This window comes from Petaurus breviceps, unplaced genomic scaffold, assembly GCF_028583685.1.
Source record: "Petaurus breviceps papuanus isolate PSGF00001 unplaced genomic scaffold, PetGlider_PUasm1.0 140, whole genome shotgun sequence".
NCBI lineage: Eukaryota > Metazoa > Chordata > Mammalia > Diprotodontia > Petauridae > Petaurus > Petaurus breviceps.
In genome coordinates, this window is record NW_027185698.1 from 27,847,479 (window position 1) to 27,919,567 (window position 72,089).

General features: G+C 39.0%; 2 long non-coding RNA genes across 2 annotated transcripts in view; both read left to right on the forward strand.

Moving 5' to 3' along the window:
• The window catches only part of LOC138147262 (uncharacterized), a 95,637-nt gene extending 81,361 nt beyond the window's left edge, over positions 1–14,276 (forward strand). The window contains exon 4 of the long non-coding RNA XR_011164754.1: positions 13,835–14,276. This is a non-coding gene — a long non-coding RNA (uncharacterized lncRNA). The remainder of the gene's footprint in view (positions 1–13,834) is intronic.
• A 5,812-nt stretch (positions 14,277–20,088) lies between these two features.
• On the forward strand, positions 20,089–45,493 carry LOC138147273 (uncharacterized). Its single transcript, XR_011164763.1, has 3 exons — positions 20,089–20,202; positions 44,085–44,243; positions 45,150–45,493. It is a non-coding gene; the product is annotated as an uncharacterized lncRNA (long non-coding RNA).
• The last annotated feature ends 26,596 nt before the right edge of the window (positions 45,494–72,089 follow it).

Here is a 72,089-nt window from a genome sequence, read left to right on the forward strand (position 1 = left end):
CACATGGGTGGAGCCCAATACTTTCTACTATAGTATAGGACCTTGGGCAATCAAGCAGGTGATGATGGCTCAGAGACAAGGACCCTGGTTTGTTTGTGGCTTTTTGTAAAGGTCATCTTATGATAAGCAGTGAGATTGGTTGATTTCTAGCCATTAGCCTTTAGGTTGCAGAGAAAAATAGTTATTCTGTAGGGAGTGGCTTGGGGTCAGAGCTGTCAGTGGGATGTGGCCAATAACCCCATGTCTGAGTCATACATTAAGGCCTTGTGCTGCCCATAGCTGGGCAGTGACTCAGGGAAGCAGCTGAGAGGGGGTGACCCTGGTGCTAAAAAGGAACCAAGTCTCAGAGTCATATAAGCAAGCCATAATGATATTTCCCTTCTATCTCATCAGCAAGGCCTTCTGTGGGCCTGGCAGACTGCCTGTCCCACCCTGCTTCCCCCAGCTGCCAGGTCATCCCCCAGGAATTATGTTGTATTTGTCCTGTACGTACCGTAAAGGTCTCTGTTGTCTTCTCTGACTGAATTCTTAGTTCCTCGATGGCAAAGATTATTTCATTTTTGTTATGTATCTCTGCAGAATGGGCAACACCATAGTAGGCCCTTTACAGATTCTTGTTAATTGAATGATTGAGGTTTTGTGTCTTTTTCCCCACCCTATCAGTCTGTCTTACAACATAAATAGCAACATACCACAGAGAGTGGAATTTTCTGGCATTAAAAATATATGCATTCATAAAATTTGATATTACAAAGAATTCATTCTTGCATATTATGCCCTAGGCAGCTGCATACCTTGCTTATCCTTCCTTCCTTTTGTCCTGGATGCTTATTTTAACTAGATTTCATCTGAATAAAAATGTCTATATATGTGGGAAGATACATAGGAGAGTCTCCCTCATCTAGGTCCTAGTTCACTAAGGATGGTCCCATGCCATGAAGCTGCCTGGGGGTGACCCTGGGTAGAGGCAGTGGAGAGAATATAGATGCATTAGGGGGTACCTCAGAGAAGACATTAAAGTCAGGTGCAGAGAGCTACAGGCCTGGGGGGCTAGGAATGGAGAAAAGCAGAGAACACGGCAAATTCCTCATTGTCAGGAATGAGGACAGTTACAGTGGGAAAGGTTTGATCCTGGGGGACGGGAGACTGAGGTTTGAATCTTGATGCTGTTCTTTCTAAGCTGTATACCCATCAGCATTCTGTGACTCAGTTTCCCCCCTTGTAAAATGAGAGGTTAACAATAGATGATTTCTAAATTCATAGGAATTAGATTTAGAAGTGACCTTTAATATCTAGTCCTATCCCTTCATTTTAGAGAGGAGGAAATTAAAGCCTAGAGAGCTTAAGTGATCGATCCAATATTACATAAATGGTATCAGAACCAGAATTCAGACCCAATTTTTGTGATCCTGAGGTCAGGACTCTTTTCATGACACAGAGAAACATCCACCCACTCCCCATTCCCCCCACAATTCTGAATGTGTGTGTGTGTGTGTGTGTGTGTGTGTGTGTTTCCCTGTCCCTTTAAACCTATGCTAAGGACACAGCAGGCAACATTTGTAACCTGGCCAGCAATAGGTGCCAACTGGTGTTGGTTGAATGCAGATAATTTGCAGCCCGGCCAGCCTTCACTGTCTGCTTCCACGGTAGGGGAGCTATTGTCCCCTTCCTATTATGTGGTGAGCAGTTCTCTTGATGGTTCCATGAAAGGGGTTGGACACTTATTTAGGAGCCCATGTAGTTAGTACCTATTTACTTCCATGATGAATAAAAAGCCAAGCATATTGGCACAGGAAAAATGTCAGGAAAGAAAAAAATAAAGTCCTACCATTTTAATATTTTCTTCCAGGCAAGTAATGGAAATCTAGCAGTAATGATGGCCTTGGGTTGTCCTGACTGAGAGAAGGGATGTGTATTTAGAATTCTGGCAAATATGATGGTTAAAGACCCCATAGCCCCTTTGAGGGGAAAGGCCATGATTGGTTAGTATACTTCACTGTTTCTATTTTTTCTTTCTCTTGCATTCTTTATTATAAGGTAAGGATCATTGGCCAAAGGTGGCTAGAAGGATAGACTCAGAAAAGAGGTTGACCTCTATAAAAAACCTTTAAAAAAAAGTCACAAATCTTGGTGTCCTGGCCAAACTATAAACTGGAGATTACAGTTGGGGAATGCAGTGAACTCACTCCTGTGCATTCAGCAATGTGATGTGGGCCACCTTATATCAGTAGTGAGCATATGTGACTGGATTGAAACTCTGGTCTTCATGATTCCAGGTCCTCTTCTGTGCTCTGCCTTTAGGTAGGGGTAGGCAGGCTATTGTTAGTGGGAGCTTAAGCTAGAGATCTGATATCAAGGAAAGGCATAGCTGGAAAAGACAGTAGGTCAGTAATATTGTGAGAATCTGAGATAACAGATGGACAGACAGCCTGAGTATGTGTGTATATGTATATGTATTCAGAAACTCCTGAAAGTGTGAGAGCAATAACAAAAGGTTTCTATAACCTTTCCAGCATTATTAAGGATTTCCCTTTTATCTCCTTATAAGTAGAATAATGTAAGCAGTATTATTCCTATCTTTCTTTTTCTTATTTTGGAGGGAGAAGGCAACGCAATTGGGGTTGACTTGCCCAAGATCACACAACTAGTAAGTATGTCAAGTGATCACATTTGAACTCAGGTCCTCCTGACTCCAGGGCCTGTGCTCTATTCACTGTGCCACCTAGCTGCCCTAATTCCTATCTTCCTAATGAGGAAACTGAGATTAAGGAATGTTAAATGAGGAACTCCAGGTTCTTCAGCTAGGATGTGTATGGCAGAGTCAGGATTCAAACTCAGCCCTCCTGACTCCATGTTCAGTGACCTTCTACAGAATCTTGTCTTTGGCCCACTTCAGCCCCTTGCCACACCTGCCTCCCAAGTGTTTTGATAGATCCTTTGTCTGGGATTTATTTAAGAATACTATGGGAAGGTATGGCTAGGCTGCCTTGGTGGGAGAATGGGCCCACACCCATAAGATCACAGATTCATCAAAGTATCAAATACTCCACCCCAGAAGCAACTACATTTTAGTCACTGGGCACTCCTGTCTCCCTGTTAAAGACTGAGGATGATCAAAAAAGCAGAAGACAGTAGATAATAGAACTGAAATGGAATTTAATTATCTATTAGAACCTTCTCATTTTATAGAGGAAGAAACCAATGATCAGAGAGGTAAGTGATTTGCAAAAGGTTATATGCTTAGTCAAATACCAAATATGGCATTTGAACTCAGGTCTCATGGCTTGTGTTTCTGTTGTGTAATGCATGCTGTCAAGGTAGGGAATCATACTTAATGGCTACGGAACAGCTGAGAAATGGAGCTCTTTCCCCCTAAACATCACAAGAAAATCGAAATCCCAAATAAGAAGCCTCTACAATAGGGGTATTAACTTGGAATGGGTGAATTAAAAAAAAATATATATATATGTATATATACACACACACACACACACACAAACATATATTTTATTTTACATATTTAAAAAAACATCCCTAGGACAGGGGAAAAGGTAAGGAAATAAAAGAAATTTGCATGATAACTTTGTACCAATAGATTTGCAGTTTCACGTGCAATCATCTTTTGCATTGTACTATGTTATGGAAATGCTTGGTTTATTCCATAAATTAAAAATAAAATAAACAAATGAGAAAGAAACCAAATTATTCTGACAAAGGGTTTATAGGCCTCATCAGGCAGCCAAAGCGGTCCACTATTCAAGAAAAGGTTAAGGACTCCTGGTCTAATGTATACTAGGAGTGTGCGGTCTGTATAACTGGGGATACAGACAAAAATGAAATTTCCACGAGTTAGACACCTAGTCAAGATGGGCAGATTCTTTGTGAGTTAAACAAGTCATCGCTCAAGGAAGCATCATAAAAGCATGACTGAGTCTGATCTGTAGAGATCACAGGCTTTCCAAGTGGTGTGAATCTTGTAGACACCAGCCTAGGGGTCAGGAGCCCTGACTCACTGTGGAACAGGAGACAAGTCACTTGATCCCTCTGTCCGATCTCAGTTTCACTGCTTATAAAACAGGGTTCATGATGCCCTCTGTTACTTAATCTCCCAGAACTGTGAGTCATAAATGTGCCTATCATAGACCTCAAATATCCTTCGCTCTCTGGTCTTTATAAAGCACTCTCCCTTGCATTAGTTTTTTACAACAACTCCATAGATAAGGCAGGGAAGATGTTACTATCTCGCTTTTGTAGATAGCAGCTAAGGAAATATCAGAAGTGGAATTCGAACATAGCTGACTCCAAGGCCAGGGGTCATTCCACTTCAGAATGCTGTTTCTTAAGACTGGGCTTTCTGTTAGTCCTAGCACTATAGATTTTCTGAGCTGGGAGAACCTTTAGAGTTTGTCCTCCTAGATTTTTAGGCAATAAGTCAGTGCACCTTACTGTGTGCCAGGCCCTGTGCTAAGTGTTGGGAAAACATACAAACTGAAATAAAGTCACTCCCTGTCCTCAATAAGCTTACTTTCTAATGTAGAAAGGTAACCCATAAATGGGAGCTGAAAAGGGGGAGAGTGAGAGATGAAGGTAGCAGGTGTATGATGGAAAAAGTATGAAGATTTGGGATTATTGCCTGGGAAGGAATGAAGTCATGCTTGTCGGGGCATTTTCTGCAAAATGGAGGTTCTAGCAGGGGTGGGGAACCTGTGACTGCAAAGTCACACATGGTCCTCCAGGTCCTCAAGTATGGTCCTTTGAATCCAAAAGGCTGCACTTGAGATCCTAGAGAGCCACATGTAGCTTTGAGGCCACAGGTTTTCCATCCTTGTGGACAGAGGGAGAAACCACCCACAGAGGGCCACAGCATTACCAAGAGGGAGTAAGGGAAGGGGAGAGTCATTGACTGTCTATTTGTGCCCTTCCAGCCACTGGGAGCTTACCAGCCCACAAATGACCTGCTCCATTCTTGGACAACCCTTAAGTATTTGGAAGCTCTTCCTGATAAGGAGCCCCAAACTATCTTTTGGTCCTTAATTTCTCCTGTGGAGCCATATAGAATAAATCTAATCTGTCTCCCACATTCGATGTCATTCAAAAGCAACATTTAAAAAATAATTTTTGCTCTTTTCAATCACCTTCATTTCCAGACATGCCCTACCCCCATCCCTTGCCAGAGAGCTGTCCCTAGTAACAATGAATAAAAAAGAGAGAAGGGGGTGGGAAGCAGTTCTGCAAAATTAACCAACATATTGAATAAACCTTACAGTGGTATATGCATTGTTCCCTCTGCAAAGAAGGAAAGGAGGTGCACTTTCTCTTCTCTTTGGGGGGCCAAGCTTGATCAATATAATTACCCAGCACTCAGGTTCATTTTTGAAAGCTTACATTTTTTGAAGCATTTTATTGTGCACTAGGCCCAGTGTTACCCACTGGGAATACACAGATGAAAAATGACATGTTTCCTTCTCTCAAGTATCTTACTATTTAACAGGGCAAGGGAAAGGAGATAGCATGTACATAAACATGTATGATACACTTTAGAATGTAGTCACGGGAAAAGAGGGATGCTAACAGAATCCTTTTAGGAAAATTTGAGGAAGAGCTCCCCATTCACTGCCAAGAATAAGGAAGGTTTCATGTAGCCAGAGGCCCCTGACCTGGACTTTGAAAACCACAGTGTTCAATGGACCCCAGATGTGGAAGGAGTGTGTTCCAGGCATGGTGAATGGTCTGGGAGAATGCACAGAGGTGAGGATACAGGATAAGAATGAGGAAGGACTGATGAGGGCATTGATAGGAAGTATAATGAAACAAGGCTGGAAAGATAAATTGGAGCCAGATTGTGGAGTGCCTTTGAATGGATGGGAGAACATTTATTAAGCCCTTACTATGTGCCAACCACTAGAGTCCCAAATTGAAAAGTGAGACAGATTCTGCTCACAAGAGGCTTACCCTCAAATAGAGTAGAGAACACACAGAGATTTCAGCAGCAAATTAGATGGTAATGCATCGTTAGTGCAATTTTCATTGATAAAACCACAGCTTTTTGTGAAATTGAACCTCTCAGCTGTGCCAAGCACTATTTTCCCGGCCTTCAGTGGCTTTAGAGGAATACTTTCCGAGCTAAGTGAAAGGCATGGCTCCACAGGGCTTGCCCCACAGGCAATGCTTGGCCTGGGGGCTTAGAATAGGAGAATCAGCCTGGAAGCAGCACCATCAGTCTGGGAGGCACTGCTGTTCCCCAACGCTCACTCAGAGGGTCCTGGGTTGCCCACAATGGGGTCAGAAGGAAAGTGGTTTTTGAGGTGGCTTCAGCTAGATGGCGGCACAGTAGATAGAGGGCCTGGAATCAGGAATACTCATCTTCCTGAGTTCAAATTTGACCTCAGACATTTACCAGCTGTGTGACCTTGGGCAAGTTACTTAACCCTGTTTGCCTCAGTGTCCTCATCTGTAAAATGAGTTGGAGAAGGAAATGGCAAACTGATCCAGTATCTTTGCCAAGAAAACCCCAAATGGGGTGATGAAGACTAGGATGTAATTAAAATGACTAAAGAAACACAGTAGTGGTATATAGTCTGGACTGCCTGTTACATACCCTTCCTTAGGGCATTTTGCTATTTCTACTATACCCCTGTCCCACCCTTTTCAATATACTGAGACTCTACTTCTCTAGGATAAACATCTTCATTTTCCTCATGCATTATGGGTTCTAGACCCTTTGTCATACTGGTTACCCTCTTCTGAAAGACCTCCTCAGCTTGTCAATGTCCCTTGCTTTTAGAAATGAGCACCCTCCTATTAGACATGGGCTAATAAGGACAGAGGAGGGAGAGGAGGAAAGATGGACAGAGACAGAAACAGAGCATCAAAGTAGGGAAAATGGATGCTGATCAGCTGGGTAATGACTGAACACACTGTGGCATGCAATTATAATGCAATATTATTGTGCTATAAGAAATTAAAAAATTTGGAATTTAAAGAAACTTGGGAAGGTTTTTATGAACTGATGTAGAAAGAAGCAGAACCCAGAACAACATAAACAATGACTATAGCGATGTAAGCAAAAAAGAACAATAAAAGAAAGCTAAATACCATATAAGTATAATAATTGATTATGACCCTGAAGAGGAATTGAGAAAATGTACTGACTCCATTAGAGAGGTAGGGGACTATGTGTGTGGAATGTTGCACACACTGTTATATGCATTGGTATGTTCCTTGATTTTTGCTGAATTGCTTTTCTTTGTTTCAAAGGAAAGTTCAAGTTCAAGGTAGGGTGGTGATAGTGACACTGCTAGAAATGATTGTAATATAAAAATAAAAGGAATCAATAACATTTTTAAAAATCTTAATAGTTTTTGTCCATTGTTCTAACTTCTTTTTTTTAAAGGATCCCACTTTTTTTTTACCTTTTGGAGGGCAACTGGGTTTAAGTGACTTGCCCAAGGTCACACAGCTAGTATTTGTGTTAAGTGTCTGAGGCCGCATTTGAACTCAGGTCCTCCTGACTCCAGGGCCAATGCTCTATTCACTGTACCACCTAGCTGCCCCTGTTTTAACTTCTTGAAGCATTTTTTGGTGCCCTGATTCTATCATATTAAAGGTTACCTATTTGTTGCTTCCTGCTATAGGTAATTCTAGGGTTTATTTGTTTAGACTAATTCATTTTAAAAATCAATTTATTGAACTCAAAATTTATCCAAAGTATTGTGGTTGGCCCTGGAGATACCAAGGTGAAAAATGACCGTTCTTGCCATCAGGGAGTTTACACTCTAATAGCATGATAAGTAGATCATCTATGTCTTTATCTAAGAGTAGGAGATTAATAAATGCTTTTTGAACTGAAATGAATTAAAAGAAAAAAGTTGAACTTAACAGGATCCAAAGCAGAATCCTAGAGAATTCCATTAGTGACCTCCCCATAAGTTTCTTGATTGAGTGATTCAACCAATTTCAAATCCACCTACCTAGTCTATCATTCATGCCTCATTGAAATTCAAGCATTCTATGTCTATAGCGTTCTTCTGAGTTACTGACTTAATAATCCCAATTTGAAAGGAAATCAGGTTAGTCTGTCCTGACTTGTACTTGATGAAACCATGCTGACTGGTGGTGATCACTGCTTCCTTTTTTCACATTATTTTATCTCAGTTGATTTACTCTTTTTGAAAGGAGCAGGCCACATTTCTTCCTTGACAGGTGTTGTATTTTGGTTTATTCTCAGAGAAACAAAGTCAGTCTAATGTAATGTTTCCTTAAAGAACCTGTGCTGGTTCATGATGATCACCATTTCCCTTCAAAATGCTCACAATACACGCCTTTATGCATGCATTATAGCATTAGTTGGGCTTTCTTCATTAACTCATTACCCTTTAGTCCTAGGTAGTGGCTCTATCCTTGCCTTCATCTTGTCCTTGCTTGGGGCATATATAAAAACACCTTATGATCCTCTTTGGTATTATTATTTTATTATTACCACCACCTTAACACATCTTACCTTCCATTCAAAAAATATTAAGTGATTGCTACTACTAGGGCAACTCTGTTCCAAATGTTCATATGGACTATTAGTGTCCAACCTGTGGTGGAGTGTTCTGAGCTCACATTGATTTGATCAGTCACAGTCAGATACACCGTACTTTGACCCCAACATAGTGATATCATTTTGGTCCTCTTCAGGAATGAAGGACAATAACCATGACCATTACTAGGGCAGCTAGGAGGCACAGTGGATAGAGTCCCAGGCCTGAAGTCAGAAAGACTCATCTCCCTGAGTTCAAATCCAGCCTCAAACACTTACTGGCTATGTGACCCTGGGCAAATCATGTAACCTTGCCTGCCTCAGTTTCCCCATCTCTAAATGAGCTGAAGAAGAAAATGGCAAACTACTCCAGTATCTTTGCCAAGGAAACCCCCAAAAGGAGTCACAAAGAGTCAGACAGGACTGAAATGACCAGACAACAACACTAGGGTTTCTTACTGCTAGAGATAGTAGAGATCTAGTGGCAAAGTCATGAATACCTGAGCTCTAATCCCACCTGTGGTACACATTGGCTATGGAACATTGAGCAAGCCCTCTTAGTGCCCTAGGCTTGCAGCACCACCCAAAGACTATGAGTTATAAAGAAAGTGCCAATCTGCACTGGTGGAGAGAGCTACCTGGGCCAGTGAAATCATAGATCCAGTCCTCATCCTTGTCCTGCTAGATACAAGGCTCTGTTCTTGGTGCTGAGGGAGCCCACTTGGTGCTCTCATGGCATTTAGAATTTACTGGAGGAGATTAGACATGGGAGCGTAACGTCTTATAGATCACAGAAAATTTAAGTGACTCTGCCCACTAACCCCCTTTCCCCTCAATTCATAAAGCCAGCTCTTGGCGGAGCAAGAACTAGATAAGAATCCAGGTATCTTCATTTTTAATTCAGAGGAGTTCTTTCCACTCAATCCATTTTTTCCCCCCAAGGGAAGTTTCTCCTGTTTCTAAATATTCATTTTTCTTCCTTGTACAATTTCCCCTGTCATATGCACCTGTGCTATATTGAAGGAAAAAAAAATAGCCCTCTCTTTCCGATTTACACCTTTCAAATATTTGTGGACTGTTATGCTTCTCATTTTTTTTTTGTCACTTAGCCAAGTTACACATTTTAGCTGTTTTAATCTTTCCTCTTAAGTAAATCTCTTCATTCTCTTAATCACTTTGGACTTGGTTCAATTTGCCTCTAGTGAAACTTGCTTCTACTTTTTCCCCTCTCTTACTTGGATTTAACTTTTCCCCCCCACCCCACCAAAAGAATCCAACAACATCATTTTGATCAGTCCCAGTAAAATGGCAGAGAAGAATATCAGTATACATCCTTACTGTGTTTTTCTTAATGCTGTAGTAAAAAATATTGACACCCTTACTTGCCTATTTTGTAACTTTAAATGACTCTCCATTGCCTAACAAAATTCAAATTCTTTAGCCTGGCATTCAATTTCAAGCTGTCTTTTCCATCTTTTCTCACAAGTTTGTTTTTTTCCCCCATTTATTCTGCAATTTACCTCATAAAGGACTATTGGCTGAACAAATAAAATCAATTCATAGAAGCACAGATTTTGAGAATTTTAAAGGACCTCAGTGACCATCTATTCTAATCCAGAGTTGCCACTGAATAAAATAATCCATGTGTGGTCTGACCAGGGCTAAATACATGAGATGATCACCTCCTTACTCAATTCAATTCAATAATCTTATAGTAAATGCTTAAGGACAAGGACCTATCCTAGGTACCAAGGATATAAGAGTGAAAAACAATACAATTTCTGGTCTCAGGGATCTTTGTGCTTAGCAGGGATGTACAAAATAGCCTGAAATAAGACACACTGTTCAGTTTTGGGGCAGCTCAAACAAGATGTCCCAAAGGCATCTCAAACTCAACATGTTCAAAACAGTAAATAGCTCATTACCTTTCTCCCCCGCCCTCCCCTCTTCCCAACTTTGCTATTACTGTCAAGGGTACTGTCTTCCTCCCAGTTAAGCAGGCTCACCAACTCGATGTTATTGCAAATGGCAATATCCAATGCCTGACCAGTTCTTACTCTTTCTGCTTTTACGACCTCCCTCTTCTAAGTTCCTTTCTCTCTACTCTATGCTTGATGACCTAGAGGACCACAAGTAGTGTCAAGGCCACAGATTCCCCACCTGGGTAATCTAGAATAATAACTCGCATATATGGTTTTTGTTTTTCCCACACAGTTTCCCTTATTATAAAATACTATGGCATCTTGGTTTAACCAGGAGGGACATGAATTTGAATCTGGTTTCTGACACTTATCAAAATCAGCTGTGGGATCCCTGGCAAAGTCACTTGATTTTCAAATTGGGATGATAATACTAGTAGGACCTACCTCACAGCATCATGGTTGGACCAGACCAGCGTCACATAAATGAGTTTTTATGAAGGGGCTTAGATTCTCAATAGATCCTTATTGTAATGGGGGATTTTCTGGACAAGAAGTAGGACTGCAACCCAAACAACATGTTACTAACTCTTTGAAGTCCAAGAGGAGGAGGAAGTGAAATGTAAGCAGGTCAGTGGGTGACCTATTTTGGGGCTGGTGGGGTTTTGAAGCATCTCTTAAATCATATTACCATTAATGCCTACATGCTTTTAGCACTTGCCCTTCCTTTGTGGACAGTCCCTCCTACCACCAGCATCTCCTTCTGGTACTACTGCATGACCTGTTTGCACAGCTTTTTCCAGACCTTTACCTTCCCCAAGATCATGAGATCATGGCATTTGTCCCCACCCTTTATATAAACAAAACCATCACTTGGTAAGAGTGGGCTTCATGAGTAGGCAGAAGCCTACACAGCTGGGTCACAGGCTGTTGGGCAAGGCCTCCTCCAAAGAATAATGTAACAACTCATAATTACATAGCATTTTACAGTTTATAAAATGATTTCCTCACAGTAAACCTGTGTTGTCAGTAATATAAGTATTCTCATGACCATTTTACAAATGAGGAAAGCAGGCTCAGGAAACTTAGGTGATTTTCCCAAAGTTACACAATTAGTAAATGCTGGAGATAACATTTGAAATACAATTATCTTGATTTCATATCTACCACTATTTCCAGGAGCCATTCAGACTCATTTCCCATCAGTCCGCCATTTTGATTTTATGTCTTTTGGGTTGGCGTTCGGTATAGTCAGTCTCCCTCTGTACAATCTCAGAAGAATGACTTCAAAAAAGTCAGACACCGCTGGAATGGGTCCTCAAGTGTGAATGCCTTCATTATCAATGGAACACCTTGGAAGAGATTAGTTGGCAGCAGCTCGAGAGCATGACTTTATGGGGAAGGAATCGGTGGGGCCTGGAGGAAGAAAGGCCACTGATAAGGGAGGTGTAACTTTAGCTCGCACAATCTATATGTGTGTGTGGGTATATATGTGTATGTATATGTATGCACGTATATAGGCATTTTGTGTGTATATGTGCTTATATTACTGTGTGTATATATGCTTATATTATATTGTGTGTATATTTCTATATGTGCTTATATTTGTGTGCATGTATGGATATGTGATTTCCTTGGCATAAAGAACTCCCAATGAAGAATATCACTATACCAACACAAAATCATTCTATTCTCTATAATTACAAGTCTTAGAAGACTGAGAGGTAAAGGACTTTTGACCACTATACAGCCAATTTGTGTAAGAGATAGGGCTTGTCTTTGGCTCTCCCTGACTAGGGTGCCAGATTTCATTTCATTAAGCTAAATCTCCACTTGTGTCAGTCCCATAGCATAGTACCTGACTCATGGTAGATGCTTGATAAATATTTATTGACCCTTTCTTATCTCGTAGAGCTGGGACTACCTAAGAGAATCTTGGGACTGCCCTAGGGAAACTGAGGCCGTGTTTACCTTCTCTTAGGCAGCTAGGTGACACAGTAGATAAGAATGCTGGACTTGGAAGCAGGAAGACCTGAGTTCAAATTGCACCTCAGACACTTACAAACTGTGTGTCCCCAGGCAAGTCATTTAACTTCTCCCTGCCTCAGTTTCCCCAACTGTAAAATGGTGACAATAATAGCATCTACTTCCCATTATTGTTATGAGGATCGGGTAAGATAATATTTCAAAAGTGCTTAGCACAATGCCCCACATATGGTAGATGCTTAATAAATGTTATTTCCTTCCTTTTTTCTTTCCTCCATATGTCTCTCATCTTCACTGATGGTAATAATCTCAAGGAATACTTTGTCAAGCATTTATGGTCTTCAGTGTCTTGAGTAATAGAGTAGTTGAGGCCACAAATTTTCTTAATAAATTGAAAGTCATTTAGGGGTGGCTAGGTGGCACAGAGAATAGAACACTGGCTCTGGAGTCAGGAGGACCTGAGTTCAAATCCTGCCTTAGACACTTAACACAAAACTAGCTGTGTGACCTTGGGCAAGTCACTCACCCCCAATTGCCCTACCTTCCCCCCTCCAAAAATCTAAAAGAAAAATTCAAAAAAAACCCAATTAAGTAATTAATTAAAACTCATTTAATAACAAAACTTATAAGTTATGTCACTTAGCAATTCTGATCAATACAATAATCCATGACAATTGTGAAGGACTCATTATGAAAAACACATCTTTTTCCAGAGAAAGAGAATTGGTAGACTCTGAGTGAAGATTGAAGCTTATTTTTTTTCTCCTACTTTATTTTTCTTTTTTTCCCCCAAACATGGCTAATGTGGAAACATGTTTTGCATAACTTCATTCCTATAACGGGTATCATATTTCTTACTTTCTCAATGGGTAGAGGAGGAGTGAAGGGAGAGAATTTGAAAGTGAAACAAAATAAAATGTTTAAAAGTAAAGGCACTGGGGCCACCGATATAATTTTTTTTTCTGAAATTGTTCTATATTTCTGATTTATTTTTATTTTTTACTCAATTGTATTCTTTTTTTTCCTTTTTTGGGGGGAGGGGAAGGGAGGATGGATTGGAAGGTATTTCTTTGTTTTTACCCTTTAGAACATTTGATGCCTTTTTCCACCCCACCCCTTCCATGTCTGGTTTGTATAAAACCTTAGAGTGGCCTACAATTGTGTTCTTAGTTTTACTCATTTTTATCTTCCCTGTTTTCCCCCACCCAGGTCTTCCCCTGGGAGGACAGGAATAAGAATTACCCACAACAAGACTACAAGGAAAGGTTGTGTACCATTTGACTGGTACTACTCCTACTAATAACCATTCTATTTATTTTCATATCAAAGTTTGAAAAGTTCAACAATCTTGAAACAACCCTTTGAGTTTATTAGTAATGGTATTATTTTCACACCCATTTTGCAGAAGAATGGAAGCTGGGGAGAATGACCCGTCCTTGATTCCACAACTAGGAAGTGTCTGAGGCTGGATTCTAATCCCACTCTCCTGATTTCCAGTCCAGGGATCTACACACACCATTCATTGCCATGCTGCTTCTTACACGGCCCAGTCGCAGATCCATTGAGGTCTCCAAGAGGAACCTACGACCAAGCTGATGTTTCCAAAACTAAACAATGTCTTATCATTTTAGACAGACCATTTTAATAACTCTTTTGGTAGGAGAGTGGGAGAAGGGATGAAGAAGAGGAACTTCCCCGACTCCTTAAAACAGGAAGTATAGCAGTCTGGAAAGGTTCTCACAAGATGCTGTTGGAAAGCTTTTAAGAAGATACCTCAAAAAAAAAAAAAAAAAGAAGATACCTCAGAGGAGGGAAAAAGGGAAGGGGTGGGAACTCACACCAAAACACTCAGGATTTTAAGGGAAGCTGCCAAGAATGCACAAATAGCAGTTACAGGAGATGTCAAGTCTAAAGCATTATTTAGGGAGAGACAAACAATTGTGAATTAGGAGTTAATTGCTTTTTGGAAATGCTAAAACCCTTTGATGAGGAGAGAGCTTGCTGATCATACAAATTAGCACCTTCTTTCACCTGCTTTGTGCATTTGGAATCCTGATAATAGAGGTAAGGAGGAATTGGCTGTTTTGTGACCACTGGTGAGAGCTCCACCTTCAGCTAGGCTCAGAATAAGGAAGGCCAATGGTCGAAGGAGGACACGTGAGAGCCCTCTGAGAAACAGAGAACATGGGGAGCAGAGTGTTTTCCTGGTTGTTTTCTCCTTGTAAATTCCTGTATCTTTGCCCCTACCTCTGGATTTCATGTCGTTAAGTGAAAGCCACAGAAGCAGGGTCAAGGCCAAAATCACCCCTAGGGAATATAGGTGGGGCCATTTGTATGGATGGTGTCTCCCTTCCATTTACCCCATTTTTTTAAACAGGCAAATTCAGATTCAATGGAAGTGAGCAAGATTGGAAGGGAAAACATTTTCATAAAAGGGCAGAGTGAAGAGTGTATATAGAAGAGGGAAGACTGGCTAGAAGGGAAGTAGGGGAGGGGCTAGAGCTTTGCCTTGTCTAGGGAAGTTGTGATTATTTTGAGGTTTTTGTGAGGAAATTCTGTTTCCATGAGGCATGGGGTTTTCTGAGTCAGTAGCTGCCCAGTCATCTCCTTCTGAATTGTCTATAGGGTATGTTGGAGCCAACACCACTACTACTGCTAGCTACTATGGTACCTACTATGTGCCAATATAATCTCATTTGATTCTCACAACAACCCTGGCAGGACAGTGCTATTATTATCCACATTTTACAGTTGAGAAACTGAGGCAGACAGAGTGACTTGCCCAGGGTCACCCAGCTGATAAATAGCTGAGGTTGGATTTGAATTCAGGTCCTTCTGACTCCAAGCTCAGTGTCATTCAGCTGTGAGACTTACTAGCCTTAAGCGGGTCTTTCCATCTCTCTACTCAACCTTTACCTACTGTTCTATGAAACAAGAAGACTGAACTACATGATATTTGGGGGTTTCCTTCAGCTCTAGCCTTCTATGATCGAAGCCTAACATTCTATGATTCTCAGTGTTCAATTGTGTGTTCTCCTTAACTTCTTCCTACACTGACTTTTGGCTGATCCATTCACTTGAGGTTGTCTTATTCTTATAGGCATTATTTACCTGTCTGACAGTTCCCGGTCATGTTCAAACAGACAACTCATGCATAGGGAGACTTTTGACTTCTACTGTTTTAAGATGCTTTTCCCACTGTACATAAAAGTGAGACCTGCCTGTGCTGCAGGAGTTCAAAGCAAAGGCAGATCAATGAGGACTGAAGTATTTTTCCAGGATCCCATCACTCCTCATTCCAAAACTTTCACTAGCTTACCACTGCCCTATGGAATAAAGCTTAACATCCTGACTCAGGCTTTCAAAACCTTCCACAATCTGACTCTATCTATGTGACCAGTCTTTTTTTATTTTCAAACTTCTCCTCTTCAAATATTTTCCATTCTTTTTTTTTTTTGGAGGGAGGAAGGGAAGGCAATTGGGATCAAGGTTACACAGCTAATAAGTGTGTCAAGTGTCTGAGGTCAAATTTGAACTCAGGTCCTCCTGACTCCAGAGCCAGTGCTCTATTCATTGCACTGCCTACCTGTCCCTATATTTTTCATTCTAACCAGTGTCTTGATTCCCAGTTCTCATCCTGCCCAGTCCTATTTTTATGGCTTTGTTCATACCAGCCCCCATTTTGGAACTAGAGACCCTACTCCCTCTTTCCCATCTTTCACTATTGCAATCCCCTTTTTTCTTCAAGGCAGGCCCTACTCAGGTGACACCTGCTATATGAAAGCTTCCTTAACTTCCTCATGATTTCCCTCCTCCTCATCCCAGTCACACATGTAAATACCAACTCTCCTTCAAATTTCTCATCACTTTGGTTTTTGTAGATCTTGCCATGCTTTACTTTCCTGGTCTATGCTTAAGGCCATCCCTGCCCACCTCCCCACTCGCACTTTGCTGCATTGCATCCCCCTCCCAGGACAAGGACAGTGCCATTTATCACTTCTGCACCTCCACTGCCTGAAGCAATACCTTTTAATGGACTTTGATGGATCTGTGGTTTAACTTTTGTGGTTACTCCCTGCAAAGGTGCAGGTTACAATCCACCCATGCATTCTCATCCTGGGAGACCCTTGTCCACGTCTTCCTGCATGTCTACAAACTGGGGCCACTCACTGTGCTAACTCCTTTGCCATTTCATGGACACCAATGGAGCATGTAGACCAGTTGTCAGTTATTTCTTGCTCTTGCTATGGGACTGATTCACCTCCTTTCCTCATTACATGAGCACAATAATGTGTGGGACCACATCTCTTGGGAAATTTTTCTTTGGGAAAATGCTGTAGCCTATTCCTGCACCCCTATATTGTCCTTACTTTAACATACAACTTTAAATCTTCAGAGACAATGACATTCCATGAGTTGCAGTAAAATAGTTATAGACGGAAGAATTATTTATGTTTACAAATTGGGTCTTTGCTAAAGGTAGATACATGGGGCCACTGAGAACCCTGTGTTATTTTCAGAATGTCATCCATTTCACTCTCCTTCTCCTCTCTAATTCTGGGTCCAGTTCATTGTCCATTTACAGCATCTGTCTATGATGTGGGTACTTGTCAACTAACTCAATGGGATGTCCTCTTACTTGAATATCATAATCTGGAGAATAGGCCTTTTTAGTTTACTTTCTCTTCTATAAATATTGAGGTTGAAATCTTTCAGGTGCTTAGAGGTTTCATTTAGGAGGCTCTACAATATCCCAGCTAGATGGCCCAGGGGAGAGAATTTTAGCTAGCTGATTGGGAAGACCTGAATTAGAATTCTGCCTCAGTTACTTACTAATGGTGTGACCCTGGGCAAGTCACTAATTTCTTTAGGCTTCAGTTTCCAAGTGAGGATTAAACTCAATAGTCTCTCAGGTCCCTGTGAATTCTAAGTCTATGATTTTATGACCAATCTGCATAGTGTCACCTTCACCTTTTTTGTTTTATTCTTAATATATTTTATTTCCCTCCCCCCAATTACCTGTTAAAACAATTTTTAACATTTTGAAAAAGTTTTGATTTCCAAATTCTATCCTTTTCCCCACCCCACCCCTATGGAAAACAATCCAACATAAGTTATACATGTGTCATCATGTAAAAAACATTTGCATATTAGTCATTTTGTACAAGAAGACTTGAATACAAAAAAGAATGAAAGTGAAAAGCAACATGCTTCAGTCTGTATTCAGACAGTATCAGTTCTTTCTCTGGAGGCAAATGGCATGCTTCATCTTGAGTCCTTTGGCTTTGTTTGAGATCATTGTATTGCTGAGAAAAACTAAGTCACTCAGTTCTTCATTGTACAGTATTGCTGTTACTGTGTATACTGTTCTCCTGGTTCTGATGACTTCCTTTTGCATCAGTTCATGTAAATCTCTCCAGGTTTTTCTGAAGCCATCTTGCTCATTATTTCTTATAGCACAATAATATTTTACCACAACCACATACCACGGCTTATTCAGTCATTCCTCAATTGACAGGTATACTCTCTATATCCAATTCTTAGCCACCATAAAAAGAGCTGCTATAAATATATTTTTTTTTTTTACAAATAGGTCATTTCTCCATTTTGCCTTTTTGATCTCTTTGGGATACAGATCTAGTAGTAGTATTGTTGGATCAAAGGGCATGCATAGTTTGGTTGCCCTTTGGACATAGTTCCAGGTTGCTTTCCAGAATGGTTGGATCAGTTCACAACTCTACTAAGAGTACATTAGTATCCCAGTTTTCCCACATCCCCTCCAACAGTATAATTTTCCTTTTTTACCACATTAGCCAATCTGATAGGTGTAAGGTGGTACCTCAGAGTTGTTTTAATTTGCATTTCCCTAAGAAATAGAGATTTAGAGCTTTTTTTTTTTCATATGACTATAGATAAGCTTTGATTTCTTTGTCTGAAAACTGCCTTATATCAAAGGCCTTATCTGGAAGGATAGTATAGTAGACCCTCATAGTAGGTGCTTAATACATAGTAGCTGAATTGGAAGCTTCAGGAAGAAGGTGAGATCTGAACTGGGCTTGGAGGGTGGAGTTGCATTGACACAGGCAGAGGGAAGTGAAAAGAGAGCAGAGATTGAGTTCTAGGAATACATATGACCAAAGGGTGGTAAATGGGTATATACATTTAAGCATGATTTAGGTCAAAAGATTTTTAAGTTTGGAAATTTTATGTGGGCACTTCGTATTTGACTTTTAATAAATCAATTAAAATTTATTAGGTATCTATTATGTGTCAGGCACTGTGTTTAGTGCTAGGGATACAAAGTAGGCAAAAGATAATTCCTGCTCAGAAGCTCATGATTTATTGAAATTTTTTTTTTACTTAACTGAAAAAATTTTTATTGTAAGAGTTCTTAACTTGAAGTCTGTGAACTTTTTAAAAAAACATTTTTATCACTGTATATTGATATAATTGGTTTCCTTTGTATTCCTATGTATTTTATTTTGTGGATTTAAAAACACAATTCTGAGAAGGGTTCATAGTCTTGACCAACTGCCCAAGAGACACATGACTCGAATTTAAGAATCTCTGATTTACTAATCTAACCAGTATTTCATAAAAGATAAAGGTTTTATCCTTTTTCTTTCTTCCTTTAACTCCCTCACCCCCATCCCCTATATGTACTTGTACATGCAAATATATACAATTGCTGTTGTTCAGCTGTTTCAGTCACGTTTGACTCTTTGTGACCCTTTCTGGGTTGTTGTTTTTTTTTTTTTTTGACAAAGATACTGGAGTGGTTTTGCCATTACCTTCTGCAGCTCATTTTACAGATGAGGAAACTGAGGCAAATAGGGTTAAATGACTTGCCCAAGGCCACACAGCTAGTAAGTATCTGAGGCCAGATTTGAACAAAGGAAGAGTCTTCCTGACCCAAGCCCCCACACTCTATTCATCGTGCCACCTAGCTGGCCTGCCCAAGTACCATATCTAAAATCCTGTGTGATCTCAACTGATATTAACTCAAAATTTTGCCTTTTGGGTTCAGCTGCCTAGAGAGAACCTTGTGGGTGAATGTTCTTTTCTCAGCTTTCATGTGCAAAATCATTTTTTTTTGTGAAAAAAAAACATGCATCTAATTTTGAAATGAAATAAATGCATGAAAAATTCATCTCTCAGCCCAGACCTGGCATGTTAAATTCAGCCTGGAGCAAAATTTCATGGCTGAGTTACAACCCTGAAAATAACATCCTGCATTTGAAGTTCTGAACCAGCCTTCACATTCCATCCCTGTTTAAAGTAACACTTCTAGTCTACCATGCAGTAACACTTTTGCAAAAGGAGTTTTTGCCTGACAAGAAAAAGAGGAAAAGAGACATGAAGATTTGTTTTCTTACCAGTGACACATCCAGGCTACCTTTTAGTAAACAGAGATCAGAATAAAATCCAGAAGAAAAACCTGGTGGGACTGTTTTCTTGGAGAGGGCCTTAGTCCTTGACTTCAACTTTTGTCTAATATTTTGCAACCTGTGAGTTATAAAGTCACTTCTTTTAACTACTTTCTTTAGCAATAAGCAAGAAATTCCTGACATTACAAGGCAACTCCCCAGCTGGACTCTGAATTTCATGCCAGTCACTTCCCATGTGCCAATACTTGGATTATAATAAACAGGACTAAGCATGTTTGAGGTCATTTAATCTTCAACTCATATCTATGTTTCCCTTTCTGAAAGAGTTAATTGTCTCAGAATCAAGAGAGCCTGAGCAGGATCAGAGCTGAAAACCAAGAAGCAGGTAACACAATATATCCTAAATCAACAATCTCGGGAGGACGTAGGATGCAAGAAAGGACAGCCAGATTAAATTATTCAGGCATTTATTTCTCTTGACATTTTATTTATCAAAGCAGTTTGGTTTATAAGTTAGTCTTTTTTGTTTGCCATTTATTGTTGTTTCATCCGGCTCAAAGTGGAAAATGTAGGCAAAGCTGGACTGGAAATGTTACTGTAACACTTGCTGTTTTTCTTAAAAAAGAGAAAAACCTGGAAACAGAGTTTGTTTGGATAGGCTCAGAGGAGCTTAGCTACTTAGTTGGATGCTAAAGGGGAAATATGGCTTAGTTTTTCAGAACCAGGGCTTTGTAGTGAACATCAGAAATATTCTTTCCTTTTTTTTTCTTTTTTTGTCTAAATGTGGGATTTCATTGGGGTAGGGATGTTCTGGTGTAGAAATTCCCTCCTCTAACAGCCCAGCAATTCTACCATAATTTAAGAGTGCCAGAGAGTTACCTGGGTATGTACAGAGGTTGAGGGTCTCACATATTGTTAGGATGTGTCAGGGGCAGGATGAACTTTATAACCATATTTTATTTATGTTTCATAAAAACTCAGGAGTGTGTTAGCATCCTATTGATGATAAAAATAAAGCCAAAAGCTGAAGTGATCTGCTCAAGGTCAAAATGCAAGTAAAGGTCAGAGCTGAGATTTGAACTCAAGACTTCTGATTTTATGTCCTTTCAGACTATGTTACAAACCCTTGGTTCTTGCCCTGCATAGTCCAATTAGCCAATCTCCCTAAACCATTTTGTTAATGAAGCAAAGGCCACAGATTCTATTGCTAGAATAACCTTACCCCTTACTAATGGAAAGAAAAGGATGAGCTTGGTGAACTTAGAAAAACATGGAAAGAATTTGACAAAATAATGAAAAGCTAAATGAGCAGAACCAGGAGAATATGGTATATAGCAATAATAACATTGTTTTAAGTTTGATTTTGAGAGAAGAAGTCCTTTTGAGTATTATGAAGACCCAAATTAACTATAAAGGACTTATAAAGAATGATGCTGTTTATATCCAGAGAAAGAACTGATAGATAGAAATATGTCTAGAATAATTTTACACACGTGTGTGTATATATATGTATATAAACACATACATAAATACATACACACACACACACATATATATATACCTATTTATGTCTAATGGTAGCCATCTACAGGGTAGGAGTGGGGGAAGGGAAGAAAAAGAAAGGGCAAGGAAGAAAAAAAGAAATTTAAATGATTTCTTGATTATATATTGAAAAAGAATAGCAAGGTGTACATAGTAGATTTGCAATTTCAAGTGTAATCAACTTTTTATTATATTATGTTATGAAAATGTATGTATTATTCCACAAATTAAAAGTAAAATATAAAAAAAATTAAAAAGAAAATTTTGTTTTTATATGCACTGATTGTGTTCACACAATTTGGCATTTAATGAATGTATTCTTTGTAATAGGTCACTGTGAAGATTCAGAATAGGGAATGGGGATGCCTCAGTGCATATCACTACCATAACTGGAAAAAGTAATTTATAACATTAGAGTTAGAGGGAGTGTTTAGTCTAGTACCACCCTTTAGGTTAATTTTTTACTTTTTTTTGAGGGGGGAAGCCAAGGCAATTAGGGTTAAGTGACTTGCCCAAGGTCACACAGTAAGTGCCAAGTATCTGAGGCTGAATTTGAACTCAGGTGCTCCTGACTCCAGGGCTGGTGCTCTATTCACTGTGCCACTTAGCTGCCCCTATGTTACTTTAAAAAAAATTATTGATGCATTGTTTTTTACACTATAGACGTTTCCCAATATTTCTATCCCTTTTCCTACCTTGAACCCTCATTTGCTGGATATTCTATATCACCTCAATATGTTCAGTCTTTACCTTTTGTGGGGTGGGGTATTTGATTTTTGAAGATGATTCAGTGAAATTTGCAGCCACATCCAAAGAGTGAATTGAGAAGCCCCAGAATTGAGTTCCATATATTTCATTTACTATTTGCATGACTTTGGACAATTTATGTTACCTTTATACTCTTTAATTCCCCCTACTTTAAAGTAGGGAGCTTGAACTAGATGGTCTGTAATGGTTTCTTCCACCTCTAACATTCTGTTTTTCTCTGAACTTATTTTATCTTTTCTGAGTGTCAATTTTCTCATCTGTAGAATGGGAGTAAGTAATATCTGTAGGACCTACTTTTTAGGATTATTGAGAAAATTCAAATGAGATAATATATGTCAGAAATTTAGTCAACCTGAAAGCACCATATAAACCTCACTTATTACAGTACATTGAAAAATACTTTGAAAACTATAAAAACAAATGAGGTCTTGCTACAAAGGAATAAAAATAAGTTTCTTTTTTGTCTGTGAAATGACTTTGAAGGTAATATGCAATAATATTTATAATCACACAGCATGGAACAGAGATCTAGGGTCAGAAGACATAGAGATCATGTAATCTAACTACTTTTATTTTATATGTACAGAAACCCAAGCCCAGAGAAGTCCATCAGCTTTCGTTATGCCACACAGGTAGTTTAGGAAAAGGTAGGAATTGAACCCAGGTCTTCTGAATTGAAATCTGGTGCTTTGCCCAATACTTCACATGGCCCTACTCCACCACATCCATTTTGCAGATGAAGAAACAGAGTTACTGAGAGATTTAATACTTGCTCAAGGTCACACAGTATGTTAGCAGAGAAGCCAAGATTGAAATGAGGATTTTCGGATTCTAAGTCTGGCACTCATACTTTGCCGTGCTGCCTTCATGAAACATTAAACCTTATACCACTGAAAGTGGCTCTCCTTGTCCTTGGTGTCTTTCAGCTGAGAGGGGAATGACAAAACAGGTTACAGACCTTTGAGGCAGTCCAATTATATTGAAGTAGACGGGAGGATGGCAGATGCAATGGAAAAAGCTGACAGATTAACACTGATTTACAGTTTGAAGAGCAGGGCACCACATTTAAAGAAGGGCATAGACAAGCTGGTGGCCATTTAGGGGACCCTTGGGTGATAGGACTGAGGATTGGTTGAAGGGCAACTTCAGGGACAGATAGAAATTTATCAGTAGAAACAGCATTATTACATGACTAATTACATGATGGAAAACTAGATGTTTTCTCCAATACTCTCTGAGTCCCAAAAACCCCAAAACAATGTCCAGCCAAAAAAGGAGTTATGTACCTAAGGCAGAGAAATTATAGCTGTACCCACAAGACAAGAAACCTAGTGAATAAGACCTTATTAATTAATAGTGGAGAATGCCAGTACAGAATTCACTCACTCAGCAAACCTCCACCATTAGTTTTAATGCCCTCGCAGTGCACATAAGCAGACTTTGCTTTGAGTCTCAGGGATTTCTCTCCTGCTGCAAAGGTACTACTGGAAAAATCCCATCCAACCCTGCCTGCTCTTCTCTCATTATCCTATTCCAGCCATCATCAGATAGTGACTTGATCCAGTCAATAAGGAGTAGGAAATACAGAAGTAAGGCCATAGATTTCCCACTGCCTGGGTTGACTCCAAGATCAGGGAGCCCCAAGGCTTTTGAGGCCATCTTTCCCAACTCCACAAAAACAAAAATTGCTGATTAAGCCCAGTCAGAGATTTAAAGAATGAAGAAAATCAGGGCAGGAGTGTAATGTGCATGAGCACAGTGGGCCCCATCCTGTCCTCCAGAAGCTGTTTGGAGTGTGGCTTGAAGCTGGTGAAAAGTCAGTTCCCTAAAGTGGGAGGAAGGGGTGACAGCTTTGCAGTTCAGCCCTGAGTGTGAATTCCCCTTCAATGGAAAAGAAGTCATAAAAGTGAATGGATGACAAAATACTAGAAAAAAAGGTTAAAACCACCAAGTTCTGAAGAGAAATAAAAAATATATTTAAAACCCAGAGCAGGTAAATCAAAAGAGGAAATATCAAAATTAGGTGGGAGGATGAGTATCAAAATATAAAACATATGACAAACCTCTCTAAATAAGCATTGCAAGATGAAGGGAACTGAAATAACTGGTCAAACACAACCCTATGGATTCCCAAGAGAGGATGGAACCACGACAAGGGGTTCCAGAAAGGTTCAAAAGACAAATAAGAATCTTGAGAGAAGTTTAAAGGGAACAAATGGTAGAATTCATGACCTTCAAAGGACAAATAATTAGCATGTAGAAATCCACAGTGAATCCACAGTGGCTCATTTCTCTAAAGAAGTCAAAGAGAGAACAACGGATTGGAAATTCTGAAATGAAAGATGATCTAGAAGAAGAAAAGCAAAAGGCAGTTGTGTCACATGAACACATGATCTTTATACAGCAAAAATCATTGATCTTGAAGACAGGTTGAGTAGAGGCAGCTTAAGGATCATAGGCCTCTCAGAAGAATATTATAACAAACTGAAAAACTTGAATACCATAGTGTAGGAAATAAACAAGAAAACCACCCCAGAACTTCTTAATACAGAAGACAAAACATTAATGAAAAGAACCCACATATCAACCTCTGGAAGAACAACAACAACAAAAAAAAAACAACTATGCTTCAAATTTCAAGACATGAAATGACTAAATTAAAAAATTCCAGTAACAAACATCAAACTTCACAAATGGCCAAGAAAAAGATCTTCAAATGTAAAAGAGAGGAAATTTGAATATTACCAGACTATTCTGTATCCATGAGAAAGCCCGTTCAGAAATGGAATAATATATTCTAAACAATAAAGCAATTAAAGGTGCAAATCCAAATGATACACCTTCCAAGTCTGATTCTAATCAACAATTAGAAATGAAATAAAAAATAAAGGTTTTTGAGAGATCCTATAAAAAAACCCAAAATAAACAATCCCCACACCTATATATGAGCAGATTGTTCTACTTTCAAATACCTCAAACATCAAAAACACAAGAGAAGAAAAAAAGTACAATCTCCAACAAGAGAAAAAATAATGAAATATATTTCACCATTTCTAGGGAAATATATATACATTTTTATTTATTTTCTTCATTTTTTTGCCTTATTTTTTTGGGGGGGGAAGGCTGGGCAATTGGGGTTAAGTGACTTGCCCAAGGTCACATGGCTAGTAAGTGTTAAGTGTCTGAGGTTGGATTTGAACTCAGGTCCTCCTAACTCCAGGTCCTCCTAATTCCAGGGCCAGTGCTCTATTCACTGTGTCACCTAGTCGCCCCAGTATATTAATTTTTTTAAAAAGGATAATTGATTTTTTTTAAGTGCAGAAGGGAAAAATAAAGATGAAAGAAGAATTTAAAGAAATAGGAAAAAATGATAGTAGAGAAGCAAGGATGAAACACTATAGACCAGTCTTTTCCAGGTTAATCAATTTATTTTGCCGGACTAAAATGCAGAATGGGAGGGTGCATAAAGGGGGAGACTAGAGGTGGAGGACTGAGGGAAATTAGAAATATACACTAACTAAACTCATGCATGGGAGGTAGTTAGGCAGCATGGTGGATAGAGTGAAAGGTCTGAAGTCAGAAAGATTCTTCCAGAGTTAAAATCTGACCTCAGAAACTTACTAGCTGTGTGACCCTGGGCAGGTTACTTAATTCTGTTTGCCTCAGTTTCCTCAACTGTAAAATGAGCTGGAGAAAGAAAAGGCAAACAATTCTACTATCTTTGCCAATAAAACTCCAAATGGGGTCACAAAGAACTGACATGACTGAAATGACTGAACAATAACAACAAAACCCATGGGGGATCAATCAAGGGATGATAATTTTGATAGTCTCTCAGTAAGATAACAGAGTATTGGTAGGAAGTAGAATTGGAATGCACAATTGGGGACATGCAGAAATGTCCACCATGGAGCAATGGCTCTATCCTCATTACTTCCCTCATGAAATGGTAGTTCCAATATTGAGATGCAACAGAAAAATTGAGTGATGTGATGAGACAAAAAGGCAATAATAAAAATTGGCCAGAAGAGGGTAGTTGAGCTTGCTATTTCAGACATTTTAATTCCAGGGGAAGACAAAGAAATTTAAAGAAAGAATGAATAAGCATAAGGACCATGAAACAAAATTAAAAAAAATTCAAAACAGAAAAGTAGCAGAATTAAGACAGAATAAGACATTTTAAAAGGAAGCAAAAAAATACCTTACTAGTTTAGAACACATTTAGGAAAATATAAATCTTTCATAACATTAAATATGAATGGATTAAATACTCCAATGAGACAAAAGAGAGTGACAGAGTAGATAATGCAAAACCTCACAATCTGTTGTTTATAAGAAACAGCTGTTAAAAAACAAAGACATAGAATAAAAATGAAAGTCTAGATAGAACATCAAGTGAAACCAAAAAAGCAGATATTGTAATCATGTTCCAAATGGCATATCATTGAATTTAACAAAGGAAAAATTGGCTGAATTTCAAAAAGATATAGATAGTAACACAATGACAGTTATTATTCAGTTGTTTCAGTCATGTTCAACTCTTTGTGACCCCATTTGGGGTTTTCTTGGCAAAGATACTGGAGTGGTTTGCCATTTCTTTATCCAGCTCATTTTACCGATGAGGAAACTGAGGCGAACAAGATTAAGTGACTTGCCTATGGTTACAATGGTAGTAAGTGTCTGAGGTTGGTTTGAAGTCAGATCTTCCTGTCTCTAGGCTCAGAACTCTATACACTGTGCCATCTAGCTGACCCAAAATGCTAGTAAGAAAGTTTAATGTTTCCTTCTCAGGGTGGGCAAATCTCCTAAAAAGTTAAGCCAAAAGGAAAATACAGAATTTAAAAAATTCTTTGAAAAATTGGGGCTAAAAAACTTATGCTGACTTCTGAATGGAATCACTAAATAACACACAAATTGCTTAGCATCTTGTGAAACTTTTGCAAAAATTGACCTTGTTCTAGGGTACAAACTGCAAATGAATGTAAAAAGGCAGGAATACTAAACATATGCTTCACAGATCATAATATGTAAAATGATAACAAATTCATAGAGTTCAAACAAAAGATAGAGATTTAAAAATGAAATCCTAATGTAGTGAGTATTCCTATGTTGGATTTCTATATTTCTTTTTTTTTTTTGAGGCATAGAAGGGAGCAGAATGCTTTTTTTCCTTCATGTTTTAGGCTTTATTGATGCCTTCTATTCTTATATCACAATGATTTCTTTGCATACCCACACTGTTGAACAATATTTTATAAAAGAAAAGAGCTATGAAAAAAAACAACCAATAAAATGAACAAGTCTGACCCCATATGCAAAATTCCACCTTCTCAGTCCCATATCTCTCTTGTAGGTAGAAGGACATATATTTCATTATCTCTTCTCCAGGGCCAAGATAGGTCATTACAATTACCCAGAGTTTGGATGACTTTTAGAGTTGTTTTTGTTCACGTTATTATAGTAATTGTTTACCATGCCCTCTTATTCTGCTTACTTCCCTCTTCATCAGATTACACAGGTCTTCCCATGCTACTGTGCAAATTTCACATGTCATTTCTTATGAGTTGCCTTTTAAAATATATATGCATAAAAGATTTTATTTTCTAGCTCCCCCTCATCTCCCACCTTCGTACCCACTTTACTATTCATTTTTATTTTACTTCTGGCAATGCAATATGTGACTCAAATGTTACTAAATAGTTGGGAGTGCCCTGCCCCACTGAACCCCTGAGTCAGCAAGTGAATGAAACCTCAAAGAGCCAAGAGTTGTTAAATACTGAGCTTCCTCACTCTTTATCTTAATTAGGCATTTTCTCTACTACCAAAATTGTTTGAGATTTATTCCATAATGCAAGCCTACTTTTACATGCAATACATCCAATAAATCCATCCTCTGATGCTCCATTATAATTCTGCATTCTCAAGGGACATATCAAAGGAGCACATGCTTTAGCAGGTCCTACCAAACTGGAAAAGCTTAAATATCTGCCCAGGGTTGAATGATTAACTAAGGACCAGCCTGGCTAAGTGTTGTAAGGCCCATCACCAGAAGTTTGGCCACATTGTTATGAATTTTATGGGGCATGGCAAAGGGTCTTCTAAGGGGCAGAAGAGTTAAAATATGCATACATATGTAGGACTGACTACACTGATGACATCACAGAGTTTTGGAAGTGTTGAAGCACAGCAACCTTAGACAATGTGCAAGTTACCAATATATATATATCTAGGCTCAGAAACTAAATAAAAACTTACAATTATTAATTTATTTTATTATCATTTATTTATTTAATCAGCTCAATTAAATCAATTCAATTATTGCTATTTAATTATTTTATATATAATAAATACTTAATACATTTATTTCCTTAATTGCATCATGCAAAATAAAGGCAAGGGAATAGAACATATTCTAAGCAAAAGTGTAATAGGCAAAGGTGACTTAATGTTTCCATAGAATCTTGGAATTGTAAAATCTCAGACTTGGAAACAATCTCAGAGGTTATCTCCTCCAACTTCTTACCCAATGCACAAATCTCCTTTAAAACATCCTAAGTGAGTGTTTATTTATTTTGTGCTTGAATATCTGTAGTGACTGGGAATTCGCCCTCCTAATTTCTTTACTAATACAGAATTTCCCTCCCTCCTTCATACACACACACACACACACACACACACACACATTCTCTGTGCTCCCCTAATCTCTTTCAATTTTTAGTCACACCAAGGTATGACATACCCTTCCAAAGGATTTATATTAACTAGAAATGAAATGTAGTTGGATGGTGTCTCAGATTTCAGACATCAGTCAGTAGGTGGGGCAGAATTCAGGCTTATATGGAAGAGACCTTTTTCAGTATCCCTGAAATTTTTTTTACCCCATGTTAACTATCCCTATAGATGTCTATCAATAGGGGCAACCCTTAATGGAGATGGCAAGAAGGTCACTGTAATGGTCAGTATGATATGTATGGTCCTGTAATAATAATAATTAATAATAATAATAATGTTCACAAAGTTAAAGGCACAATCAGGGAGAAAAAGAGTTCACTCGATGTTCTGACTATTCTCAGTAGAGGTGAAATGTAAAATGACTAACTAGTAACTCTTGAAAAAAAAATTTCTTGGAAACATCCCAATGAGGTATCCTGGAGGTGGTGATGTTCAACAGTATTAAATGCTGCAGAAAGGGCAAAGAAGATGTGGACTGAGGAAAGGCTATCAGATAAGGTGGCAAAGAGATCACCGATAACTTTGGAAAGAGCAATTTCAAGTGTGTTGAGATCAGAAGCCAGATATCAAGGGGTTGGGAAGTGAGTGGAGGCAATGAGTGTGTGCCAATTTTTTCTAGGAGTTTGTCAAAGAGAGAAGAAATGTAGGATGACAACTTGAAGTCATGGAAGGTGAACCTTCCTTCACTGAAGTAGATTATCTGAAGACTGAAGTAGATTATCACTGAAGGGAAAAACCATTGTGGAGAAGTGATTGCTGACCAACTGCTATCAGCAGATAGTAGAGCTCAAGAACTCTGGAAATGGCATCCTCCCCACTCTCTCTCCACCCCCCTAGAATACCAGTACTGATTCCAATCTATCCATCATAGCCATTATGTGGGAAAGTAATTGCTGTGGGCGGACAGTCATTTCCACCAATTGCCACTAAGAGGGTAGGCAAGCCATCTTAGCTGACACAGCAAGGTATACTGAGGTCAGACCACTACCACCCCCTAGACCACCATGTCACCTCAGATTCTGATGGAAACAGCCCATGAAAACAGCCCTGAAACAAAAGAGCCTTGGGAATATGAATGCTCCCAATCCAGAGTTTGTGCAGTATTCTGGGAAACAGTCTCTGTGGAGACACAGCTGCTCCTACATATGCTGTAGCATCTTTGAAGACCTAGAAAAGAAAATGCTTGTCATTAAAATCCATGTCACTGTCAAATGGTTCAATATCAGAAACTGATAGGAATTTTAGCAGTGCAAATGACATTAAGAAAGAATAGTCATCTGTTTTGCCACTATGTTTGTCTGATGGACTATGGGACCTTTCCAGGTGACTTGCTTCTGCAACCTTCCATATGTATTATCTCTCTCATTAGAATGTGAACTCCTTGAAAACAGGGAGTGTCTTACTTTTCTCTTTGTGTCACCAGTGCTTATCACAGTGTTTTATACATAAGAGTGTAATAAAAGCTTCATTCATTCATTCACCTAAGATAAATATGTAGGCAGTAGGGAAAGATCCAGTCACTAAAAAGATTGAAAACCAAAATACTGTACTCCTTCCGAATCAGCCCATGGGTGTAAAGCATAAGACCTTCATCCAGGGGTCAATTATTTTGGGTGTCTCCCAACTGTGCTTTAGTCCCCAACCCTTACTCTTACCATCTATCTTGTTAGAATTTTACCTTGTGGAAATTGGGACTCAAGTTAGACATGAAGAAATACCCAGAAAATAATTTGGACACAGAAATTGGGAACTAAGCATACAGATTAGATAGTTTCCCAAATTAAGCCAATCATGGGAGACCAGTTAATACTTGGACAAAGCCAGGCTGCAAGGGGTTGGAAAATGAAAGAGTGGAACATGTTTTTATGGCTTTTTCTTGGAGTTTAACTATGAAAGTGGAGAGGAATATTGAGAATATGGCAGAGTTAAGAGATAGTTTAGACCTAAGCATTTTTCTATAAAATTGGCAGAGGCAGTAGAAAGGGAGGGATAAAAAATGAGAGCATGATGTTGGATGAAAGTTCATGTTGGAAGCTTACTTCCTAGTGATGGTGGATAAAGCTTGTAGGTGTAGAGTTTTTCCTAGAGTGATGCAGGGTTCTTGGGGGTGCTGTTAACTGCTGAATCATACAGAGCTCTAACAGAGGGTTTATAACTGTCTGTAATTGTATTTTGAGATGAACAAAAGCTTTGTTCTTCCTTTAAATGCCTTAAAACACAAAGTACATTCTGTTAAGTAGTCTCCCCTTAATATTTAAAATCCCATTTTAAGTTATTTCCTCTTTCCTAAATTTCTGACCCACTTATGCTCAGATCATTGCAATACCATTTAAGAGTCTGTTGCTGTCTAGTAGGGCTTTCTGCCTTGTTTAATGACTTTTAAACATTCTTCTTTTCTACAATCAAAATTATATGAATTTTTCAAATACCAAAAGATTTAATTTTAATGCTGAACTCCAGAATCATGAATTCTGAATGGAGCTGAAACTTGACCAAAAAAAAAAAGTCTGCAAAATCAGAAAAAAATTTAAATGTTAAATTTTAGAAAATGATAGAGAAAGAAACTGGAGGATCCTTAGAGATCATTCAAACCAATCTCTATATTTTATAAATAAGGAAACTGAGTCCAAGAGAGAAAAAGTGACTTGCCCAAGGTCATAGTTAGTCACTCCCCAAGTCTTGCTTGACTTATTAAAGGTCAGTGCACAGGGGCGGCTAGGTGGTGCAGTGAATAGAGCACTGGCCCTACAGTCAGGAGGACCTGAGTTCAAATGCTGCCTCAGACACTTAACACTTACTAGTCATATGACCTTGGGCAAGTCACTTAACCCCAAATTCCCTGTATTACCCCCTCCAAAAAAAAGCTAAAGATCAGTGCACATCAATAGGCTGTGAGAATGTCTAAAACCTCTAAGGGTTTTAGACCCTTTAGACCCTCCTTTTCTGTCCTCTCCTGTACTCTCCTGTCCTGTCCTGTCCTCCCCTCTCTTCTCCCTCTCCTCTCCTCTTGTCTCTGTCTCTCTCTTCCCTCTGACCCTGTCTCTATTGGTGTGTCTGTCTCTTTCCCCTTTCTTTTCCTTCCCAACATTTTTCCACCCTACAACTCGCTGAAATAGGTTCAAATTGCACCTCTGACTTCTTGGACTTTTTTTTTTTTGGTCATTTCCTTTTTCTTAGAAAAGAGTTATTTTTTCACTATTTTCATTTTGCTACCCAGCAGGGAGGTCACCAAGCATTTTGTGCTATGTAATTGAACTTGGTACCATAAGAAGTATGAACACAGCATGTTGCTTTTTTGAGTCATTAGAACAGGAGCCCAGCCCTCCATATTTGCTAAGAACTGAAATACTTAGTTCTCTGGGAGTCTTGCTTGCTGCTGCAGGTGATCTATCACTGGTGGATGTCTGAGAGAGGCCCTGACTATTGTCTCTACCCAGGTTTCCCTAGGAACATCAGAATATAACTCATGTCTAGAAACCTAGATGCACCCTCCCCTTGCTACCAAGGTGATTTTTCTAAAGTGCAGGTCTGACCATGGCATCACCCTGTTCTTTGAGCTCCTGTGATTCCCTATCACTTCCAGGATCAAATATAACATCCTCCAGCATTTAAAGCTCATGAGCCTGGCCCTTCCTACCTTTCCAGCCCTCATCTACCTTCTTCCCCTTCATGCACTCTGATTTAGTAACACTGGCCATCCTGTTATTCTTCAAATATGACACTTCTTTCTCTTTGCCTTCTCGGTGACCTTCATGCTTTCCTCCTTCCCTCTATCTTCCAGTTTCTCTGACTTCCTATAAGACTCAGCCCAGCTCACAGAAGACCTCTCCTTGTTCCCTCTTCCCTCTGAGATGATCTCCCATTTATACAGCTTGCATCTTCTATGTACTTGGTTATTAACATGCTCACATTTGCAATTAGTACAATTAAAATGTATAATTCTCAAGTGCACAGGTTGTTTTTTATATTTTTTTTGCCTGTCTTTCTGTCTCCATCTCTTAGCAAAGTGTCTGGCACAGAGAAAGCATTTAATAAATATTTTTTGACTGACTCATTGAGGGTGAATACCTCAAACATGTCTCATCCCTCTACAACTAGCCTAGATCCAGGACTTCAGATATCCCTAACTTGATTGCTGGGGAAGACCAGTGACTGCATGTTTTCTCTTGCCTCACTGTTAAAACCCCTTCCTGTCTTTCCATTCATTTTTTAGGTATTGATAATGAAATCAATATTACTTTTGCTACTACTGCTCTTTGGCTACACTCATAATTCCTGTGTTCCTGAGTTGTGGACTGTTTAGATGAAATCTCCTTTTCCCAACTGTCTTCTCAGCTTGCTCCCTTCTATCCATCTATGTCAGCCCCATAATTCTCATGGACCTATCCATTGTCCCTTCTGGAATGCCTGTTATCACATTATCCTTCATATTAGACCTGTGGGATTTCCCCAATTACTTTGTACATACAGTTATTCCTTCCACACTGACTTTCCCCACCCAAATTTCTATATATTTCTGGTCATCATAAGAAATTAAATGGGAATTTTTGAGGAGTTTTGCAAAACCCCTAGGCAACTTGTGAAAGCTGGCAGATGACACAGAAAAAGTTTAGAAAGTCAGAAATGCATAAAATAGATTTATAGTATTGTATAATATCAACATATTTTATCTTTTAATACTATAATAATTCAGACTTCTGTGTTAGGAAGGGAGGGGCAAAAAATCTTACAGTGTAACCCCCTCATTGGGGAAGGGATAATAACCATATTTTGTATATATTTAGTTTTGCACATACATATTGTTTTTCCAATACATAATACTTCCCAATTCTCCCAACAAAAAAAAGAATGTAAGTTCCTGGAAGGTAGAGACTGGATGTGCTTATACTTGTATTTCCATGACCTTGTAATGTCAGCACTTTGGACAGTGTCTGACATAGCTGTTGAATTTAATTATCTACCACCTGTGTGTCTTTGCACAAGACACCACCTCTACCTTAGTCTCAGTTTCACCATCTGTAAAATGAGGAGGCTGGACTGAAGTGATTTCTAAGAGCCTTCCTGCTGAGTTCTCAGTTTGAGTCAACTAGCCCTTAGTCAATTACTGGAGTAAAATAATTCACACTAAAGTGTGAATAAGACTTAATATTCTCCAGTGGGTGGATCTTTGCATTTTTTTTTTCAGAGAAGCTTATTAACCCCAAAGAATCTCTAATTAGAATCACAGAATATTAAAATTAGGTCATCTAGTACCACCTCCCACCTAATTCAATAATTCTTTCTCTGGTGTCTGTGACAGGTTGGCAACCTCTGTTTGACTATTTCCAGGGACAGGGTGCCATTTTCTTATGAGACAGCACATTCCACTTTAAATACAGTAGTCATAATTATAACCACATTGTTCCACTTCCTTACATTGTCATCAAATCTACCTCTCCATGACTTCCCCAAACCCACCTATTCTCCATCCTTGGCATTTCAGAAATGAAGTAGGGGATGAGTAAGAAAGGGCAGAGGAGACTTAAGAAAGAATGTGTGTGTTTACTGGGGGTGGATGGGGTGAATTGAGGGAAAACTTTACTTGGGCTCCATGGTAAGGACTGACCTTTAACCTCTGTCTCATTTTCCCCACTTTTTTTTTTTACCCTGGGACTTGTATAGAGGGGACTAATTAATATAGACCTGGATTCAAATCCATATTCTGCCACTGATTAGCTGTGGGACTTTAAGCAAATTTTTCCCTCTCTGGGCCTTCCTTTCCATTCAATGGAGGGGAAAAAAAGGCTTGGATTAGTCAAACTCATGGTTCCAGAATTCAATGAGTCTCTGATTCTGTAGTTGAATTGTGGAAGAATTCACCATCAGAATAAGTAATTAACCTGTGGGGATGATCACCAAAGGACAAGAGACAAAATACTTCTGAGAACAACAGACAGAATTGTGGATGGATTATTTTTTCTCCTCCAGGAGCAAAGTGCTCAAAACCCTACTAGCATCCCTACTGTCTGGCTAATCTTTGATCTTTCTCTCTTTACTGGTCACATCCCTTTTGCCTACAAACATGCCACTATCTTCCCCTGATCATTTCAAGTAGCTATAGTCCCCTTCTGGGCTAAACTTCTCATCCACGATACAACATAAGAATATAACTCAGGTCCAGATCCCTATGGAAAAGATAAAAGACTCCCAGTCCTTTTGCAAGCACTCAGACTAACAATGCATCAAATATAGGTTGAGATTTATTTAATCTCATGAAAACATGAAACAGGAAGGACTTCTCTATGAATAGTCAAGGTAACTCTGATTCCCTTACAGGTTACCTTCCACACCATCCCAGGGAGTAGTTCAGTCTTTCAAACTTAAAATAATCCCCTAGGTTTGAAGAAGATGGGTCTTCTTCTGCATGTCTTCTGCATTTTTAAAAAACCCTCGCTCAATGTGACCATTCCTGCCAGCTATAGTCCTTCATCACTCCTCCCCATCAGGGCTAAATTCTCTGAGAAAGCTACTTTGAATTGGTGTTTCCCACTTCTCTCTTTCTCTTCCTAACCCTCATGCAGTCTGACTTTAACCTCATCATTCAAACGAAAATATCTTCTCCAAAGTTGCCAAAGATCTCTTTATTGCTAAATCTAGTGGCCTTCTCTCCATCTTCATCCCTTTGACCCCTGGCAAGGCAAGCTTTTACACTGTTGATCATACTCTCCTTCTGGCTACTCTCTTTTCCTCTAGTTTCTTTGGGACATTGCTGACTACTAGTTTTCCTGCTTCCTATCAGTTCACTCTTTCTCAGTATTCTTTGTTGGATCTTCATACATCTTACACTCCCTAACAATGCATGCCTCTAAGGCTTGCTCCTGGGTCCTTTTCCCTTTTTCCTCTTTGTGGATTGACAGACTCCTTTCCCTTCTCAAGGCTCTTCTGCTTCAATCCTTTCCACCGATACCACTGACTCCTAGGCTGTTGGGTTGGTGGTATTCTCTTAGGGACTTACATGGAATCCTTTCAGTCACATTTGTGATTTAATCTCCAAGTGGCTTCATGGCAATAGTTCTGAGTTAGGGGAAACACATCAAATCCTAGCTCTACTCCTTTAACCTTTTTTATGTCATGAACCCTTTTGCCAATAAGGTAAAGCCTATAGACCCCTTCTCAGAAAAAAATGCCTTTTAAATGTTTGAAATAAAATCCACAGGCTTAGAAGGAATCAAATTATATTGAAACATAATTTCAATCAAATTATGTTGGAATATAATTTCCAAAATATATGTGAATTTTAAGAAAGTTCACAAACTCTAGTTTAAGAACCCTACCCTATACTATTTAACTTAACAATCTTGTTACTTCCCAGGAGTTTTGTTTCCATCTATATGCAGATGATTCCCAGATCTAAATTGCTAGCCCCAGACTCGCCTGAGCTCTATTCCCATAGCACAGACTGCCTTTTGAACATCTCCAATTAGATGTCCCATAGGCTCCTCAAACTCCAACTTTCCAAAGCAGAGATCACTATTTTTCCACTTAAGTTCCCCCCTTTCTAACTTCCTTATTTCTTTTGAGGGCACTCCCATCCTCCCAGTCACCCAGGCTTACAAGCTGTTTCATCCTCATTCTCAATCACATCATCCAAGGGTGAGAAACCTGCAGCCTTGAGGTCACATGTGGCCTAGCTCTAGGTCCTCAAGTGTGGCCCTTTGACTGAATCCAAATTTCATAGAACAAATCATTTGTGGAATTGCTTGGATTCCATCAAAAGTCTGCACTTGAGGATACAGAAGACCATATGTGCCCTCAAGGCTGCAGATTCTCCACCCTTGAATCCAATCAATGGCCTGATGCCATGACTTCTATTATCAGAACACCTTTTGTGTATATGTTCCTTTCCCCTCCCCCCCCCATGGAACCTCTATTGTAAGCCTTCATCACCTCTTGCCTAAATTAGTACAATAGCCTTCTGATAAGTCCCCACCCTTGATTCTCTCCCAACTCTGATCATTACACTCAGCTACCAAAATGATTTTCCTAAAATAGCAGGCTGACCATGTCATCTCCACACTCAATAGACCCCAGTGGCTCCTATCACTTCCAGGATCAAATAAATTCTTCCCTGAAATGATTAGCAAAATATCAGCAGAATTATTCATTTTCTCCAGCACACACCTACCTAGGCATTATAAACACAGAGTCTATTGAAAGAGCTCCTGTAATTTCATACCTAGGAAGGCAGAATTCTGGGGAGGAAGGATTACCATGGCATTTTGAGTACACAGCATTGATACAAAGGAATTTTATTTCTACCCAGGGAAGGGATTAGAGTCTTATTTGCTGCAATTCAAGAAAAGGGCACTGGTCAAGGACTATGAATTATACCTAGGGTACTGGTAACTTATAGGCAGTTATAAAATGTTTCTTAATGAAACAGGTGTCTTTTATGGAGACTCTAGGGATACACACACACACATACACACAAACACAGTACCTTGTCTAGTATAGTAGAAAAAGCATTGGCTCTGGAGTAAGAAAATATTGCCTCTTTAAGTGATTAAGTGTGTCAGTTTGGGTATATTTCTTGCTAACAATTGCAATTCATAACTTTTTTTTAAAAAAGCAGTTATTTTACTGTGTTGATCCCTAGCTGTTTTCTGTTGTCTCATATGCATATATATATATATATATATATATATGGGGTGTGCCAAAAGTCTTAGTACAGTTTTAAGCTTTATATCATATATTCATATACATTAATATAGTTATGTATGTGCATGTGTACATATGTATACATATAAAATATGTATACCTATATTCTGGATTGAGATAGACATTAGATCCGTAATTTTATTGATATAAGGAATTCTCATATGAAAAAACTCCCTCTGTCAATGCAGGTAGGCACCTTCTCTGCAAGGCACTTTTTCAGAGAGTTTCCTAGAACACTTAGTAGTTAAAAGACTTGCTCAGGGTGACCCAGTCAGTATAGACCAGAAATGGAACTTGGAAACATGGTTTCCTGGTTCTGATCTCAGCCTTCTATCTACCCACTACCCAACTGTCAGAGTATCTACTTATATTGATATTAGTATAAGTTTTCCTTCTTTCTTTGAAAAGATTATTATTTTCTAATGGATTCTCCTGGTCTTTGACCTCAAAGCTTGGCATTCCATCATGGACCGCTTCTTATAACTGGAAATTTCCTTACCTTCTAGATTCTGTTGTGGGTACTATATTTATGAAATATCCAACTTCCATTTCTCTACAGTTCAGTAGAAGAACATTAGATTTGATCCCAGAGGGGTTGGGTTCAAATCTTAGCTTATATATTTTTATAATTTTTGAGACCTTGGGTAAATCATTTAACCTTCCTGGTCTTCAGTTTTTTCATCTGTAAAATGATGAGGAGGTTGAACTAGACTTCCTCTAAAGTCCCTTTTAACTCTAAATATCATCATCAGCACCGATTCCATTGGAACTTGGCTTGGTGCTCTGCTTGGTTTCTACTCCACAAACAACAATGCCCTTTCCAGTTACCCTCTGACACTTCCCCAACTGCTTTTCAGCTTCCTTTTGTATATTGTCTTTCCCCAATCGATTATAAGTTCCTTGAGGGCATTTTTTTTTTTTTTTGGTTTTTCTTTTGGTTTCTTTGGTTTCACCATTAAGTGGCACCTTAAGTAGTCACACCTGACACATAGTAGGAGCTTATTAAATATTTATTGACTATTGACTCTGCTCCTTCATTACCCTGGCTCTGAGATTGAGCCTCCAATCACTTCCTAGAAATCTCCTTTTATTTGCTCTCTTATTATCATCCTTTTGTTTTTCCCTTCAGAATCTTGGCTTCCACCCAAGGATCTTTCTTTTTTTTTTTTTTTTTTTTGCCTTTTGGAGGGCAATTGGGGTTAAGTAACTTTCCCAAGGTTACACGGCTAGTTTTTTTGTGTGTGTTAAGTGACTGAGGCCGGAACTGAACTTGGGTCCTCCTGACTCCAGGGCCAGCGCTTTTACTAACTGTGCCACCCACCTAGCCACCCCAATCCAAGGATCTTTTGGCTTTGATAGTGACCATTGTTGAATTCCTACCATATTGTAGTGTATCTTGCCTCTCTCCAAACTTTTCAATATCCCTTTATATTTAGTCTTCCCCAAATAGAATGTAATTTCCTTAAGGAACAGCAGGGATTTTGCTTATATTTGTATTCTCAGTACATACTATAGAGTCATATACATAGTAAGCACTTAATACATGTTCTTTCTATCTCTAGCTCTATTTCTATCTCTCTGTCTAGCTCTGTCTCTATAATATCTATCTTTCATCTATTTCTCTATTCCTGTCTCTCTATCTAAATATATAATTTTATGATAAGACAATCTCTAAGGTTTCTTCCAGTCAAAATCTTATGATCCCAATCTATAACATCACTGTCCCTGAATCAAAAAATGAGGTAACTGATTTCTTATTCCTGACATTGGGCTGGGTTTGGTGGTTGGGAAGTGTTGCCACTGCAGTATCAGATGATTTTTTTATGACCATTGATGTTGAAATGTTGGCCACAACTGTGATAGTAGTAGAAGTATCTTGAGGGTTTTGAAATTTATAAATGTAAATAAATGGAGAACTGGGGCTTGATAGATAGACTCCTTTCCCTTCTCAAGGCTCTTCTCCTGCTTCAGTCCTTTCCACAATTTTGCTAGAATGAACCAATACCATGAATTAAGGTATTAGGGTCATAGATTTTTAAGATAGAAGGACAAAAGGGGGTGGCCAGGTAGCACAGCGAGTAAGCGCAATGGCTCCAGTGTCGGGATGACCTGGGGATCGAATCCTGGGCTCAGACACTTAGCACCCACCCAGAAACACCTGGCTGTGTAACCTTGAGCAAGTTACTTAACCCCAATTGCTTAAAAAAAAAAGATAGAGGGACAAAAGAGGCAATCTTCTAAAGGCTCAACATGATATGAGACAACCTGGTTTAGTGGCAAAATTCAAGGAACAGGAGCAGAGGACATGGGTTTGGTCCTAATTTTGCCAGAGTGTACCACTATGAGCAAATTATTCCATCCTCTAGCCCCAAAAGGGGAAGCAGAACTTCATGGTGTCTAAAGTCCCTTTTGGTTCTAAGACGGTATGGTTTTAGGTAATGCTCATTTGCATATTACCAGTTTTGAATAGTGTGTGTGTGTCTGTGTGTCCTTTCCTGGTTCCCACTACCCAAGCTCATGGCCAATTTTGGGAAAACCCCAGGGGACTGTTACACAATATATGAACCCTTTCAGATTGATTCCCTGGAAGGAAGTGAATAGAGAACACTGCTTGGACTTAAGGACTAAGAAGAAAAAAGGCAGACAGTATAATAGAGTAGAGAAAACATTGGATTTGCAGTAAGAAGACCTTGGTTCAAACCACAGTGCTGCTATTTATTACCTATGAAACTTCTTCTGCCTGGGGTTTACTTTCTTTCTTATAAAATAAGAGGGCTGTGCTGATCTCCATGGTTTGTTCTAGCCCTAAAGCCTGAAGCAGGTTGGCTAAGTAGTGACCTGGAGGTTCCTGAGGGTCCTCTCTAGGAATCATAGAGGTCTTTAGAATTTGAGTTTCCATCTCATTTGTTTTGTTGGCTTTCCCAATATGAAAAGATTTTTCTATAATATATTTGCTATGAATGCTGAAGGTATGCTATACTTATGTAGGAATTAGTCTTCTTAATAAGTAGCATTAATATCATGTGTCTGAGCTCTTGGTAAGGAATTAAATATGTTTGTTAAAGACTACAGAGAAGGGAAGGATCTATCAGCATATAATCCTATTCATTGTTTGCTCAGTTCATTCAAATAAAAAAAAAATACTGCAATTCCAGTAACTACACCAACCACTTTATTCCAAGGCGCATTATTAAAGGATATTAAGTACTGAGGTCAATATTGCAGACCTTTTACAAAAACTACTCAGCTATGGAGTAAATATTTTATGCACATGGTGTGCTTTACTATCTGGAGAGAGATAACTCTGACTCCTAGGCTGTTGGGTTGGTGGTATTCTCTTAAGGACCTACATGGAATCCTTTCAGTCACATTTGTGATTTAATCTCCAAGTGGTTTCATGGCAATAGTTCTGAGTTAGGAGAAATGCATCAAATCCCAGCTCTGCTCCTTATTGACTGGGTGATTGTGGCTTAGTTAGTTTTATTCCTCCTGGTATCAATTTCCTCATTTACAACATGAGGAAATTAGACTAGATCAGAGGATCTTAGTGTGGGAGTTTCTAAACATTAAAAAAAATATTGAATCACTATTTCAATATAATTAGTTTCCTTTGTAATTCTATGCTTTTTATTTTATTCATTTTATAGCATTATTTTGAGGAGTGCATAAGCTTCACCAGATTGCCAAAGGGGTGCATTACAAAAAAAACAAAAAAAAGAAGTTTTAATCCCCTGAACTCCTAAATTAGATGCTCTCTAAACTCACTTCCAGTCCTAACATTATATGAGCCTACCATATAGGATTGGTAAGGGGAGGGAGAAGAAGAATGTTTTCCCAATTAGAACAGGACAGTTAAAAGCCATTCATGATGGGAGAGGAGCATTCTGTCTTTTCGAAGCCACATGGAGATAGTGGAATGGCTGTTAACTTTAGAGACAGAGTACATGGGTGTGGATTCTGGCCCCTGACCCTTTACTACCCTGTGACTTTGACCAAATCCTTTAACCTCTCTGGGTCTCAGTTTCCTCGTTTATAAAATGAATGGGTTGGATTATATAACCCTTTAGCTCTCAATCTACAGGCCTAAATTGTGGGAGAAGTCATAAGTCTTGAGGCCTAATTTCTTGACTGTTAGTTGACCCCTCTGAAAAGTTCTCCCACCTTCTTTCCTCATGAGGTTCTGTGACCCCTGCAACAACAACACTGTCCTTCACCAGTGGACAGTATTCACTCTCTGTCTGCAGGACAGTCTCAGGGCTTCTTAACCAAAAGCCAGGTTCCAGGACTTCTTCAACAATAGGACTGTCTTTCACCAGTGGACAAATCTGGCAAAACAACATCAAAACAGACAGACAAAGTACCAGCAAAACAGCCATGTCTCCTCAGTCCTTGGCAGCTCAGGGGGCAGGTCCCAAAAGTCCAGGGCAATTCAAAGTGGCCACCAGCAATCCTTCTCAGTCTCTCTCTCTGCCTCCACGAGGTGCTGCTTCCAAAAAGTTCTTCTGCCTCTCTCTTGTCTCTCCAAATCTACATCACCAGCTCCTCCCAGTTCAGGACTCTCTTTTCACATCAACAAATCCATCCCACAGGTGGGATTAACAAGCTCTGGGTTTTAACACAATCAGTTTGAAAACCAAGCCAATACAGGGGAATCTTTAATTGCCATTACTATCACAGGTTCCTGATCCAAGCATGACCTGGAAAGTAGGACAAGCAGAGTGCAAAATGTGAACCTTGGGACAGGGTTACTCTGTCTTCCCAGGATTCTTCCCAGCCTCCACTTACCTAGAAAAGAAACCACTGAAGTGTTAGAGACTTGCTGTGTTAGTGATGGGTGACCATTAAGACTGTTGGCACTTGAAAATCTTTTCCAGAATGGGGATTTTTTAAAAAAAAGGAAACAAGTCACTAATGGACAACTTTCAGACACCTTGCAACAAAGATTGTTAACTTTTTTGATGTCACGGACAACTATGGGAGTATGGTGAAACCTTTGGATGCCTTCTCAGAGTAATATGTTAAAACATTTAAATAAAATGTACATGATTACAAAAGAAATATATATATATACACATACAAAACACATATAAGATTACAAATGAAATGTGTAAACATAGAAATACATACACATACACATATGCATACAATACACATACACATATATACAAAGTCAAAGACCTCAGAGCAAGAGTCCCTGCACAAGATTCTGGGGACCATAACTGTAATACCTTCTACTGTTTAGGGAAGGGACACCCTATGATGATGACCAACTTTGATCTGTGTGCCAACCCCACTTTAACCTGTTGGTCTTCCTTCTGAACTCCAACTACATTTTTGGGCCTACTCACCTTCTCTGGTAGATTCCTGGCTCTGGTCTTTGGACTGTATCACTGGTTGTTCTTTGGGGTGGGTCACTATGCTTGGACCATGCTAGTCCTGAGAAGGTTTCCAAGCTTTTGCTTCATGGTCTCTCCTGCTGGTTAATCTCCCATTAATTTCAGACCTTCTAGGCTCCCTGCCCAGCTGGGTAGGGGCTGAAATGTGACTTTTGAGGAGAAAGATTTCCTATTCTCCCTCAGGTCACACAAAATAGCTCACCCCTATTCTACCTCAGCCAGCTTTGCTCCCCTTGACAAACACCCCCAGTGAAGAAAGAGAGTTCCTCATGTCCAGGGAAGTAAAATACCAAAACAGATAAGTGGAGACAGGTACTGTTAGTAGTTACCATGGTTATGCATTACTGAAGACCCCAGGGTATGAAGAAATGCCCTTTTCCCAGTCCCAACCCACAAACAATGACCTGGGCCTTGTGGTCACACTCACTATTTGCAGAATTGGGTGCTGGATATAGAGCCTGTGGTATGTGTTAACCTGCCTCCTAGATACCAAGTTGGTTCCCAGCTTTTTCCTACAAAGAACTACTTTGTTATAGTTCTATGTCAAACTTTTATGCCTATACCTTTTTGTGACTCTTCTCCCCTCTTCGAACTTCCCAGCCAAAACCAACCTACTTTTTGAAAAGTGTCTCTAAAGCTATAGCATAACTCATTTAATTGGGCTTTGCTTCATTATGCTTTGCAGATATTGTGTTATTTTTTTTTTTTACAAATTGAAGGTTTGTGGCAACCCTGCATTGGACAAGTCTACCAGCACCATTTTTTTTAACAGCATGTGCTCACATGGCATCTCTGTCACATTTTGGTAATTCTAGCAATATTTCAAACTTTTTCACCAGTGTAATATATGTTATGGTGATCTGTGATCAGTGATCTTTGATATTCTAATTGTTTTGGGGCACACATAAACCATACCCACAGAAGATGGCAAACTTTGACAATACATGTTGTGTGTGTTCCTACTGCTCCTTGCCATTGCCCAGTCTCTCTCCTTCTCCTTGGGCCTTTCTGTTCCCTGAGACACACCAATATTGAAATCAGGTCAATTAATAATTCTACAATGGCCTCTTAGTGTTCAAATGAAAGGAAGAGTCAATGGATGAGGCAAACTTCATTGTTGTCTTATTTTAAGAAATTGCTACAGCCATCCCAGCCTTCAGCAACCACCACCCTGAGCAGTCAGCAGCAATCAACACTGAGTCCAGACCCTCTTCCAGAAAAGAGACGGTGACTCGTTGAAGATTCAGGTGATGGTTAGCACTTTTTAGCAATGAAGTATCTTTGAATAAAGGTATGTACATTGTTTTAAAAAATATAATAGTATAGCTCACTTAATAGACTACAATATAGTGTAAATGTAACTTGCATGTGTACTGGGAAACCAAAAATATTCATGTGACTTGCTTTATTATGATACTTGGTTTATTGTGGTGGTCTGGAATCAAACCAGTAATATTTCTGAGGTATGGCTATACTTAAGATATTTCTCCTGTTTCAATGTTTCTTTTTTTTCCTTAGAAATTTTAATTTATTTTTATTGATTACTTTTGTTATTACATCACATTCTTTTCTAAATATAATCTTCCCATATCTAGTAAACCATCTCTTGTAATGCAGGTTAAAAAGGCAAGAGAAAATTAAAAGTTCAGCAAAATTGACACCCACATTAAATTTGTATGGCAGTTTATGCAACATTCCACCCCATCATATTAAAAATAATTATTGATTTCCTTTTGTTTTTCATCACATTTATTTCCATATGTATCCATATCCCTCAGTGGATCATCTATATGTAGTAAAGTACAACAAACCAATAGGAAACTAGATGGCTCAGAGAATAGAGCACTGGTCCTAAAGTCAGGAAGACCTAAGTTCAAATACAGCCTCCATCACTCAGTAGCTGTGTGAACCTAGTCAAGTCACTTAACCCCTGTTGCTTTAATCCACTGGAGAAGCAAGTGGAAAACCAACTAAAAAACCCCAAGGACAGTGGTCTACAGGGTCACAGAGTCAGATTCAGGTAAACAACAGCAAAGTCAATCCACACAAGGAATGTGACTGGCAGTGAATGTATTACTCTATAGTTTGAGACCTCTATATCTTGTATGACAGGAGAGGACATTGTGATTTCTTTTCTATAGAGTCAAGATTGGTCAGCAAGTATATAACAAAAAGCTTTCTTTTTTTTTATTTGCAGGGCAATTGGTGTTAAGTGACTTTCCCAAGGTCACAAGGCTGGTTTTTGTGTTGTGTCTGAGGTCATATTTGAACTCAGGTCCTCCTGACTCCAGGGCTGGGGCTCTATTCACTGTGCCACCTAGCTGCCCCAACATAAGACTTTCTTTTAGTTTTCTTCTCATTTTTGTTATTGTTGTCTTTGTGTATATTGTTTTCCATATTATACATACTTCTGTCTGTAAAAGTTCATACAAAGATTTCTTTGAATTTTTCATACTCGTTTCTTATGGTATAATGTGACTCTATTGCATATATATGTATATATTACAATTTCTTTGGTTATTCTTGAATAAATGGGCATTCACTTTGTTTCCAGTTCTTTACTACTACTAATAATAACAACAATAAGCAAATAGTTTGCCACTAATATTTTGTTTTCTATAGGACGTGTTTTGGTTTTGTTTTCTTTTGTTTTTGACCTTCTTGGTGGCATATGCCCAAATGTCCTACCCTATTTCTGTTTTTCACACATGGGTTTATTATCTAAGCACTTTTTGACTCCCTGGTTAGGAGAATTTTTTGAGCCACACCTTAGACACAGTCAAATGGCTTGTCTAGCCAAGTGATACCAAAGCCTGCATGGGAAAAACAACATATTATACTGATGTAATAATAACAAATTATATCCTTGAATCTCATACCAACTTAGTGAGGCAGACAGGATGGGGATTATTAGCCATATTTTATTTTTATTTATTTTTAAGTTTTGTTGATGTCTTTTGTTTTTCAAGTCAGTTGTTTCCTAATGTACTCAACCCAGTGAACAAAGAAAACAGTTAAGCAAAGACAAAAGACAAAAAGTTTGCATCTGACATAGTATGCAACATTCTGTCCCCTTGGTCCCCCACCCCTTTACTAATGGGAGGAAAGTATGTTTTTTCATCTGTTTCGTAAAACCGAAATTAATCACTATAATGAAGTAAGTTGGGTCTCCCTTTAGTGTTTCATTTATGTTGTTTTATTTATTGAGCAAATTATTCTGGTCCTTGTTTACTTCATGATGCATTATTTTATATGTATTTCCATGTTTTTCTGAATTACTCGTATTTGTCATCTCTGAAGGCACAGTGATACCTCATTATATTATTATACCATAATTTGTTCATTTATTTCCCAGTTGATCTTATTTTTTTCCCTAGTTTTTTCTTCTTCTTTCCACCACAAGACCCATTTGGCAAATGAGAAAATGGAGATTCTGAAAGGCCATCTTCTTACTAGAAAATAGCAGAGGTGGGATTAGAATTCAATTTAGCTCCCTTAGTTTCTATTCCATTCTGCTCCCCTGTGACTATTCAAGAGATAGAGGAGTTGGCCGATATGCCCAGGAGTATGCTAGCAGAATGTATTTACCTCCCTCATCCTTTGCCCCTTTGGGGAGCACCATGTAATCCAGAGAGTAGGTACAGAGTAAGAAACACTGAGATAGACCTTTTTTAGACTGTCTACAATGAGTAAGAGACAGAATACATAGTCTATGGCTTTGGGGATAATAGAAGAGAGGAAAATGGGGAAACGGGAGGGTAAGATAATTAGATCCATTAAAAAATAAATTGCTCCAAACAAAATCATAAATATATAGATATTTAGAAGTTAAACCAGAGGTGCTTAACATTTTTTTTGTGTTTGTTGTTCTGGGAAAACCTGTGTTTCTAATATGCATAAAGTTTCTAAAAGCACAAAATAAAATAAAAAACATAGTATTACAAAGGATATTTATCAAATTGAAATATGGTTATTGCTGATGTTTTTACGTTCTAGAACGCTAGGCTGAGCATTCTTGGCAAATAGATGGGAAGAAAAATCCTTACTTAGAACTCAAAATAGTGTCACTATGCTTCAAGGATACACCATGTCATCTGTGAGGCTGCCCTGCCCATGGACAAAGAACACTGAGCTGCTACAACTTAGTAGACTGACTTCTTGAATTGCTGGGTGCCCCCCACCTACTCCCCCCCCCCCAAATCCACCACTCAGTTGCTGTCTTTTTGGTAATGACTCTTCAAACTAAATTAGGCTGGTTCTAGTTGATCCTTGGGTGGCTGGCACACAGTTCCAGGCTTGAAGCCTTCGCAACTTGCATAGAACGTGCCATACATTGTCTTATAGTGGCTGGGATTATCTACATGCCATGGGGATGAATTAGAATAAAGCTTCAGGGGAGCGGTGCCCTACACCTTCGGAAATACAAAATTGTTCTTAGAGCTTATCATTGAAGACACACATGACCAGAAAAGAAGGTAGGCCACCTTGGCAGACTTATTATACATCTGTTGTTGTAGCTGTTCAGTCATTTTCCTATTGTATCTGACTCCTCATGACCCCATTTGGGGTTTTCTTGGCAAAGATACTGGAGTGGTTTGCCATTTCCTTCTCCAGCTCATTTTACAGATGAGGAAACTGAGGCAAACAGAGTCTAGGATCATACAACTAGTAAGTGTCTGAGGCCACATTTGAACTTAGGTTTTCCTGACTCAAGGTTGGGCACTCTGTCCACAGCGCCACCTACCTGCCCCTATTAGACATTACTCCCCATCACACATTCTATGGAGACATTTCTCTTTTCTTCTCCTCTGGGCCCCTTTGCACTGACTCCACACCTAGGAACACTCCATTTTCACCCCTGTGGCCTCCTAGGATCCCTAGTCCCCTTCAGAGTCCACTTCAAATGCAGTTCTCTGGATGAGGCTTTTTCTTATTCTTTTCAGGAGGGAGTAGCCCTTCACCCATTACTTTTGTCTATATTCTGGATTTATTTGCATGTAAATGTACTTTTTTGTCCATTAGAATGAAAGATCCTTGAGGCCAAGGACTGTTTGATATATACCTTTACAGTCGCAGTAACTACCTGAGGCTGTGGCAAATCATTGGTGTTTAATACCTGTTTCTTGATTAATTGATTTTAGTGTGGATTAACCTTTGCTGGTGGAAGGAGGATGAGAAAGACATTCATGCAAGGGGAGGATTCTGTATGTGGGATTCACAGGAAAGGAGGGGTCAGATTTAATTGGGAAGTGGAGGGCTTTCCAGCTATGTAAGTGGAGTAAATGTCCAAAATTAGGCTTTCCTGGATCCCTTTATCCTATGTAAAAATGACAAAATCCCAGAATGAGACACTGCAGAAGCTGCATCACATGCCTGAATCTGGGGACAGCTTGCTTGTCGACATTCTGTGGCAGCAACTTCCAAATGCACAAACGAGCAGGAATATTGTGTTTCTAATTAGACAACTGTCTTGTGATGCTTGATAATTATGTCTTTCACAAAGCTTTCTAGTGATGAGGGCTGATGGCTGCAGTGTTTAACAACCATAAATAAGGATCCCGCGACGGAGTGAAGGTGTTAACATTTAATGTGCAACCATAAATCCATCCCAGCACTAAGAAAAGAAAACATCTTCTTGGTTCATGGCATTTTCCTCTGGCCTTCTTGCTGAGTCACTTGGTGTGTTTGAGAGCTGCAGGAGGAATGAGAGGCACTGGGCCCAGAGCCAAGATGGGTGTGTGTGTGTGTGTGTGTGTGTGTGTGTTTGGCTGGACTGTTCCCCAGGGCAGTTGTGGGGATTCCTTTACATAGCATTGGAGAATCTCTAATGTAGATGGCCCCAATCACAAACTTTATAAAACATAAAATTACCCTTAAATCAGGAAACCTGAACTGTCCTTGTGGGTGTGTCCTGAAGTGGAATAAGAATTAATAGAAAGTGAAGGGGTGTGCAGACATTTCAAGGAGCAGACATATTTCTAAACTCCTTTGGCTTTGAGAGCCTGTGAAATTCATCCAATGTGATCTCCCTAGGCCCTCAAAGGAACCCTTTGCTCCAGACTGGCTGGTCAGCTTACTATTCCCCTGCCTAGTTCATGGTTCTCACTCACCCCTTTCCTCTACTCCAGCTGTCCTCCCCACCCTGATGCCCTACTCACTTCTCCTCCACCTAGTAACCCATGAAAAGTCAGTTCAAACTCCAGGTCCTACATGATGCCCTTCCTAACAAGAAGACAAAATCCACATCTCCCTCCCCTGGTTCCTTTGGCATTTCTTTCCCAAGCAGCACAGTGAATTTCTTATAGTGGTCTCTTCTTTCGTTGTCTATACAAGTTAGTTCAGTTTAATGGAAACAGCTCTGACTTTAAATTCCAAAGACATCTTACTAAGTACTTGCACAAGACTCAGCTTTCTAGGTCTCAATTTCTTCTACAAACTAAATGTGGACTAGATGACCTCTCCTTTTTTTCTAGGTTCTAATGGCCCTTTAAACTCCAACATTTTATATTTTCTAATTATTCCTCCAGCTCTAACATTCTACATTCTATTTTCTAAAGTACCTCCTAGCTTTTTAGAATTTCCTAGACTCTGAAGTTCCTTCCAGGTGCAACATTGTCTAATTCTACCATATATATATTTTAATATCCTCAGTGTCTACCTGGAATTTTAACCGTGCATCACCAAATGCCAACTGAACATTTCAAACCGGATGTCCCAGAGAGATCTTGGCCTCAATGTATTCAAAAAGGAACTTTTGATTTTTCTCCCAAACTCACCCCTCTTCCAATTTTTCTATTTCTGTAGAAGGTACTGCCATTCTTCTGGACTCCTAGATTCCTAGTGCCAGCATGATCCTTAACTTCTACTGTCCCACAGTCAATTAGTTGCCAAATCTTGTCATTTCTAGCTCCACGATACTTCTCCCATCCTACCCCCTTTCTCAATTTACACAGCTACCACCCCCGTTCAGGTGCTCATTACCTCTTGCCCAGACTATTGCAAGGGCCACATAATTGGGTTCATTGGCTCAAGTCTCTCTCCACTCTAATCTGTCCTCCACACAGCTGCCAAAGTCATTTTCCTTCAGGACAAATCTGACCATGTCACTTTCCTACTCAGTCAACTCTAGTGACTCTTCATTCTAACTAGGAAAAATATATAAACTCCTGTTTTGCTTTTAAAACTTCACAATCTGACTCTCAACTATCTTTTTAATCATTATAAATTAGTCTTCTGCCTGTACTTTATGTCTCTGAGATCATTTTCCATATTTATTCTATCTCTCTCCTCTCTACCTTTCACCCCCTTCTCTCCCTCTGTCTCTGTCTCTATATTTTTTGTTTCTCTGTGTCTCTGACTCTTTCTCTCTCTTTCTCACCTCTGTCTCTGTCTCCAAGTTAGAATATCCTCTCTGTTCCTCACTCTGCATCTTTGCAAAGGCTGTCCCCTATTCCAGAAGTGAATTTTCTTCTCATCTTTTTCTTCAAGAAACATCTTGAATACCCCCTTTACTCAAAGCCTTTCCTGATCTCCACTTGCCCTCAGTTGCTAGTTTATCTCCCAAATGACCTTATATGTTACTACCTTATTTTTGTTTTACATTTAATCCGCACATACTAATATATGTAGATCTTGCTACAAAGTGCTAGCTCCATGAAGACAGGTATTGCTTCTTCTCTGTCTTAAGGTCTGTGGTGCCTGGCACAGAGTGGGCATTTGATTACGTGATTCTTGCTGATTGATTGTTTCATGAGTTCTTGGCTTCTTTCCCCAATTAGATAGAAAGCTCTTTTAGGGCAAATGTTATGCTTCATTCTCCTGTATTCCCAGAGAAGAAAGACCAGAGTTGTTTTGCTTGGTCACAGAGGTTGATGGGAGAACTAGAAGCAATAGCCTCAATTTGCAAAGGTAAATTTTGGGTTGACACTAAAACAAAAGAGAAAAAAACCCTTCCTAACAGTTTATGGCAGTGTAAAAGAGAAAAGACAATTCCTGAGAAGTAGATAGAGCAGGGAAGGAAACCTTTATTTTCTATATAACTCATTTAACATTTGCAGTACACTTATCACCCTACCATTGTCACTTATCCTTTCATGAGTATTTGTCTTATTCCTCAAATATAATATAAACATTTCACAAAGGAGAAAATTGGGGTGCAAAGAGATTAAGTGATTTGCCCAACATCATACAGAAAGCTTGTGGCCAATCCACATCAAGGATGGTATGTCTCTGCATAGGCATCTGCCACTCCTGGGATTCTCTGCTTCCTCCCTCTCTCCTGGCTTCCTATAAGACTTGTTCAAATCTCATTTGATATGAGAGATTTTATACAGGAGCCCCACCCCCCTCCTCCCCACTAATAATTCCTTAATTTAGGACATTATCTTCTATTATGTTTGTACGTATATTTATGTGTGTGTATGTATAGATACATTGATCTCTTAGAGAGAGAATAAATAGGGAAGGTAATCTCAGAGGTGCCTATACATACAGATACATACACATGTGTAAAGTTTTATTATACATATGTGTATATCTACATTTATGTATATTTATCTATCTTGTATATACCTACTTATTTACATGTAGTCTCCTTCATCAAACTATAAGCTTCTTAGAGGCAGGAACTATTTTTGTTTTTCTTTGTATCTTTAGCTCTTAGCACAGAGTAAATGCTGACTCACTACGACAGGGTCCACTGGTAGTCACCATGTAACTACAGGACCTAGTATAAGTTAACCAGAAGCAGGTCATTTCTCACTAATCTGATTTTTTGTTTCTTAGAAAGTTGCTAGACTGGTAGATGAGAGGAATGTTTAAACAAAGTACCCTTGGATTTCAGTAGTTGATTAGAGAAAGTCTCTCACCCAATTTTGGAGTAGAAGGTGAAGAGATGAGTGTTAAACAATTAAGTACTAGGTAGGTAAATTAATAAGTGGTGAAGTAACTGGATCCCCAAAGTAGCAATCCAATAATACAATGCCCTAGGTGGCAGTCTCTTTTGGAGAGCCATGAGGCTCTGTCCTTGGTCCTGTACTGTTCAATATTTATGCTAATTACTTGATATGATGAAAACAAGGTAGAATACTTCTCAAATAAGCTGGGAAGGATAGCTAACATGTTGAATGATGAAATCAGTATCCAAGAGATCTCAGCTGGCTACAAATGAGAAGTTAAATCTAATAAGATGAAATGTAATAAAGATATGTAAATGTAAAGTCTGCCTTAGTACAGGAATGGGGAGATGTGGATAGAGAACAGGTGTGTGGAAAAACACCAGAGATATTGGCAGACTTCAAATCCAAGTTATGTCAACAGTTATAGCCAAGTTGGCTAAAGGAACTTTAGCTTTTGTTAAAAGGATAGTGTCCAGAATGATAGCAACGATGTAGCTGCTTTTCCATTCCTTAATCAGACCACACTTGGAATAATGTGTTTAAGTTCTAGATGCAGTATTTTAGGAAATAATTTGACAAACTTGAGTGTCTCTATAGGAAGCCAAGGAGGATGGTGAGAGTATAAACCACAGCACCCAAAAATTAGATGGTTTGGCTTGCAAAGAAAAAGCTGTCTGAAAGTACTGGAAGAGCAATTGTGTAGAAAAATGATTGGACACACCCTGCCTGGTCTCAGAGGGCAGAACTAGAAGCAATGGGTTGAATCTGGCACATAGTAGGTGCCTTTCCTGACTGATTGATTGCAGAGGCATAATTTTTGACCAAAAGTAATCATAAGTTTTCTATCACTGGACACCCTTTGGTGGAAGTTGGATAACCAACCTCTTAGCATGGTTGTTTTAGAGGGGCTATACAGTCTGGCATCTAAGATTCCTTCTATCTCAAAGATTCAATAATTTTTAAAAATCTGATATTAGAAGCAGCAGGAAATATCAAGGCTAAGGGCCTCAGAGTGTTTACTCCTTGAGTCTGGTCCCTTTTGAGAGATGGGTAGATCTTTTTCTGCTCTTCAGGAAATAGAGATGTCCAGATCCAAAGGAGTCTGGGAAATACAGCAAGGGAGAGCTGGAAAGGCAACTGAGAAGGAAGCATGGCAGGCTGTGTGGGAACATGCTGGGGTGGGACATAGATGGGGTAGAAGGAGGCAGATTGGTTTAAAAAATGCATGAGATAGAAGAGGGTGTAAAATGGGTTGGAGATAGGGTTAAGGTAAAATGGTATAGGACTTGAGGGATTATAGGGCCTGAAGGAATTGGGTGGAGAAAGGGCCATGTGTGGCATGTGGTATTAATTTTCATTAGTATATATTAGCAGTACTTTAGGATCAAAACTATAAAGTAAATGAATGGGCCCAAGAGTCTCAAAGAGAAACATTAGTCCAGGAACACGTGTTGCCTCATTTCAGAACATGTTATTTTATGAAACATAAGTGGTTGTTGCTGTGTCTGGTTCTATGTTAAACTTAATTTATATAACTAACTGGTGGCACAGGAGATACATTTGGCCATGAAAGTTGTAGAATTTTTCTGACTTCTCTATTTTGGGACTGGCTTCTAGAGCCAAAGTATATTTTTAAAGCCCTGTACAAATTTCCTCTGTAGTGCTGGGCTTGGAGTGGAAAAATTGAGTTTGTCCTGTCACTAATGCTAATGACAAGAACTCATTTCCACAGTGCTTTAAGGATGAGAGAATGCCTTTTCCCATAAAATTGTGAAGATGACAGTACAAGTATTAGTATTTTCATTTTACATATGGAGAAACTGAGACTGAGAAGTTAGCTAATTTGTCCAGGGTCATGGAATTAGTTAAGTGTTGGATCCAGATTCTCTATCTCCTCATCTAATGCTTTTTTTGTTTTCTTCTCTTGTGTGACCTTGAACAAGTCAACTCTCTTCTCTGTGGATGTTTCCACCTCTATACAGTAAAGGGGCTGAAACCATTGATCTCTAAAGTCCTTCCTGACTCTAAGACCTACGATACCAAGGGTTCCTCCTAGCCCTGGCATATTACAATTCTAAACAGAATACATATCTCCCTTGTCCTCTAAGTTCTTTCAGAGATGGGTTATGTTGATGATAAATTTGTATGTTATGTTCAAAGAATACTTTGAATTTGTATAACAAAGGAGTTCCTATGTACAAATGAGCCTCAACATGGTCATCAAATGAAAGGAGACCAAAGAATTTCCTTGCACAGAATTATATGATCCCAAATTCTCATTTTTGTAGATCAGGAAATTGAGATCTAAGGATGTTAAATAATTTTCCACCAAAATCAAATAGGTAGCAAGTTTCAGTGGTGGAATTTAGACATAGATCCTAAAGTCAGTGTCTATCCCACTGCACCACACTATCTCCTAAAACTTTCTCTCTCTTCTTATTTAATCTGTTAAAGACATGTAAAACTCCAGAGTGACAAAGGGTAGAGCAAAAAAATAAATAAATAAAAACCACTCAGATCTCACTCTGGGTGGTGGCCCGATGAAAGTGTATACTTTCAAGCTGGTCAGTTGTTAAGCATCTGTTTGTGATTACATTGTTTAGTGAGCTCCACTAAAGACCCTCTAGGCCCTTCCCCTCTTTGGAAACACAGTCAGCACATTTTTTAGAAACCACACCCTTGCTTTAAAACCTCTGTTAGAATGTGAATGAACAAACACTGCTTAATATTTTAAAAAAGGGAAACATCACTTGGGTATAAGTTTTAAAGTGAGGATGGGGAAAGCCAGCTGGAACTGGCTTGATGGGAGGAGCCTTTAATATTCTTATCACCGGCATTATTGTCAGTGAATATTGCTTTGGCCAAATCACTTTACCTCTCTGAAACTCAGTTTCTTTGTAACATGGGGATCTGAGGCAGTGGAGTAAGGTGAAAAAAAGTACTGGTAATGGAGTGAGAGGATCTGAATTCAAATCCCAGCTCTGAGCTTTACTACCTATATGAACTGTGAGCAAATGCCTTAACTTACCCTGACTTAATTTTTCCTCATCTGTAAAATGAGAGGTTTGAGCAAGATATCTTCTGAGAGTTCTAAATCCACGATCCTGTAATAATAAAGTTAAGTGACTTAAGCATCACTTAACTTCTTTTTGGTTCATTACACACACACATACACACACAGATAGATTATATATCATATGTATATGTATGTATGTGCATATGTGTGTATATGTATAGATATGTGTATATATGTATATAGTATAGTTATATGTATAGAGAGGTATTTATGTGTGTATATATGTACATATGTATATGTATAGACACATATTATATATATCACCGAATTATAGGGTTAATGGGATGAAATTGCATTGGAGCCATTACAATCCTATTGAAGTAAAAATGATTATTATTCATCTATACCATCCCTTTCCCATACTGATGGATGCATATAGAAATTTTCCTGGCAATAAAAGGAAGACAATTACCTTGAATTAGCCATTGTATCTCTTGTGCCACTGATCTCCTCTTTTACCTTTATTCTCTCTTCCAGTCCAAATTATGCCATTGTTTTCCTCTTTTTCTATTCTTCTCTCTCATCACTTCCTTCTCCAGTTCATTTTAAAGATGAGGAGATTGAGGCAAACAGGGTTAAGCAACTTGCCCATGGTCACACAGTTAATAAGTGTCTCAGGCTAGATTTGAACTCAGAAAGAGGAGTCTTCTTGACTTCAAGTATAGCACCCTATCCCTGCACCACCATGGGTAAAATTGCATTGATGGAAAAGGCATATTCAACTGATCAACACTGGAAGTTTTCTTGTCAAATTGAATTTATAGAATTTCACCATTGGGAGGGATTTTAGTCCAACTATTGTCCAACACATGTGAGAACCTCTTCTATAACATTGCTGAGATCACTTGTTACATTATGCTGAAATAATTTTCTTTGTAACTTCTAATCATTGGACCAAGTTATACCCTCTCAGACTACAGAGGCAACTAGGTAGCTCAGTGGATGCAGTGGAGGACCTGAAGCCAGGAAGACCTGACTTTGAATCTGGTCTCAGACTATTACTAGTTAAATGACCCTGAGCAAGTCACTTCTCTTGTTTGCCTTAGTTTCCTCATATGAAAAATGAGGGAAAACAATAGCATCTACTTCCTAGGGTGGTTATGAGAGTCAAATGAGATATAGCTATTGCTCCACAGAATAAACCTGGTAGTTTCTTTCACACATAGTGCCTCACACTCTCACTCTAGAGACATTCTAATTTGAAGTCAGCTATCATTTCTATGTTTCCTTCAACCGTGACTCATACAATATGGCTTCTGGTCCTTTTTTTTTTACCATCCTGGTCATCTTTCTCTGGAAAGCTTCTAGTTTGTCATTTTTGTATTAAACCAGACTTATGGTTTCACTGGTCTAGGGAAATTTTGGTGAGGCATTTTTATTAAAGCAGAGCAGCACTTTCCCTGCATTCTTAGAGAATGGCCTGGGGCCACTGAAAGGTTAGGTAACTTGGCCCAAGTCACATAGCCAATATGCATTGATGCCAAAGCCTGCTTTCTATCCACCATGCCGTGATGATCTTTAGTTTATTTATACCCTTTTTAACATGGTACCCAGAACCAAACACATTACTCTAGATGTGGTCTGTCAAGACAAAGGATTGCAGATCCTTCCCAAGAAGAGGACAGTGAGCTTTGCCAGACTGTAAAGTGGTACCCCAGAGACAGAGCAAGCGGCCCATGGTGATGACAAAGCAGATTGCCTCCAGATAGACTATTTCTGAGCATCAAGCCGCATTGGAGTGGTTATCATCTGGCCTCTTAGGACAAGGCTTGATTCACTCTTTTCAGCCTCTGCTGGTTATCAGGAGAGAAAAAGGCATCATAACAATAAATAGACAATGTTTGGTTTTGACCTGAGCCCCTTCTATGTGAACAACCTATTCACTGGTGAAACAGTTTGGTCATCAGAAGATCCTGTTTCCTGCAGAGGATTTTCCTTCAGGGTCTCCATAAGGGATATCTATGCCTTGGTTTTTGATATTTTAAAATCACTATAATTTTGGCTTTTCATTCTACGTGTACAGCTGGTACTCCCTCATATGGTTTTCATTTGAGTGTCTTCCCTCAAACAGAGTAGCTAGGTTAGCACAATGGATAAAACACTGGATGTGGATTCAGGATGACATGAATTTAAATCTCACCTCAGACACTCACTAACTTTGACCTTGTTTGACCTTGAGGAAGTCACTTAATTTCTGTTTGCCACAGTTTCCTTAACTGTAAAAAAGGAATTATAATAAGCACATACCTCCCAGGATTGTTGTGAGGATCCAATGAGATATTTGTAAAGCCCTTAACAATGCCTGGTGCATAGTAGGCACTATATAAATGTAGTTGTTGCTATTCTTATTTTTATTAATCATTATTGCCAAGGCAGAAGGGATCTCTCCCTCTTCTCAGCTGCAATAGTTTTAATTGTCTGTACTGGAAAGCATGGCAAATTGGAAAAGCGGAAGGTGACAGAGAGGATGGGCTTAATTTTAACTCAGATGCTCCCTAACTTTGTAACTGTTATTTAACTTGCCCAACACTCAGTTTCCTATTCTGTAAACTGATAGATTTGGACTAGATGGTCTAATGTCCCTTATAGCTTACGTTCCTATGATCCTAAAACACAATCTTTCTGAGCTTCCATTTTCTAATTTGTATGCTGATAAGGCTGGAATAGATTAACTATCCTAAGAAGCAATGTCTTGACTCTTAGTCTATAAAAAATGGGCATAATAACCTTTATAATACCTACCAAGCAGGATTGTTGGAAGCAAAATCCTTGATAAATACCAAGGAATTTTTTGAAGTATTGTTATTAGTGTGAAATATTATAATTTTATGGTTACATTTCAACTGTGAACTTCTTACAGAGAAAGACTGCATCAAATAACTTTTTTTTGTGTCCCTGACAGGAACTTTTACTCTCCTTAGAAAAAAATGATAATATTGTTAATTGCCTTAATTGGTTTTCTTTCTTGATACCCCTAAAGCCTTTAAGTATATCACTAATCGGGACTGATCTTCCAATTGGTCATTTTCCCCAACCTATTCAGTCTGGATTCTGGGGAGAGGATGAGTCTTGAAGCTACCATTCTTATCTAGTAAAGGTAGATCCTGTCATTGTCACCCTATGCTCCCAGCTGGTGCATCCGTATTCTGTAGAAATGTGCTTCAGTGAAGTGGTAAGCACTTTGAATTTGGGAGTCTATAGATTTGCATTTGAATTTCAGTTTGTATACTTACTAGTTGTGTGATCCTGAACAAACTCTTTCATCTCTCTGAACCTTAGTTTCCTCATCTGCAAAATGAAAATAGTAATATTTGCACAATCTGTTTTGTACTGTTTTTTTTAATAAAGAAAATGCTTTGATAATTTTAAAGGTCTATAGAAATGCCATATTATTATTATTTATTGTTTTATAGTTGTTTTGCATCCCTTTATGCTCCATTCTAGATTGTAATATCTTTGAGGACAAGGATTATCTTTTATTTGCCTCTTTCTTTCTCATAGAATCTTGAAGTTGGAAGGAACATTGGAGGTCATCTAATCCAACCCACACTTGAACAAGTGTACTAGGTTTGAAGGACTAATTCCAAGGATTGATGTAAAGCCACGCATGAGCAGCTTTCTAGAGGACAGCTGCTGTGAACAGCTTTCAAGATTCTGATTACATGGTATAGTGAACACTCTATTCAGTAACAAATCAGAGCAAAAACATTCACAGAAAATAAAAATACAGCATTCACAATGTCATTATAACTCAACAACTTATCACTAAAATGGCCACATAGTTTTCACCAAAGTGGTCACATAGTTTTGAACAAAGTACAATCATTTAGTCAATCAATCACTTAGTAACTCAATCATTCAATCATAAAGTACAAAAGGTCAAAGTCCTTCACCCATGGGGCACATTAAGTTACAGATCGGTCACTATTCAATCATCAGTCACTACTCAGTCATCAGTCACTACTCAGTACCCTCTTAAGGGGTAGTGGGAAATACACAAGCCATCTACTCCTAAGTTACTAGTAAATTACAATTTCAGTCACTACTCAGTACCCACAGAGAGGTCTTTTCATCTTGACTCAGGGAAGGCTTTCAGCTTCCATGGCTCCTCTTCCATAGTCCCAGCTTCTTCTGAATCTAACCAACTACCACCTGAGTTCAAAGGCAGACATCCTTGTCCAACTCTCCATGAAGTTCTTGCTTCACATTGGAGCTCAACAGTGTCCAGTCCATCTCAAATCCTTCACAGTCTTTGTTCCTGGGAAGACAAGGCTTAACAAAGCCACAAGAATATTCATGCACATTAACAAAGCCACAACCATATTTGTACAGAATACTGACACCACAGTCCTGCTTCCTCAGTCTTCTGCAGCTGCAGCTGGCCCTTGGAAATCCTCAGCACCTTCAGCTGGCCCTTGGAAGTCTTCAACAGCTTCATTCTCAAAATCAAAATCACTTTCTCCCATTCCCAAAATCAAAATCACTTTCTCTATGGAAGTTCCAGTCCAGCAGCAGCAGCTAAGCCCAAGAAGTTCTGGCTTTCCCAGCTGGGGTTTTTCCTTATATACATACAGTATTGCTTCTCCCTGTTCAGCCCCTTCCTGTTACATTAGCAATGGGGGTTCATATCTTCTGTTTCTTTAACAGAGGCTTAATTGGAAACTAGGTGCTAAGTACCTGTCAGCTTAGAAATAAAAAGGGATCTTCAAATTTCACTACTATTACAATTGGAGAAGTGCTCAGTCTTTCATTTCCATTCCTCAACATTTAGCAATAAATGTTCACTAAATGGACAGTTACATGGTAAACATTACCATCATGGATTAAAGCAAAACTCAACATAGAACTCATAAATTCCATTGAAATTTGTTAGAGGATACGGTATGGCCAGGTGTATATCAGATACCCAGCAAATATAGGGAAAATGAAAGTTGTGAGCATCCCTTTGGGTGTTTCTGGGCAAAAGGGTGAAATCTTCTAGACTGCCTCTGCTTGACATCATCATGCTGGTAGAAGCAACATATTCCATGTGAGAGTAATAGGGCAAAACTTTGGCAGGCATGCAATTTGAGGTCCAATTATTCTGTTTTATGGACAGAAAAAAACTCTGTTTATCATGTCATTTTTCAATAGATTTTTGTTCCAAGATCTGGTTTTGAAAGTATGAGGAGAACTTTTGATTGACCAGTATGTGCATATTAAAAATTCTGGACAGCCTTTCTGAATTCAAGATTGATCTTTTGAATAACTTGGTCTTGGTACACAATGAAAATCTTTGACTTCCTTGGGCACAGGTGACTGTTATATTCATGGAAATTCTATCCTAGGCAGCTTCTCATAATTAACTCAAGGATGACACACCTTCAGTAAACTTAGAAAGCAGTTTTAATAATTATCTAGAGAACAACCTCAGAAAGGGATAAAACCCAGTAAGGCTTCTTACAAAAGCTACGAAAAAGAAAAAAAAAATGTGTTGAATTTCCAGCATGCAAACTATGAGGTTACTAAAGTCTATACTTAAAGGAAACTATCAGCTCAATATGCAAACAAAAAGGCTTCCAATAAACTATACTTAGTACCAATGTTTCTTCTACTTAAGAAAGGAGTCTTTCCAAAAATAGGGTTGTCTTATAAGGTTCAGTAAACAGTAAATAGTTTCAATCCCACTGAGAGGCTAGGTTTATCACTTAACCTTAATTCTACAATGGAAATGAGCGTATCAATAACAATTCATTTGTGAGCTGAGACAAGAACTAGCCAATAAAAAAGACAATCCAGACAATAGTAATACCTTCTACAATTTATCAGACAAGTTATCATTTGATGTTGTTGGTAAGTCATTTTCAGTCATGTCCAACTCTTTGTGGCCCATTTGGGGTTTTCTTGGCAAAGATACTGGAGTAGTTTGTCATTCGCTTCCCCAGCTTATTTTTGCAGAGGAGGAAACTGAGGCAAACAGGATTAAGTAATTTACTGAGGTTCACACAGCTAGTACATGTCTGAGACGAGATTTGAACTCAGGAAGACGAGTCTTCCTGTTGTCAAGTCTAGCACTCTATCCACTGAGTCACCGAGTTGATTCAACTTATCATTTAAACTTTACTTAGAGACTTCCTGTGAAGGCAAATCTACTCCCTCTGGAAATAGCTTTCTCCCCTTATAAAATGCTCTAAGTTTTGGTGAGTTTTTTTTTCCTTACATCAAGCTGAAATTTGCCTCTATACAACCTGCACTGATTGTTCCTAGTTCTACCCTATGAGGTCATTAAGAATGTCTATTCTTTTTTCCACATGACAACCCTCAAATGCTTGAAGACAACTAATATATCTTCTCTGGTTCCCTTTAAGTGACAGTCTATTAATACTTAATACCAGGCTATCTCTTATTCCTTCAGATGATCCTCATATAGCAAGATCTTGCAGCATACCTCTACCCTTATTAGATGTTCTCCAATTTACCAATAAACTTCCTAAAATGTCCATTTTAGTATGGAGTCAGTTCACTGAAAGGGGGTGGAAGGGAGTGTGTGATAATAATACAATTCAGATTCAGTCTAGTCTGCATATCTGAGTAAATTCTCAGATTCCTTCTGCCCTCAGGGTTATGTGTGTTGCTTTTTAATTTCATGAGTGAATTTCCTCATTAAAAAAAAATAAGAAGATGCAAGAGTTTGGGGATAAGTATTTACAAGTTCAGCACAGTACTCGGATTCCACTTATTTTGCTCATTTATTCCTTCTTCTCTTTATTTCCACTTTTTTGCACCAGAATAGTTCTGAAGTGGCCGAGTGAAACAACCATCCTGATGAGGGATCAGCAAACTATGGAGATGGTCGTTTTCTCATTCCTATTCCAATCTGTATTCTGAGGGAGAAGGCAACAACTTAAGGTTTTCTACACACAGAAGCAGTTTCCCTCCATTTTCTCTCCCCCAGTGAGTGGTTACAGATTACTGATCCTATGGCCACAGAGAGCTCTCTCATCTAACAGTTGATGGCCTATTTCCCACTCCTGGATCTTCATCCTTTCCACTGAAAGTTTCATACTGTTGAAAAAGCTTATCGCTCTGGGAGGCAAGAGGGTGACACTTTAAGATATCATCAGTCATTTAAAATTAATACTGCTAAAAGTGATGATATAGCATGGTGATAAAGGGAGTGTCCATATTAATGAAACAGATGCATTGAAGTATTGAAATCCAAGTAAGTCATTTGCATTTAAGCAACAGTCTGTGTGGCACTATGGATGTATTTCTCTTGCTTTGGATTTATACAATGGATCCCATGATAGTAAACTATTGCATAAGGATAATTTGTAAATTTCTTATAAATGGGAACCATTAAAAAAAGTTTAAATATGATTGCCAGGAAAGGTCACAGGAAAAAAAAAAACAACAGAAAATTTAAAAAATGCTTTGGACAGTTTATCTTTGACCACTGATACTAAGAGTGAAAAGGTGGGGGTGGGGGGAGGAATCATAGCTTGCTCCAAAAAAAATAGGAATAATTTTCTGAGTCTGCCAATAGTGAACAATTTAAACTTTAGTTTCTCATTAATAAAAATGGTAGGTAAATAGGTAGGTGTAGGCCAAGTGTAGGCAAATATAAGCATAGAAACAGTAATACTCCACCACTCAGACTTAGGAGGATATAAGCATAAAAACAATAATACCATGCAACCCAAATCTGACAGTAAGTAGGTGATCTAATGGCCATTTAACTGTCTAATGATAATTTTCACAATTGAAAATCCCTCTGGAGGAGACTTAAAACCTGGGGTGGAGGGGGAAGAGAAAAGATTGATTCATCATTGATGCAAATAAGACTCTCCCATGACTATCTTTGATGAGTGGTCATGTGATGCTCATGGGTCAACACCATTGCTATGCAAAGCAATACTGAATGATGTAAGAGATTAAAAGTGTTGTGGGCAGAAGATAAAAAGAGCAGGTCAGCCTGCTTCAGAACCAGCTCAACTCTGAAAACACATCTGGAGGCTAAGGAAGATTATGAAAGCTGTTTTTTTTTCCATTCTTTTCCTAACTCTTGCTTGCTAGGTTAAGAATATTGTAGGGTTGTAGACCTAAAGCTAAAAGGAAAGAGGCCATTTAGTCCAATGACCTCATTTCTCAGAGGAGGATTTCTGAGGGGCTAGGTAGTAAAAGGACTTGCCCAAAGAACATAGCTATTAAGCAGCCAATCAATAAACATTGATTGAGGGCCTACTGGGTACTAGACCCTGTCCCAAGAAGGGAGGATACCAAGAAAGTCAAAAGACAGTCAATGCCCTCAAGGAGCTCACTATGTAATGAGGAAATAAAAGGCAATCAAATATGGACAAATAAGCCAGGTGTAGGGTAAAAAGGGAAGGCACTAGAATGGAGGGAAGGCACTAGAATTAAGAGGTATTTGAACTCAGTTCCTCCTATTCCAGGGCTCTTTTCATCATATCAGGAATATGGAAACATTCAGGGACTGAAGACATTATCTGAGATTATATCAGACTGGCCTCAAGGAAAGAGAAGAAAGATTCTTTGAAAAAAAGGTAATAGAAAAAAAAGAATCATACCTACTGAAAACTTTAAAACACTATCTAGAGGTCTGCTATTGCTATTACTGCTAGGAGAAGGAGGGATTGGACTTCAGAGGGAGGGCCATTGGTCACAAAATATACTGCAGTAACCTTCAAGCTTAATGGGTATGGGTAGTAAGGGAGGGGGGTTTTCCATCTCCCCCATGTTGTAGTAATAGTCTGGGGGCAGAGGCCTTTTTTTTAAAAAGCAGAATAGAGGGTTTGAATGTAATTAGAAGGACACCTTTGTGTTTTTGATATCTAGAGACCAACCCTCTACCCCTTTTCCCTGAGGGAATTAATTTACTCATCTATAGAGCAACACCTTGGCTTGTGAGCTATCCTATTTGGTGAGGGAGTTAGTGTTAACTCACATAAACCACTATATTTAGCTAACCCTCTATCACACTTCATATCCCATCCAGCTAGCAATCATTTACTACATGTCACCACAGTATGTTAGTCTCCAAGGCTAGAAAGACAAAAATAAAGCAAAGATAAAAATTAAACAATGAAATCAAACCCTGCCTGGGCCCCAGAGTAGGTCTGACTCCTGCTTGAAAGACAATTAAATCTAGAGTCAATGATGCAACCATCCCGATTAACCACCAGTGTCATCTGGAAACACCCCTCCTTGTCCTTAGGTGAACTAGCTAATGCTGCCTCTCCTCCGTGTTGGTCAGTGATGCCATTGATCAAAATACATTTCATGCAGAACCCACATGTCTCTAGGGTTTTAAAAATTATGCCATAGAACATTCAAGACTGAATGCATGAAGGACTCTCAAATATTAGTTGATACTAGAAATGTACTGCCAGTATCATCACTAACCAATGAAATGAAATAGCTTTTTAAGTGAAGGCAGGATGATACCACACTATCCAGGATTCCTAAACTCTAAGATACACAGGCCACAGAGGGTATAATACAATTTAATTTCCTCCCTTCCTTTCTCTCCCCATCCTAGAATGTCAACTATGGGGTACTGGCGTGTTTCCCTTGTGTTTTTACATCTCCAATGACTAGAGCAATGTCTTAAATACTTAAGACTGATTGTTGATTGAGTGTGTGAATGTGACTCGAAGTTGGAGCTAGGCACCATTAAAGACAGGCAAGGGCAGAGAGGTGGCACAGTGGATAGAGAGCCAGGCTTGAAGTCAGGAAGACTCTTCTTAGTTCCAATCTGACCTCAGTAACTTATTAGCTGTGTGAATATGGGCAAGTCATTTTACCCCTATGTGCCTCAGTTTCCTCATCTGTAAAATGAGCTGGAGAAGAAAATGACAAAAACACTCCAGGATCTTAGCCAAGAAAACCTCAAATGGGGTCATGAAGAGCAGGGTACAGCTGAAAAATAATAGCAAAGACCAGCAATCCCAATTGAAGTGACCAGTGAGGGAGAAGTAGGCACAGGCTTTTTATACAATAAGGCAGACTTTGTCATCCATACAAAGATGTACATTAATAACTTCACAGCACCAGAGATGGCCCAGTGGAAATCAAGCACTAAGAACGATCAGTTAGGGGTAAACATCAAGGCTTATCGGAGCTAACCAATGAGGATTAAAGAGGTGGGCATTTGGACTGTGCAAAAACCCAGAAGAAATAAGTCCAGGGATACAAGGTCTGACAAAGTGCCAAATGAGCATTTCAGTCATGAAACATACTCAGTCTTTCCAAGGTATAGGCTTCCAAAGATCTAACTAGCTCTGTCCTCTGGACAGCTATGTATTACATGAACTGTTCCCCAGTTGTCTTTCTTCAATCACAAGATCAGGCCGGAATGCTAGTTGCAGCCTCCAGAGTTTTAATACTCTTTGAGGCTATGTCTGGCTAACATACATTCTTTTGAGTGAGCTTAAAGTACCAAAATGTCAACCCTATCAATCAAATATCCACAGGAGACCTTCAATTTGCTTCTGGATAAGGATCAATAGCCATTGTTATGGTGTAAGAGACACACCTTTGACATGGCTAATCTCAGTCTAAATATCAAAGTTCACTGAAACAAGACAATTAGAAGTACAGGCAAGTTAATTAATAATCCATTCCACAAGCAACATTTGCTGATTCTAATTACTGAAAAATCTAATTAGGTCTGGTCCAAAGGCGAGTATCCCAGCTGGCTTTTCTGGTGACTGAAGTACACAGTCTTTGAAGCCCCCAAACAAAATTCAAGAATTACTTTTAGGTGGTTGTGAGACTTTTATGAACCTTAAGGCACATCTGTAAATGTGAATAATTTTAATGTCATTATTTTATGCTTAATTTTGGCTATGAGTGTTCCAAGGCACTGGATTCGGGCGACAGTTACTATATTAGTTGTGAGTCAAGATTAAGAGCTCTGAAACATAATCGACAGACCTGGCCTTGAATTCTGCCTAAGAAACATCCTAGTTGTGGGACCACTTTTCTGAATTGAGGTCCCCTTACGTATAAAATGAGGATAAAAGCACCTAATATTGTTTTCCTTACATGTGGTCACAGTTTCTTCCTGTGCAAATGTTTCTTTCACTTAAGGAATCACATACAGAATAAATCTACAGCTCTCTGGGCATCGTATACACAGAAACGATGTCATATGGCCCTTAGAATGTCTTTTATTTTCAAGCAGAAGATCCAGCTCTTGGATCAGGTCCTCTGTCCATAAAATCTAGCTTAATATGATTATCTATACATCTGGTGAGAGCCTTTACATTCTTACATTATTCAGTGTCTCAGAGAGTTCATTCTGGAAGCAGAGTGTAAATTAGTTCCTGAGCCTTTTTCATCATATGCTATCTTTTGATGAAGCATTGCTTATAATCTTTTTTGTGGAAAGGAAAAAGATACAAAAAGTATGTGTGAGGGGTAGTACCAGGTTGGGAGTCAGAAAACCCAGTTTGAAGTCCTGTCTCTCATACTTGCTGGCTGTGTGAGCCTAGACAAGTCCCTTCGATTCACTGTGTTCTAGCCCAAGTCTCTAAGGCTGTATATGATAGGGCAGCTTGCTTTATTCAATCAACTTCCCTGGCTCCCTATTGCATCTAAGATAAAATAGAAACTTTCTATTTTTAGGTTTTAAAGTGCTTTGACATCTGGCCTTATCTATTTAGCCCCATTGAATACAACTCCCCTCTACCCACCTCTGCACTTGGTGGCAGCCAAATTCCCTTCCCCCCTTTTTTTCCTGCTCCCTTCAATCAATATTCCATTTCTCATTTTGTGCTTTGTAATGGCCATCCCCCATTTCTCGAATTAACTCCTTCCTTACCTCTAACTCATAGAATAAACTAATCAATCAACAGACATTTATTAAGCACCTACTATGTGCCATGCCTTGTGCTAAGAGCTGGGGATACAGAAAGAGGAAAAAGAGAATCCATGCCCTCTTCTCATTGTTATCAGTCATTTCAGTCAGGTTCAACTCTTTCTGACCCCTATTCCCTCTAGGAATTTACAATCTAACAGAAAGGACAATAGGCAAAGAAGTATATGCCCCCTTCCTTTAAAATGTATCAAACCCCAATTTCTAAGTGAATCCTTTTCTGATCTACTCAATTGCTAATGCCCCTCCCTCCCATCTCCAACTGGCTGATTGTGTATCTGCTTTGTATTTTGTATTTATTCTCCTTATATATTTTTCTACATATTCTTATAGATGGTATTTGTTTCCTTTCCCATCAGAATATAATCTCTTTGTGAGCAAGATTGCTTCATTAATTTTTAATTAATTAATATTTCTATCTCTATGATCGAGCACATAATGGGCTCTTAATAAAGACTTGTCGATTGATTTCTAAAGCATTGTCAATCCAACCCTATAGCTTCCTTGCTTGAAAACCTTCCTCCTACTCCTCATTCCCTCGTCAGCTTGATATTTAATTCCTTCCATAATCTGACTCCAATCTTCTCCAATATTCACATTTTTTCATGTACTATTCTCTCAATCCAAACTGTGCTATTAAGTACTCCCCAAATTCCACATACCATTGCGCCTTCTATGCATTGTGATAGGCTTCCTCCATGTCCAGAATGCACTTATGAAATGGCCAAGTGGCCAGTACTACTGTAGTGAGGAGAACACTGGCCCTGGAATAAGACGACCTGAGTTTTAGTCTCAATTCTAACATTTTAACAAGGTGGGTGCACTTGGGTAACTTTAGTTTTTTCATCTGTGTAATGGGGATAATCATATACTCCCCACTCCAGAATTGTAAGGAGACGACTTTGAAACTCTAAAGCTAAACTCTAACTCTCTCATGTAAGATGTTTCCTTTGGTTGACTGGTTGAGAACTTGGAGACCCAAACTCATTTGGACTTCGGGGCAAGTTGAAGGAGTATCGATAAACATTGGACACATGCCTCCACTCTCTGATGCTTTTTTAACAGCACTCTCTCCTAACCATGATTCATCTCATATAAGCCAGAGGCAAAATCTATATGTTGGCATCAAATGTGAATGTACCTATTAACATTTCTTCCAGTAAAATGCTATGCTTTTGGAATGGTCTCAGAAGTTTGTCCAGGTCGCTGGGTCAGCACATTCTAGGAAGTTCTGGAAAAGGGCAAACTTGTAATATTTACAGGCACATAGAAAAGGACCATAAAAATGCATAAGGCTATGCTAATAAGCTGACTGATGACTGACTCTGATGAGAAATTTAATGTTTACACACTGTTACACTAAAAATATTCACACCTAATCAAATTGTCAGCCTTGTTTCTTTGGCAACAATAGGATTTTTCCCCCTTAAAATGAAATGGTTCACAGACGTTTCTGTAACATTGTGTCTCATTAATCCTTACCAGATCCCAACAAGGTGGGTGGCAAATATTATGATCCCCATTTTATTGAAAAAGAAAGGAGATTGCTTCCTGCCCTCTCCATCCACTATATCCAAGTTCCTTGCCCATATAAGGAAAATGGTAATGTTCTTTTTTTGTGAAACCTTCAAGATCACTCTGGCTCACTGAGACCTCTCCCTTTTCTGACTTTATGGCCTTCATTGGTTGTATCACTCATGTAACAATTAGAATTATAAAATTGTTAAGATTTAGGGGTGCTGGGACCCCAAAATAGTAACATGTGGGTCTTGCCTGAATTAATTCAACCCAAGCCTTCTTTCAGTGAAAGACAAGGTTTATTAAAACACTTACAGAGGGTGGGCATGATTCTAAAAATCTGCCATACTGACCAGACTCTTTAGGAATCTGAGCATTTTAATGGAGGCAAGATGGACCTTTTATACAAAGGACTGGAGGAACAGAGAAAGGGTCTAGACGGAATTAAGGGAGTGGGGGTTTAGGGTGGGACCAGGTGTAGACAAGGAAAGGACAGTTAACTAACTGGGAAGGTTTAGGTGAACTTGGGGCATGTGGCAAAGTCCAGGGCCTTTTCCTTTTTGGGGTCCACATCCCAAAGACACAGTCTTTTCCTTTTGGGGGTTCAGATCCCATCCCCATCAATTCTCACAACAACTCTATGATATGTGCTATTACTATTCTTATTTTATAGATGAAGAAACTTAGACAAATAGAGGTTACATGACTTACACAGGGACATATAGCTAATAAGTATCTAAGGCTGGATTTGAACTCAAGTCCTTCTGATTCCAGGCCTGACTCTCTCCTAACTACCCCTATAATAATAATAGCACATGCTTAAATGACAATGTACATTTTACAGGAACTGTTATTCTTACAACAATCCTGTGGGGTAGATCAAGCAAATACTATTAATTTAATTTTACAAGTAAAACTATACTCAGCAAGTAAGTGGCTGATCTGGGATTTAAACCCAGTGCTAGTCACCCATCGCACACTGCTTCTCTGTCTTGGACAACTCAGTCTGGCTTAAAGTTTGTACACACAATTCCATCTCCAATCTGTAACATTGTTTTAGGGGCCGTGGCTCCAGATGAAACTTGGATGAGAAATATAATATAGGTCCTGCTCTCAGGAAACTTATCATCTAATTGGAGTAGGGAGAAGAAATGCGCAGATGACTATGAAACTAAGGAAAATAAGGTAAGTTCAATGAAGAAATCTAGGAAAAAAGATTTAGGAGAAATTTAAGGAGAGGGAGATCACTTTCATTGAAGTGAGAAAGGGAAGAAAAGTGTGAGAAGGTGAATTTCAGGACGGGATGTTTTAATGGAAGGAGAGTCAGGCAAGTTTCAGAGCCCAAGAAAGGCAAGTCCAAGTGGGCCCCTCAAGTGAGGGACTAGACTGTGAATCACAGGATCTGGGTTCTAAGTGTGAGTTGTACTATCAACTAGCTAGGTCTGAGCCTCAGTTTACTTGTCCTCAATAATTATGCCTGGGAATAACTATACCTGCCTTTCCTGTCTCACAGGATCAAGAAGACTTAAAGATAGTCCCTAGGGCTAGAAATGAAAGAGGTGATAGGACCCACCCCCCAAGGGGAGGAAACCACATGGCAGTTGCAGTCCAGCAGATGGCAGCAAAGGACAGCTGAAGACCAGCCCATGGTAGCAGATATTCATAGAAAGTAGCTCAGTGGAGATACCCAGCAGCGAACATTATGGAAGACAGGCTATTGCAGTAGGGGACCACGACTTGGCTGATAAAATGTGCATCCCAGTGACATCGCCATAGGATGTCAGCAGATCTGCAGTAACAGAGGATGAGCTGCTGTGCTTCATGTTCACCCCAGGCAGCTTCTGACAGAGCTTCAGTGGTTATATGGTGTGTGGGTGTGGGTATGAATCCTCCATGTTACTTGTTTTGCTCTCTTATTTGATTAAATCTCTTCTACACTGAGCTCAGGTGTCCTCTGGTTGGCTGAGTAAAGTAAACTCACCAGTAGGGACCTACTTCAGAACCACAAAATGCTGTCTCTGTGGGGGCCGGTGTGAGGGGTCTTTGGCTGCTCAGTGGATTCAGGATGGTTCTGTGCTATAGATACTTTCCAATAAACAACTTCTTGACAAAGTACATTTCCTGCCATCAGCTTATCAATTATTATTGGCCGTTGTATTTGACAAGAGTTTTGTTGTCTTTCCATGTTGACTGTATTTGCATTTCTGCAGTCTTTATGATGCATTCATTCAATTAAATTCATTCCTTATTGCAGCCAAACTGTGCTGATAACACTTGCTGACTGTGTTGGGAATTATCCTGTTTTTATGGCCTTGCTGTTATCATCCCCAGGAGTGGAAAGGATTCTCCTCCACCTCTCTGCCTAGTGAAGTCTTTCCTTTCCTTCTTGACCCAGCTTAAGTGCTACTTTCCCATAAATCCTTCTCTGATTCCTCACTCTCTCCTCATTAGTAGCATGGCGTTTTGTCTATATTTGTCCTTTCTACTTACTGTATTTCAACTCATACTACAGTTATCTAAATTGTTGTCTAGTTTTTTCAGTCATGTCCAATTCTCCATGACCTCATTTGGGGTTTACTTGGCAAAGATACTGGAGTTATTTGCCATTTCCTTCTCCAGCTCACTTCACATATGAGGAACTGGGGAAAACAGGGTTAAGCGACTTGTCCAGGGTCACATAGCTAGTAAATATCTGAGGTCCAATTTGAACTCAGGAAGATGAACCTTCTTAGCTCCATGGCCAGCATTCTATGCACTTCAGTCCTAGCTTCACCTCTAATTAGCCGTGTGACCTTAAGAAAGCCACTCAACCTCTTGGAATCCAAATACCAGTGATTCATAAATTTCAAGAGCTAAAAAAAGAACTAATTCAATGTTGGCATTTTAGGTGAGGAAACTAATGCCTGGGAAATAAAGCAACCTATGTAGGGTCACTCAGCTACTTAGTGGCAGAGCTGGAAAAGAAACTCAGTTCTTCTGACTTCTAGTTCTGGGTTCTTCTCATTGCAGATCTATCAATCAAGTCCACTCACCCAAGGATGCTATGAAGATCAAGTGAACTATTAGTTTTAAATGTGCTAATAAAAAATTAAGAAATTCCATACAAATGCAAAGTGAATGAATGATTCTTGAACTCGATGAACCAATGTTTTGCCATCATTAGTGTTTCTAAAATCAAATCCCTTAGCATTAGCGAGGATACTTCAATGAAGCATAATCATTAATAGTGATAATTACTATTATCATTATAGCTAGCATTTATATAGTGCTTTACATCTACCATCTCATTTGATCCTCACAACAACCCTTTAAGGTGGGTAAAAGGGCATGCTAGAGGAGAATAGATTGTTCCATTTTCAGCGTGAGCATTTACACTTGGAAATCAGTAACTGCTACAAATCAGGGTTTCATCGATTGTTTTGTTGATTATAAAAACTTAAGACAGTGATGTGGAACATGTAAATAATATAGATTAAGGGGTGGCCAGGTGGCGCAGTGAGTAAGAGCACTGGCTCCAGAGTCAGGATGACCTGGGATTGAATCCAAGCTCAGATACTTAGCACCACACCCAGAAATAATTGGCCATGTAACCTTGAACAAGTTATTTAACCCCAATTGCTTTAAAAAAAATAATATAGATTAAATGTAAACTATGTCATCTATATGTTTTTTTTTGAGAGCTGGTTGTTAAACATTTACTAGCACACTCCTGGATAGGTACTATTCTTGTTTTGCAGAGGAAGACTTGAGGTTGAGAAAGAGTAACTT